This window comes from Barbus barbus (genome assembly GCF_936440315.1).
Source record: "Barbus barbus genome assembly, chromosome: 16".
Taxonomy (NCBI): domain Eukaryota; kingdom Metazoa; phylum Chordata; class Actinopteri; order Cypriniformes; family Cyprinidae; genus Barbus; species Barbus barbus.
The window spans coordinates 18,225,080-18,283,023 of record NC_136744.1 but is presented as its reverse complement, the minus strand read 5'-3'; the positions used below and the strand labels follow the sequence as shown (position 1 = coordinate 18,283,023).

The 57,944-nt window shown below is 37.3% G+C and overlaps 4 protein-coding genes across 15 annotated transcripts; 1 reads left to right on the top strand and 3 right to left on the bottom strand.

Annotated features, from left to right (window-relative positions):
• Positions 1-6,892: 6,892 nt before the first annotated feature.
• LOC306882645 (non-structural maintenance of chromosomes element 4 homolog A-like) lies at positions 6,893-11,358 on the bottom strand. Of its 2 annotated transcripts, none has more exons than XM_079437434.1 (11): positions 11,057-11,358; positions 10,365-10,604; positions 10,181-10,261; positions 9,893-10,023; positions 9,544-9,686; positions 8,498-8,597; positions 7,893-7,965; positions 7,703-7,797; positions 7,580-7,628; positions 7,412-7,497; positions 6,893-7,138 (listed from the first exon to the last, which is right to left on the bottom strand). In XM_079437434.1, exons 1-11 carry the CDS (start codon positions 11,088-11,090, stop codon positions 7,073-7,075), a joined length of 1,098 nt encoding a protein of 365 aa, XP_079293560.1. In that variant the 5' UTR covers positions 11,091-11,358; the 3' UTR covers positions 6,893-7,072. The 2 variants fall into 2 exon arrangements, with proteins under 2 accessions (XP_079293560.1, XP_079293561.1); XM_079437435.1 differs by lacking the exon at positions 11,057-11,358 and adding an exon at positions 10,919-11,039.
• Positions 11,359-11,977: 619 nt separating this feature from the next.
• Positions 11,978-15,647, top strand: hps6 (HPS6 biogenesis of lysosomal organelles complex 2 subunit 3). The gene is made up of 3 exons (XM_079437175.1): positions 11,978-14,676; positions 15,249-15,307; positions 15,406-15,647. The coding sequence occupies exons 1-3, from the start codon at positions 12,175-12,177 to the stop codon at positions 15,455-15,457; spliced, it is 2,613 nt and encodes an 870-aa protein (XP_079293301.1). The 5' UTR covers positions 11,978-12,174; the 3' UTR covers positions 15,458-15,647.
• Positions 15,648-18,757: 3,110 nt separating this feature from the next.
• Positions 18,758-32,114, bottom strand: prom2 (prominin 2). Of its 3 annotated transcripts, none has more exons than XM_079436371.1 (25): positions 31,966-32,114; positions 31,639-31,709; positions 31,233-31,511; positions 30,216-30,271; positions 29,576-29,781; positions 29,362-29,482; positions 28,822-28,885; positions 28,495-28,584; positions 28,166-28,362; positions 25,745-25,819; positions 25,293-25,356; positions 24,973-25,129; positions 24,717-24,869; positions 24,466-24,589; positions 24,263-24,351; positions 24,083-24,167; positions 23,858-24,001; positions 21,108-21,176; positions 20,920-21,012; positions 20,706-20,759; positions 19,991-20,071; positions 19,805-19,873; positions 19,630-19,719; positions 19,404-19,516; positions 18,758-19,290 (listed from the first exon to the last, which is right to left on the bottom strand). In XM_079436371.1, the coding sequence occupies exons 3-25, from the start codon at positions 31,456-31,458 to the stop codon at positions 19,203-19,205; spliced, it is 2,508 nt and encodes an 835-aa protein (XP_079292497.1). In that variant the 5' UTR covers positions 31,459-31,511; positions 31,639-31,709; positions 31,966-32,114; the 3' UTR covers positions 18,758-19,202. The 3 variants fall into 3 exon arrangements, with proteins under 3 accessions (XP_079292497.1, XP_079292498.1, XP_079292496.1); XM_079436372.1 differs by having other exon boundaries at positions 31,639-31,660; positions 31,966-32,113; XM_079436370.1 differs by lacking the exon at positions 31,639-31,709 and having other exon boundaries at positions 31,966-32,113.
• Positions 32,115-33,122: 1,008 nt separating this feature from the next.
• On the bottom strand, positions 33,123-55,238 carry ldb1a (LIM domain binding 1a). Of its 9 annotated transcripts, none has more exons than XM_079437401.1 (13): positions 55,080-55,238; positions 54,881-54,915; positions 51,813-51,913; positions 39,325-39,427; positions 39,081-39,125; positions 38,431-38,506; positions 38,106-38,211; positions 37,777-37,949; positions 37,318-37,440; positions 36,348-36,431; positions 36,145-36,268; positions 35,912-36,057; positions 33,123-35,382 (listed from the first exon to the last, which is right to left on the bottom strand). In XM_079437401.1, exons 3-13 carry the CDS (start codon positions 51,838-51,840, stop codon positions 35,152-35,154), a joined length of 1,239 nt encoding a protein of 412 aa, XP_079293527.1. In that variant the 5' UTR covers positions 51,841-51,913; positions 54,881-54,915; positions 55,080-55,238; the 3' UTR covers positions 33,123-35,151. The 9 variants fall into 9 exon arrangements, with proteins under 9 accessions (XP_079293527.1, XP_079293525.1, XP_079293531.1 ...); XM_079437407.1 differs by having other exon boundaries at positions 33,124-34,773; positions 55,080-55,133; XM_079437399.1 differs by lacking the exons at positions 54,881-54,915; positions 55,080-55,238 and adding an exon at positions 53,896-54,226 and having other exon boundaries at positions 35,906-36,057.
• Positions 55,239-57,944: the final 2,706 nt, after the last annotated feature.

The following is a 57,944-nucleotide window of genomic DNA, read 5'->3' as shown; positions in this document are numbered from 1 at the left end:
TTCCCAGACCTGTGTCCTCTAGAAGCTTGCGTTCTGCAAGTGAACGACACATCATTGTACCATCCCAAAGAGGCACAAAATCACTTTCACAGACTTTTTCCTTAACTGTTCCCACCTGGTGGAATGACCTGCCCAACTCAATCCGAGCAGCTGAGTCCTTAGCCATTTTCAAGAAACAGCTAAAAACATCTCTTCCATCTTTATTTGACCCTCTAACTCTAGCACTCTCTGTTCTAATTCTGTTTTATCTATCTGTCTTTGTATTTATTAGTCTTCTTTGTATCTATCTGACCCTCTACCACAAGCTTTATTTTTTTATTCTATCTTCTATCTGTTTACTTTATAAAAAACAAACACTTGCTACGTGTACTACTTAAGGCTACCCGAGACTTGTCATAGTGCTTGCATGTTGTTGCTCTATTGGTTTTGATTGCTTCTATTGTCCTCATTTGTAAGTTGCTTTGGATGAAAGTATCTGATAAATAAATGTAAATATATAAAAATGTAATGCCATGTAGAGAAAGACTGTAAATGTGATCTTTATAATCAATATAGCAGCTCCAAAACACAAAACCATTGTGTCAAACAATTATACAGATCATCTTGCCAGGCTATACCAGACTGCTGTGCGTGTGTTTGTGTGCCCTTATGACTCTGCTGGGTGATCAGTGCCTGCTCTATATTTTGGCAGGAAGTGCAAATCTGAATACGAAACTTGTTATAAATAGATGCTGTTCCTGCCTGTCACTCGTTATTCAAGTCTTCCCATCTAGCCATGAGTCATGCGCACCAAGTTTCCCTTCATAACAAACTGTGCCATGTAATAAATAGGCTTATACAATGACTTCCATGCAAATAATGTCTGAAGAGTTTAGATGATCCCAACTTCTCATGGACCCAGACTGAGACAGACTTTCAGAAAGAAGCTAATCAATAAGATAAACAAGAGAGTAGACAAATAATGGCACTGCCTCTCATGTTTATGTTTTGTTTGTCATCCAACATAAGAGCCAGAATACATCTAGACTTTTAGATCTAAGTACTGCAGACCTATATCTCCCACTAATAATAAACATTAGTACCTTCCTTTAGTGTGGCTAAATCACTTTCAAACATGACTACATGAATGTCTGCTGACATAGGAACACTCCTGACGCGGAACAGGAACATGTCTTCTCTATTCCTGGACTACCAGCTTATCAGTGAGAGAGAGAAAAAAAAAAGATGTTTTCACACAGCACAGAATTTTATGTGCTACAATGCTACAATACCAAAGTGAACCAAATAGAAATCTAAAGTGAAAATCTAAATATTTACTAATACTACATTAGTATCAACTCATCTGAACTCCTTATGGTCATTGTGTTTACTTCAAAAGCAGTAACAACAAAGTAAAGTCAAACTCACTCACCCAGCTCAAAGAGGCAGAAGCAGTGCATTTATCCAAGCTAACAATGCCACACTTAATGTATCGCTTTAGATTTTGTTCACTTCAGGTACACCAGTTAACAAGCTTGTCCCCTCTTGAGACGACTGGCACATTGGATTGCTATATCTGCACAGAGTTCGAGCAGGCGAGAGGGGGTTAGCTGACAGGGAGATCATGGGGGGCCGCACTGATTCTGACATGGCAGAGGTGACAGAGTCAGCTGGACGGCGCATGGCCATTGGTAACACTTGTAAACAAACACAATGCCATAAACTAAGCAGAAAGGATTTTACCCTTCCCATAACCCGCTTAGCCTGTCAACAGGGCCCCATATCATTTACACGGCACATTTCTCTGAGCTGTATCCTCCATCTCTTTCTTAAAGGTGCATTCATTCATTTTTTTTTTCTCATTGAAAATAGTTTTGCATTAAAAGACTGGAAGACTTCATTCATATCAATGGCCTAATAAAAGACGTTTCATTTTTTACATAGAGCAGGTTGCCTTATGGAGGCAGACATATTGTAATGACAAGACCGCCAATGATATTTTTTTTTCTCAGTAACCTTATTATTGGACACTTACTCACAGAATACATTAATACTGAGTGAATATAGCATTTATACAATGGTATTGATCACTGAAAACTTTTGAGAAATGCTACATTCAGGCTACTTGGTGTCAATATAGTGCTCTACTCACATTGACAGCAATTTTACTGGAGGTCACCAAGTCACTGTACTATTGATCACTAGTAGATATTCATAATGCTGGATGCCCAAATAAAAAAGACAATCAATAGAGTACTCATTAAAATCTATGCAATCCTTATAGAATTACTTTGGGGAATAAAATGCAACAAACTAATACTGAGTGGAACTTTACAAGCAAGCAAGCAAGAAAAAGAAAAAGGATAGGCTCACTTCTATAGTGTAGTAAAGTGCATTAAATGTGAAAACATTTTTCTACCCAATTTACTTGAGTGTAACCAAAAGCAGCCAGGTTGATCGTTATATTAAATAGCTTTTCTAACTAATACAACTTTTTAGTGAAGCACATTTTTTACAATATAACTTGAAAAAAGGTTAATAGGGCACAAGAATATAACTTACCAAACCAGTGTTTTCAGCTCTGTCCGGCATCCTGCAAGACCTTTCATTCAATGGCTACTGCAACCGTTCTTGCTAAACTGCCTAGACTGTGATCTTCCCTTCCAATTCCAACTTCAATTCAAGTTTCCTATTGGAAAACCTTACAGCGCATAATACATATATGCATTATTTATGTATTATCCTCCATTGTCTGCTACCTGTTCACCTCACCTGTTTACACTTACACACACACACACACACACACACCCCATACCATTTCACTTACTCCCAAAATAATTATTCTCACCTTTTACATAATAATACAGAAGCCTGACCTTTTAAATGCATCAAGCACACAAAGTATTTCATGTTCATTGAAATAAATACTTTTTAATAGGTGACAATCATGCAACACACCCCTTCTCCTCCCTAATACCATTATACGGTATTAAAATATTTACTTTATTATATAACTATTATAATAATGTGATTAACCAAATATTCCCATCCTTAATGCCTATTAAAACAAGTATAAAATGACCGTATTGCAAAATCACTTCCTGCATAGACAAGGAATGCTGACTAATAAGATTAACAAATCAGCACTTCTTGGCTATGAACAATCAAGGCTGATTTCCTATTCAGTTATGGATAATTTTGTATTCACTTAATAGCATATTGAATGCACAAATATTAGTTGTTGTCAAGAAAATGTATTAATTTTTTGACATCCGTATTTAATTCTCTCAAACTATGTCTATTCTCAGCACAATCTAGTCTTCATTTGCTTGTTGCCAGTGTCTACTGCTTTTCAGTTATTCATGTCTGTCATTCCTTTCCCTGCATCCTTTTCCCTATCACTGTACAGATATTGTCAGGCATCTTTTTGCACCTCCCCCTCTTTTTTTTCCCTTCCATTCCCATCTCACGCTCTCCCAAGCTCCGACCACTACAGGCCAGTATGAGAAGAGACAGCCAAAAATACATGCTTTTTCTTTCTTATCCCCCTGACGTCAGCCCAGTCCAGCACAAAAACTCCCCCTCATCCCCTTCTTCTGCCTGCACTGACAACGAGCGAACAGCCGCCGATGTCTTCCCTCTCTTTCTCATTTTGCCCTTCTGTCTGCAGCGTCTGAGATGCAGTGTTACCTGACTGCGTGCGACTCCGATGCAGCTTCCCATCCTGTATTCCATGTCCTCCTGAGGAGAGGTGACAGAAGCACTACAAGGCTTGCAAAAATAGTCTCTCCAGGATTGCATCCCCACTACAAAGAAATGGCATCGCTGAGCAATGCAAGCAGGGTGTGAGCAAGTGAGTGCAAGCGTGCAAGGATACCCTCATATGTGTGTGTGTGTGAGAGTATGTGTGTGAATAAGCCTCATCTACTGCAATGCCCAGGGTATAACTATGACATACATGCTCATTCTCTGTTATATAACAACACAATTGTATAAGTAGCACAGCCAAGGATTCCAAATTAGTGTCTTGACATTTTTTCCCTCTCTTCCTTCGTTGGCTTTTGCAGCGATGCTATAAGATGCTGCTCTGCAAGTGGGTAAAAAGCCCCTCTGTTATCGACAGCGGCCATCACACAAGCAGGGAGAGGCGGGGGAGGACAGAAAATACAGAAGCCGAATGCGAACGAGAAAATAAAAGAACAGAGCATCTGCAAGTTTAAATGAGCAACAGCTGCAGGCATGACGACACGGTACTGAGCATCAAAAGATTATCGCCAGAGAAAAAGTGATGGAGCCACTCAAGTGAAATGGGACAGTGGCAGAAAATAAAAGGAATTTACAAAAGGAGAGTCAGGATGAGATAGATTAAGCTTTATGAAGATTGATGGACTGAATTTCAAATATTCATTCTTTAACTGGCATTAAAGTCAGCATGAAAACAAAATTGCCCATTGTTATTTTCTTAAAGCATGCTAGTGGTCAGTCTATCTATCCATCTATCTATCTATCTATCTATCAAGAATAAGTAGTCCATCAAAAATGTATACTATAAAAATGGCATAACTTGTACTTATTGAGCCAATCATATTCAGATCTGCCTCCATTCAACAACCCAATCAACAACCAGTGGATAAGATCAAGCCCGCCTCACTTTTTTGTTGTTGTTCAATGTGTTAAACTGTGTCACAATACTGTAGTAAAATTGGTCATGACTTCAGTTTCATGTTGACTCTTTTGCATCACAAACAATGTAAGATATGGCTGTATTAGTCAATACTAGATATTTAATCATAGACATCCATTTCTGCCTGTTTTGTTATTATTTTAAATTAAATGTTGCCATTATCTAGTGCCAACTTAAAGTGACAGCACTACATAATTACAAATATTTAACTCTTTAGGTTTCTTAAAGGAATAGTTCACTCAAAAATTAAAATTTGCTGAAAATGTATTCACCCTCATTCCATGTAAAATGTAGAAGAGTTAATGAACAAGTTTAGTGAAACTTAGTATTATATAACTTGCGCACCAAATTGTCATTTTTGGGTGAACTATTACTTTAAAAAAAAGTAATTTCCTAGAATAATGATAATTATTGGGTCTTTCTCATGAAAAATAAATATAATATTATATAAATATAATAAAATTTGAATAGTAACTAATAACTATTCAATAATAAAAATGAATAGTTATGCATATTTCATACTGTAAATGACAATGCCATGATGCCGAAATAAAGCATAACAACATTGAATGGACAAATTATTGATTTTAGTTTTAGCCCATAACTAGTATCACTCATAACATGAAAATAATTATCAGTGCTGGCCAGAAACCCACCCCTATGGAAAATGAGCTTTTAACAACCTTTACCTCTGAAATAAAAAGCCAAATTCTTCAATTTTGCCTTCTCAAATAAACATTTACAGATTACACATGAATTTGTTTTAATGTATATCTTATTCACCAAAAATGAACACCAATGATCCTGCAGTTCCCTGAAATTAAAGGATAAAGTGTTTAATAAAGACAAACTTATCAATACCTCATAAAAGATGAGAAACAAAGTAAGAACATTTGCGGAAATCTGACAATAAATTTGGTAAATGGCAAATAAAAGCTACATAATAAAATTACAATATAGGAATATACAGGAATATAGATATATAATATATATAATAAGATATAGAACTTTCCACCACAATGACCCAAACATTTATGCATAGTGAGACATTAAACAGCACTGATTAAACAAAGCACACCAAGAAGCACAAAAGCCTACAAAAAAAATGTAACTGAGGATCGAAAAATAATATATGAAAATATGGAAAACAAAAACAACTGCTGTAAGAAACCAACAAAAACAACAACTGTCCAATATTACACTAAAATCACAACTTCAGCCACTGACCTGGATGAAGATTTACATCATCTACATTTACATTTTTAGACCATTACACCATCCAAAAAGTCCCTGCAGCGTAGAGAAGCGTCTTGTGAACATGAGAGTTACTCAGACAGCAGGCAGATCCAAAAGGCTTCAGATGTCAGTGGGATCAAACTACAGGGCAGTTAATCCAAGCTTGGACCAATCTGTGTGCATATGGAGGGCCGCACCACTTCACACACAAGACAGCTCTCTATCGCCTCCTTGCATAAGCATTTTACTTCATATGAACATGCAACAGACAACAAAGCTCAAGAAAATACAAATATTGCCATACGGTCATGCAAGTCAACTTGACTAGAGGCAGCAGTCAAGATTATGTATTCATTAAGAATTTTTAAAGAGTAGTTTTAATTCACATTCATCTCTGTCCAGTAAAAAAAAAGGCTATTTCACCACTAGGTGGTAGTGTTCAATTTACTGTCATTACTGACAGGGAAGTCAGGATATGGCAAATTTTGAGGTTCCTCTAACTACATCCTTTTGTGACCATATCAATGATTACCTAAGGGTTGTATTTTATTCTTTATTGTAAGACTTATGTTTAATCTCCAATTACTATTAAGTAATTAAAACAAAACAAAAAATACTACACTATGTGCATATTTAGTTCATCTCCATTAAATTTCTTAAATATACAAAATCACAGATAGGTTTAATGGGGCAGCTTAGTAAAATGACACTCTGTGCTGTGCTAATGGAGATTTGACTTGCAAATAGTATAATATCTTTACATGATGGTTTACAAAGCAAACCTGTTTTGATATATTGATGCCATGTGAGCAGTGAGACACATTTTCAAGCAGCCAGACAGCATCTATATGCACACAATTGACCTGCTACTCTGAATATTTCAAATTAAGAGAAAAGCAATGTACATCTACAGACAGTGAAGAGTTATGAACCTTACATGTTTCCATCAAATTAAAATATTTCTTTAGTTACTTGGAATCCAACACTTAATATAAATGTTAAGTGCACTTTACATTTATTGTATTAGACACAATTATTACACTTTATACAGAATTCAAAGACATAACTTTTAAAATTGAGATCCCACATATTAAAAAAATATAAAAAGAAGAAAGCAGCATTTTATTTTATAAGCATTTTGGCAGCTGTCACTAACTATCCTCCAACTTAGCTTTACTGCGACAAAACGTCTGGAGCTGGGATCATAGTTTTCTTAATATCAAAGGCATCAATGATTTCCTGCAAGACACAGATCATAGATACAAGTTATTTAATGTAAAGAACAGACTGTTTCTTGCTAAATAAATATGATCTGAACATGGCAAAGTTGTAAAAAACAGTTGCATCTTTAACAACAAACAATTGTTAAAGATACAAGCCTCTGGTAATCCTGAGAAGAAACCCATATCTATATTATCTCCTCAATTAGAATCCAGAAAACACATATTTCTAACCCCAAACATCTGCTTTAATATTGCCAATATACACCAATTGCAGTCTTAATGTGCTCACCCTCCAGCTTTCCTGGTTGATGGAGATGACACACTGATGTCGGACGGCAGCTCCACCAGGCTCTATCTCACCTTCCTCTACTGGAGCTATAATACACCCAAAATATATATAATCTCTAAATACATTCCAACAAACACAATGAAAGGTGACCTGTGGATATGATCTTACCTATACAAGGAAGCCCATCCGGACCCAAGTACATTCTCACCAGACCATCCTAAGGGAAATATTTCATTCATTATTGCGAGACTTATGTTTAATTTCCAAAGCTGTTGTTGCCTCTTAACTTACCCTTATGAGAAAAGACATGTGGAAGATGTTCTCCACAGTCCGGGAGAAGGAGTTGGGGTCAATGATGAACTTGTAATATGAAATGGGTTCCTCATCTGTTCCAGAAAAGGTCATTTTTAATGGGTTTTAAAATGGTCCGTTTTGCTTAACTGCAATTTTAATTTTATTTATTAGTCATCAGCAAAATAACCTTTCAGACATTCAAGAATTCTTTCAACCTCTTTCTCTGTTGCCTCCTGGTGAGATTGTTCCATTTTCTTCAGCTGTGATGACAAGATATTTTCTTAATTTCTTAAAATCAGACAGATTATCAAGAATACAGTGGTGTGAAAAAGTGTTGGCCCCCTTCCTGATTTTTTATTTTATTGCATGTTTGTCACACTTTAATGCTTCAGATCATTAAACTAATTTAAATATCAAAGATAACAAGTAAACACAACATGCAGTTTTTAAATGATGGGTTTCTTTTATGAAGGGAAAACTAAATCCAAGCCCGCATGACCCTGTGTGAAAAAGTGCGCAACCCATTTATTGCAGTTGTTGCTACTAAGGGTGGCCCAACCAGTTATTAGGTTTAGGGGGCAAGCACTTTTTCACACAGGGCCATGTGGGTTTGGATTTTGTTTTCCCTTCATAATAAAAAACCCTTCATGTTGTGTTTACTTGTTATCTTTGATATTTAAATTAGTTTGATGATCTGAAGCATTAGTGTGTGACAAACATGCAAAAAAATTAAAATCAGGAAGGGGGCCAACACTTTTTCACACCACTGTATTTGCATTTAAATGAGCACACCTGGGTGGGCATAATTCGTTTTGCCTCTTTGCCGAGGACTTTCCTTTGTCTTTCAACTCTTTGCCGTGGCGGAGGAGGCTCTGCCAAAAATGAGCCCAACCTTGAATTAAACAAAAATAGCAAAGGTTGTAAAAAGTAAACTGCACATTGTATTCATAAACTCTCCTAAATAAGGCTGTCAGAATGAATTTTCTTTAAGCTATAAAACGGCATAATAGCCATTGTAATCAAACTGATTCAGAGGTTTAGTGTTAAGTAAAATACGTTTATCAAATAAATATCATGAAAAATTATATTTACTCATTACACAAGTTCAAAATTTTGGAGTAGTTAAGTTTATTTTTTTGTTCCTGAAAAGCCTCTTATGCTCATTAAGACTGCATTTATTTGAAACATAAGAGTAAATACAGTAATACTGTGAATTATTATTATTACAATTTAAATAACGACATAACTGTGAAGGCAATGCTGAATTTTCAACAGCCATTTCTCCAGTCTTTAGTGTCACACATGACACTATCCTTCATTAAAAATCATACTAATAGGCTGATTTTGTGCTCAGGAAACTTTCATTATTATCATTGTGGAAAAAGTTGTGCAGCTTAATATTTTTGTGGAAACTGTGATTCATTTTTTGTCAGGATTCTTTGATAAATAGAGATTTCAAAAGAACAGCATTTACTTGAAAGAAATCATTTGTAACATTATAAAAGTCTTTACTGTCACTTTTTGTCAATTTAATGTGTCCTTGCTTACAAAAAAAAAATCATTAACATTTCTGAGGATAACAAATTTAGTTTTGACTTAACATTCACTTAACATCAACAGTTTTAACTGATTCATGATCATTTACTACAGAAGTGGGCCACAAAGGCAAGGCAAGTACATGGGGCGAGAAGGGAATCACAAAACTAGCCTAATAACATATTCTTTATTAAACATAATAGCAAAAATTTTATCCAATATATCCCCTTGTCTTAAACACTTAGCTAATTACATAATCTCCTTTAGTTTCATTGTACTTCCCTTACAACAGACATACTCACATGTAGTGGAATGAAGGGGCTGTTTTGAAGCAGTACTCAGATCTCTTTGCAAGCCTCTGCCATTCGCCTTGTGGTAAATATCCCTCCAAGTTCCCATCCTGACCACTTTCATCCTCCAAACGATTCAGACCCATGAAGGACAACTAGAATGAGAAATCAGTCAAGAAGAAAACTCATTTCATAGTGAATCTGAACAAGATTAAATACAACTTAAATACAAGATCTGGGCTGCATTTCTCAAAAGCATTGTGAGATAAGCTGATCGCAGAGACCACTGTTGACACATCTACTTAGGCTAACGATACTTTTAGGAAACGTAGCCATCACCTTTCCTCTCACAGTAAATTACCAAATGTTCTGCAAATGCAGACGGGTCAAATGCAGAGCCTTCAGCATGTAGCTGGCTGGCCTTTTCCTTCCCTAAATCAGTAGCTAGTACCAGGAGTTGGGCATCCAGCGCTGCTTCACGAGCCTGCCTCACTGAAAGTAGACACAAGCCATAACAAACCAGATCGTGAAGACATAATACATAAAAGTATGTGCGCAGAGCTCTGTCAGATCATGCATCCTGCTAATTGACTGAATTGCATTAGTACTGTAGGTAGGTACCAGGATATGTAGTGTGGAAAAATAATACCATTGGCAAATAGTTTGTTGGCCTCTTCTAAAACATCAGTGAGTTTATTGTTAGCTGGGTTCAGCATGTCCTCCCGATTTTCTGTGAACAAAAAAAGCATAACTCAACAATATACTTACAATACTTTATAACTGAAACAGCAAACTGTATAACTGAAGCCAACTTTAACATTATCAGTACTCACGCTGGACTTGATTGATCAGATCCCGGTACTTGCTCCTGATCGCTCTCCTGCGTGTTGGATCATCTTCTTCCTCACTAATACCTGAGGGTCCCGCACCAATATCATCTTCATCACCCATATCACCAGGTCTCTCTGGCCTGTTGCGCCCACTCAATCCATTGGATGTTCCTGCAGCCTCCTCTTGATTCCCTCTAGACCTTCTCCTCGAATCAGGCATCTTCAATGTTTCTTTTTGATTTGCTATTCAGAGAGGCACATGTCCGAATAATAGTGTTACAGAAACTTAAATACCTAGATCTATGAAGTCATTGTAACAAACATTGCAATGACAGTTGCACATTGGGAAATGTTTTAAAAAGTTATTTAGGTTCCACCCAAGTATTTTAAAATAACATATAACATAACATAATTAAGTATAGCATGCAGCATAATTTGTTAAAGCATCTCATGGTTAGTACACAATACACAAACAGATTCTAGTGAGACTATTTTTTAAAATAAAGTTTGTTTTCAAAACAATCCATGAAAATATAACTATTAGACATTGTATTTACACATAAATATTTCCTGACAGTGATATTTGCGATCCACTGCAGCTGACCTACAAAGACATCGGAAAATGAAAACAGAGAATAATTCATAAACACTGATGTGCAAGAACTAGCCAATTAGAATGTATTATGAAAACTTACACATTTCAAAAACTGCAGGGTTCATTTCTGTCATTCTCAGAAGGAAGTAGGAGGAAGTGTGTTTTCTAGTCTCACGTCATTAAAAAATATATATAAATAAAAAATAAAAATAGTCTCACGTCATTTCCGACGCATTCTATGACGAAACTTGTGACTAGTATCATAATTGTATTTTACATTATTTTATTTATTAGTTCTCACCCTGTTTTATATTTTTATACTATGTGTACAATATATTTTAAGCATTAACAATTGCAATTTACGAACTAGAACTTTTGTCCGATTTGTCACTCACATAATCTAACATCCTTGTGGTAGTTGTAGTCCTTATTAAGAAACTTGTCAGCAATTTACCTTAAAAAACACGCACATAGTATGTAATCTAAGTTGTTAAACAAACCTGAAAGTGTTGTTAACCGGAGATCTTAATTTACTAATACATCGAAAACCACCCTAAAACCCCAGAGGAAATTTCTAAAGGAATCTATGGCGAATTAGACTCCTTGTTAGCCTACAAATTGACGTAATCTATGACAGCGGGGTTCCGATTATATCCTTGAAGTTTATACAGAACAAAAATTCAGTTGCGACTTTGTATTTTTCAAATAGCCTAATTATAAATATATTTAGGCAATTGTTGTGTATTTAGGAGTAAATTTAGGTAAATTGTATTTAGCTCAAAGTTGTGTCTGATATAATAGGTTAGAGAACAGAGTAATGAATTAAACCCCTCCTTCCAACAGAGCAAAAAACCCTAAAAACACCGCGTAGGTTGTGTTTCAAAACTCAGTAAGCTGCCTACCTAGACAGGATTTCTGGCTGTCTTAGTGGCGAGCGTTCTATTACAATAATGCTCTCTGAGTGCGCGCCTCGGTGGGTATTGAAACACAGCCATTAGAATCCGGAAATGAACAAACTCGTGATGTCAGGAGGAGGGAGAGGAACAGACAAATTTACGTGTATTTTCTAGGATTTATGGACTGTAGAGATAATGGCGTTAACGCGTGAAACGAGCACTGGACATGTTTCAGGGAGATTGTGGATGATCGCTGGTTCAAACTGAAAGTGTTTTCACGCGCATCGTGTGCTTCCTATTCCAGATCGACTTTTCAGCAAACATGACGCGTCTCGCATTAGAACAAGTGACTGATTTTGGCGATTTCACGAAAGGAAAGGATCTAAAAGAGTTTTTCAAGCAGGCATACTCCAACAACATCTCATCTGAAAACTGCCTGTCTGATGTGCGTCTGAGTCCAGATGGACGTCACATTCATGTCATTGTGCGTCAGCCCAAGAGTGGTCTTATGACACATGACCAATATCAGCGACCTCATCTCATGCAGTGCCAGAAACACGTTAATTTAGTGCTAACTGGAAATGTGCCTATAGTGGATGTCATTTATATCCCTCAAAGCAAACCAGAAGATGGAGCCTCTGTGCTGGGAGTAATATTTGAGAATGGAAGAGTGGAATTCTGGAAATTCCTAGAGTGCAGATCAGGCTGGCATTTACTCCAGACTGTGGATCTGTGTAACAGCCCTCGTGCTAAAGTCATTTCTGTGTGCGTGTGTCAGAATTTCATTATATGGTGTGAGGAACGACCACCATCTGAGAACTCCAGTAGTGTATGCAGCAACTTCAGGTTCTGCATCTGCAAAAAGACTATAGAAGTTAATGAGGGAGGTGTCAATTTAGGAAACGTGAAAATTGCATTGCACAATAATCCTCGATACACAACCGTCAGTTCTGGGGATTTGGTCTATCTGCTCCCAGACATGAGGGAAAACTCTTCCATGGGTGTTTCGAAAATGTTTCTTGCATGGTCTCCTGAACATGACACCTTTAAAGTGCATAGTGCCTGTAGTTGCACACTTATGAAAAGCTCAAGCAAGGAATCTGACTTCAAGAGACTTGTAACAGACTGCATTGGCCTTCTATCCACCACAAATCCTCCTGATATCAGTGGATTCTCTCCCAATGGCTGTGGAGACCTCCTTCTCCTTCTCAGCACTGGTTGGGTATGCATTATGAAGAGGGACAGCGTTCTTTGCAACATATACAAACTTCCTGATAATTGCCTAAGTGCTAGTGGGACTCAAAATAGCCTGAAAATATATAATGAAATCCTGGCACTAACAATAGGCAGGACCCTCTTCTTAATTGACACCAAATGTGGTCTGGAATTAGAAAGAATAAGTCTGAAAACAGAAGGTCTTCTCTTCGTAAACACTTTGGACCGTCACTCTCCACAAATGCTGTCAGAAAACGGGCTGTTTGTGGTCACGCAAAAACCAAAGCCTTCTCCAACGCTTTCAGAAGACTTGAGTGCACTCTTAGTTGAGGCTGTCTTTGAGGAGGCATGCAAATACTATCAGCAAAGAAGTCTAAGCAGCACGCAGCTCACGGTGGAGAAGCTCAAAAAAGGTGGGATGTTTCAAGCGCCCATATCGCTGGCTGCCATCCTCAGGGATTACCTCAGCAGCCAGAAGACCAAAACTGGTCAGAAACATTCCACAGGTCAAGAAAGGCTCATGAGCTCACTTGAATCAGAGCTTAGGAGTCTCATTTTGTTGGAGGACATCAAAACATCAATGGTGAAGGCTTCGGAGAAAGATCTAGGGAACTATTGTGAAAGCTTGGTGCAGCAGGAGATCTGCCGGCTGCTTAGCGGTGAGCTAGAGAGAGAGAATCTTCAATATCTAAACAGCATCTTCCATCTCTTTCCCACTTACTCCTGGCACGCCATTCAAGCGGTTCTGCATCTGAGGTGCAACGGTGAGGGTTTGTTGTCGTCTAAAGCGCCTGCTGAGTTATGGAAAATCATCCTCAGCCCTGTGCAACCCACAGCAAACTTTGCTCACTGCAATGGTCAGCAGAAACACACTACGGTGCCTGTTTTTGAGCTCTTGTGCCACTCTATCTTCAAATTCCAGCCCAGCTGGCTCCCCAGGTTTGTTGAACTGGCACAACAACAATCCGGCGGGTCCTCCAAATCTTCGTGGGGTTACAGCATGAAGGAGAGCTCTGAGAGCTTGCCGCTCTATAAACGGGCCTTGACCGTGCTCCCTTGCAAAGGGACCTACCAACACCTGGAAGTGGAGCTGCTTTTGTGCAGCGAGCGGCCTAAAGCGATAATGCAAGCGTTGAGGATTCTCATCAAGCAAGGGCAGTGGGAACGGGTTGCGCAAGTAGCTGAGAGGTTCTGCCAGCAAAGCCCGCTTCTGAACAAAGAGATTTTCAGTGCTCTGCTGTGTGAAGTGTCCCAACATAGAGATCTGGACCCTTATTTGGACCTGCTTTGGACTCTTTGTCCAGAGGACATGACTGTGACGAGTATACTTAATATTGTATTGAAAAACCTGCCTGATTCGACGCAGAACTCCGGACCTTTCGAGGCTCATGGCAGCCAGGTCACCATTGGGCTTTTGAAACCGCTGCTCAGAAAAGTTCTCCAAAGGGAGACCAAACCAAGCCAAAGGTACGCAGATATCCTTCAGTCACCCACAGTTCCTCCGCTCACTCCTCCACGTCAGCCGAAGGGACTGTTCAGAGATGCAGAGCAGCAGGAAACCAAGCAGAGGACGTCCTCTGGATCTCAAGTGACATCTCAAGCCAAGCTGGTCTGACTTTCCCACTCTCAAATAATGTCTGACCCTTTTAAAAGGGTTTTAGAGCCACAGGTTAACCCAAAATGAAATTGTCATCATTTACTCATTTTTATGTCATTCCAAACCTGTATGACTTTCTTCTTTGGGGCACGAATAGATTCTGATAAACAGCTTAGCAGTTTTTAGCCATACAATAAAAGACAATTTCATCCAAAACAATCTTTGGACCCCATTGACTTTCACTCTATTGCCTGTATTTTGTGTTCTACAAAAGTAAAGCATACAGGTTCTGAACAGCATAAGGGCGAATAAATAATGACACAATTTCATTTTTGGGTCAGCTGTCACTTTAAGAAGTACTATTTACCTTGCACGATCTGAACAAAATCACAGAGCTTCGGATCGAACAATATTTCATTAACTATTGAAATAGTAACGTAACTCGCAATGATATTTAACTACTGCTTAATTATTCCTAATATAGAATTTAATATACTATGTTGTTTTTGTTTACTTGGTTTGCTGCATTTCATCTTGTGTTTTTGATGTCTTTTAAACAGTATTTTCTCTTTCTTAATTTTCAGTTGTGTCCTTTTTTTAGCCATCACATGAAGGCATGCTGTCACCCTGATCCTAGTGCAAGGTCAGAGATGACTAAGCATTATCCACATTTCATGTTCTAGATCATTTATTGTATAAATTTTTAGAATAACAATGTCTTTTTTTCTGTTGACACTACAGTTTCATCATATGCTGGTGTAATTATTATTTTAAGAACTTGTGGAAGATGTAAGCTAAGAACTGTGTTTGTCATTAATAAAAATGTGCAGTAATATAAAATGTAATGTGCATGCTGATGCATTGGACATTTAATATTTGGTCATTTCATGTTAAATGCCTTATATATTTCATGGATTGCTCTTGTATTTAGTGCCATCACAGGGATTTTAACACTGTATAAAGCAATTAAATATGCTGCCACTTATTTCCAAGTCTGATTTCTGGTTTTGTGGTCAGAGAGGGGAATTCTGATGTGTTTCCAATGCAAAGCTTTATAAACTCACTAGGTCTGTACAGCCCCACCCTCTGCATTCCTACTTACCTCAGCAGCGGCATTCACAGCACTGCTTTAAATTAAATTCAACCAAATTCTATTATACAGTGACCAGCTTCAAACTCAATCACATTGGCTTGTGTTGCCCTGAATTGACTCGTCATAGCTAATTGTATTTGGAGAGCTGAAACACTTCCATTTTCTCTTTGTGATGCAAGTGTTTACCAAGTATTGGTTTGACTGAGTATTCTGCACAATGTATTTGAAATTGTATTTTATGATCTATAGTAATTAACTAAAGGCACTAAAAATGTACATTTAAAAACATTTAGTAAAAAAAAAAAAAGTCTAAAATCTCTAACTGCATGCTACTGTTAGACAAAACTGTGCCGCATTCTGTCTGCTGAGGAAAAAGTGAATTGTTTGACATACTGGCATGACAAAACATTCATTTAAAAAAAACAAAAATTCCAGTTTGATTATTAGAGATGATTGGAAGAATGGGTTTACACAAATGTAAATCTTATTTACATCTTTTTTTGATAATTTGCCTAATTTAAAGGTGAGGGGTGGCTTCTGCTTGCAACACCACAAAAACAAAATGCCTACAGTACGTGATACAAATAGTTATTTTGTCAAAACCAAAGGATTTTCTGTCTGGTGTTGACAAGTAGATGGAGCTGAAAATCAATTAAAAAATATATATATAACTAGTCTTGATTTGTTCTTAAAAAAAAATTTTTACAACATTAAAACAAACTTTATATTTTTGTGAATCCGTTTTATATATATATATATATATACACAGTGGGTACGGAAAGTATTCAGACCCCCTTAAATTGTTCACTCTTTGTTATATTACAGCCATTTGCTAAAATCATTTAAGTTCATTTTTTTTCCTCATTAATGTACACACAGCACCCATATTGACAGAAAAACACAGAATTGTTGACATTTTTGCAGATTTATTAAAAAAGAAAAACTTAAATATCACATGGTCCTAAGTATTCAGACCCTTTGCTCAGTATTTAGTAGAAGCACCCTTTTGATCTAATACAGCCATGACTTTTTTTGGGAATGATGCAACAAGTTTTTCACACCTGGATTTGGGGATCCTCTGCCATTCCTCCTTGCAGATCCTCTCCAGTTCTGTCAGGTTGGATGGTAAACGTTGGTGGACAGCCATTTTTATGTCTCTCCAGAGATGCTCAATTGGTTTTAAGTCAGGGCTCTGGCTGGGCCATTCAAGAACAGTCACAGAGTTGTTGTGAAGCCACTCCTTCGTTAATTTTAGCTGTGTGCTTAGGGTCATTGTTTTGTTGGAAGGTAAACCTTCGGCCCAGTCTGAGGTCCTGAGCACTCTGGAGAAGGTTTTCGGCCGCATTCATCTGTCCTTCGATTGCAACCTGTCGTCCTGTCCCTGCAGCTGAAAAACACCCCCACAGCATGATGCTGCCACCACCATGCTTCACTGTTGGGACTGTATTGGACAGGTGATGAGCAGTGCCTGGTTTTCTCCACACATACCGCTTAGAATTAAGGCCACAAAGTTCTATCTTGGTCTCATCAGTCTCATCTTGGTCTCATCTTGTGGTCCTTCAGGTGTTTTTTTGTGTCTTGCACTGAGGAGAGGCTTCTGTCGGGCCACTCTGCCATAAAGCCCCGGCTGGTGGAGGGCTGCAGTGATGTTTGACTTTCTACAACTTTCTCCCATCTCCCGACTGCATCTCTGGAGGTCAGCCACAGTGATCTTTGGGTTCTTCTTTACCTCTCTCACCAAGGCTCTTCTCCCCCGATAGCTCAGTTTGGCCGGACGGCCAGCTCTAAGAAGGGTTCTGGTCGTCCCAAACGTCATCCATTTAATGATTATGGATGTCACTGTGCTCTTAGGAACCTTAAGTACAGCAGAAATTGTTTGGTAACCTTGGCCAGATCTGTGCCTTGCCACAATTCTGTCTCTGAGCTCTTCAGGCAGTTCCTTTGACCTCATGATTCTCATTTGCTCTGACATGCACTGTGAGCTGTTAGGTCTTATATAGACAGGTATGTGGCTTTCCTAATCAAGTCCAGTCAGTATAATCAAACACAACTGGACTCAAATGAAGGTGTAGAACCATCTCAAGGATGATCAGAAGAAATGGACAGCACCTGAGTTAAATATATGAGTGTCACAGCAAAGGGTCTGAATACTTAGGACCATGTGATATTTCAGTTTTTCTTTTTTAATAAATCTGCAAAAATTTCAACAATTCTGTGTTTTTCTGTCAATATGGGGTGCTGTGTGTACATTAATGAGGAAAAAAATGAACTTAAATGATTTTAGCAAATGGCTGCAATATAACAAAGAGTGAAAACTTTAAGGGGGTCTGAATACTTTCTGAATACTTATACTTATATTATGTATATATATATATATACAAATTTCAAAAGAACAGCAGTTAAATATATTTTATAACACTCTAAATGTCTTTCTATCACTTTTGATCAATTTAATTTCTTTAAGAAATTATTGACCCCAAAATTTTTAATGGTAGTGTACACATAACATGAATGTGCACAAATCTTAGATTTATATGACTTCAAGAGCAGTTGCATGGTTTTCCATTTATGCCCTTGTAGTGCATGTCTATTAAGTATCTCTGGTATTTAGTAAACCGAATGCTAAGTGGTAGCTCTAATATGGAGAAATGGGCTAGTATACTTTTAAATGAACATTTTTCCTGCTGTATAATCTCAGTGCTCTGGAAAAGTGCTATATTACAATATTTTCAGGATATTTAATGTTTTGGTCAGAATGTCAAATAGTGAATAAATCTTCTTTCTAGATTTTTCTTTTTTCTCTCTCTCTCTCTCTCTCTCTCTCTGAGCAGCACCGATATGTGTGGAATGTGTGCTCCATCCTGATTGGCACACTGTTGCAATGGCAGTTGTACCATGAGGCCTCAGTCACAGGATGTAGGGTGTACTGGGGGGAGGGTTTCTCAACGGGTCGTCTGGACAGACTGTGGCAAGCAATTCTTTACACCAAACAAACAGGTTCAGCATGGTAGTGTCAGCACCTTTTATTATGATTGTAATTAATACATGACACAAGATAGAAATGTTTAACAGGTCTTTAATCAGACCACACCACTTCAAAAAGAGGGCACTTCTTGTTGGTTTATACAGTCACAGTCTCCACAGTTATTCATGAGCTAATTTCATTATTAAAACAGTCTAACAGAAATGTATTTCTTTAAATAAAATATATGCCAGCAGTATATCTATAACATTTGAAACAAATAGCATAAATAAATCTCAATGCCTACAGGACCACATAAAGTGCGTTCTAAAGCTTAAACTCCCATTTGACACAAAAATAAAAATAAAGAAAAAGATACTGAAAAGCTACTTTGGCATTATTTTTACTACAATCATTATCTACTTGTCAATTTATTGATCTGTGGGTCAGTGTGTAACTTAACAGTCATTTTTAATTATGTGCTTATGTAACAGGTGGTTGTTTGCCATTTTCCACTAATTCAGGTTTGAGGTGGGCCTTTGGGAAAGGATTCATCGTGAAGTTATTGTTCCTTGAAAGACAGAAATCAGAAGGAAACCATTTGAATTGATCCATGACAGTAGGTAAACAGTAGACTTTTCCATGACCTGCTTCTACATTTAGAAAACAAATAAGATCATTTACTCATAAACATCTGAATACTTCATCCTGCGGTAGTACTTGGCCAGTTTAACTGAGAAAATGATGCTGGGGATCAGGAACATCATACACCAGCCCAAACTCAACCAAAAGGCATTCTGGAGAACAGACAGGATATTATGTTTTATTAGATGGGAACCATGTGTACTTGCCAATCTCTCAGCGCTGTAATAAGGAAAAAAAGCAGCTAGAGCTGATGATGGATTCTTACCAAAGATTCTACTAAGTGTTTACAGACGAGCTCTTCTGATCTGTCTACTGCTGCAGCTGCAGGCCCACAACGACCCACCTTCTCTGTGATCTGATACAGAATGCAACACCATTATATTAATAATTCACCATTAAGGTAGTCGGCACCTTGAATATAAATAAAGACATAAACATACCGTTTGATTTACCCAGTGCAGAAATGTCTGAAAGACTTTTAGCTGACAGTCTATGAATGCCCTGCTCTCCTGCAGAAAAGAAGCATACAGTTACTATAAAATGCACAGTAGATTTTTTCACTGTAATACAGTAACAATCCTGACAGATAATTTATCTCAATATAGCATTGATTGTGCAACACTCACAGTTTTCACTATTTGTGATATGTTGTAGTTCAGGACGTCCTGAGCATAGGCAACTTTTTTGAAAACATTTTCCACAGCTGCCTATAAAATTAATAAAGAGAAGAAATGTGAAGATACTGTTAGTGCATTTTTAATTAGGGCCATAAAGATTATTCTTTTTTTATTAATTGAACAAAATGAAATAAAAAAGATAACATTGTAAAAAAAAAAAATCATTTTAATGTATTTTAAAACTTTATTCCGGTGATGTCAAAGATGAATTTTCAGCATCATTACTCCAGTCTTTAGTGTCACATGATCCTTCAGAAATCATCCTAATATGCTGATTTGCTGCTCAAGTAACATTATTATTATTAAAAGTTGTGCTGCTCAATCATTTTATGAAAACTTTCAAGATTCTGTGATGAACATAAAGCTCAAAAGAACAGCATTTATTTGAAACAGAAATTCTGGTAACAATATAAAAGTCTTTACTGTCACTTTTGATCAGTTTAATGCATTCTGGCTGAATGGTACTGTATGCTAGTGAATCTTTACACAATGACAATATTTCAAATGCTCCCTAATACTACCTGCAATAAATGCAAGTAGCAAATCATCATAATTCATGGGGTCTATAATTCAATTATTTTAAAAACTGATATACTGTCATTTAGGCTACAGTATTATATATACGGATACTCTCATGCACTTATGATGGCTAGTGTTTACTTACAGTGATTTGTGATGCTACTACACTGAGATTCTTAACAGTGGTGTTCAGTTCCAGCTGCAAAGAGGAAAAGGATGCAGATCATAGTAAACCAAACTGATAAAAACTAGTCAAGAACACTTTGTGATTAATATTTATTCATTCATTCCTAATGATAATGTCATGTTCAGTTGAAAGTTAAATTCTGAGTACTGTCTTTTGTGTTGTGTTAACACACCAGCAAAGGCATAATGTCAGATGTGATGTGAGTCTGAATGTCTCGCAGATCTTTTGTTTCCCCATGCAGTTCATCTTTTATAGCTTGGTTACTCTGAAAGACACAAATAAGTGTACGCGATCCATCTCAGTCATTTACTAGAGCGGGGAGTGTTAACAAGACAACAAGTAAACAAGAGTAACTTTCACCTGTTTGCTAGCCAAGATATCCAGATTTTCTGCTACTGAGCTCAGATTAGTCCCTGATACGTCATTAATCTGAAATCAAAAAATGTATTGCTAATATAGATTTTAAAATATATTTATATAAACATATTCTCAATAAGTACTTCCTCATATATATTTTGCCAGAAATATATTTTAAACATAAATATATTATATTGTCCATAATATATTTTAAAGAATACATTTTGCATTTGCCCCAAAACACATTGTACAGGGTGGAAAAAAATAATAATATATATATATATATATATATATATATATATATATATATATATATATATGTGTGTGTGTGTGTGTGAGTGTGTGTGTGTGTGTGTGTGTGTGTGTGTGTAATGCTTTATAAAAAGAGAAGCATATATACAGTTGGGCAAAAAAAGTATTGTCAGCCACCAATTGTGCAAGTTCTCCCACTTAAAAAGATGAGAGAGGCCTGTAATTTTCATCATAGGTACACTTCAACTATGAGAGACAGAATGGGGGGAAAGAATCCAGGAAATCACATTGTAGGATTTTTAATGAATTATTTGGTCAATTCCTCAGTAAAATACATATTTGGTCACCTACAAACAAGGAAGATTTCTGGCTCTCACAGACCTGTAACAACTTCTTTAAGAGGCTCCTCTGTCCTCCACTCGTTACCTGTATTAATGGCACCTGTTTGAACTCGTTATCAGTATAAAAGACACCTGTCCACAACCTCAAACAGTCACACTCCAAACTCCACTATGGCCAAGACCAAAGAGCTGTCGAAGGACACCAGAAACAAAATTGTAGACCTGCACCAGGCTGGGAAGACTGAATCTGCAATAGGCAAGCAGCTTGATGTGAAGAAATCAACTGTGGGAGCAATTATTAGAAAATAGAAGACATACAAGACCACTGATAATCTCCCTCGATCTGGGGCTCCACACAGGATCTCACCCCGTGGGGTCAAAATGATCACAAGAACGATGAGCAAAAATCCCAGAACCACACGGGGGGACCTAGTGAATGACCTGCAGAGAGCTGGGACCAAAGTAACAAAGGCTACATCAGTAACACACTACGCTGCCAGGGACTCAAATCCTGCAGTGCCAGACGTGTCCCCCTGCTTAAGACAGTACATGTCCGGGCCAGTCTGAAGTTTGCTAGAGAGCATTTGGATGATCCAGAAGAGGATTGGGAGAATGTCATATGGTCAGATGAAACCAAAATAGAACTTTTTGGTAAAAACTCAACTCGTCGTGTTTGGAGGAGAAAGAATGCTGAGTTGCATCCAAAGAACACCATACCTACTGTGAAGCATGGGGGTGGAAACATCATGCTTTGGGGCTGTTTTTCTGCAAAGGGACCAGGACGACTGATCCGTGTAAAGGAAAGAATGAATGGGGCCATGTATCGTGAGATTTTGAGTGAAAACCTCCTTCCATCAGCAAGGGCATTGAAGATGAAACGTGGCTGGGTCTTTCAGCATGACAATGATCCCAAACACACCGCCCGGGCAACGAAGGAGTGGCTTCGTAAGAAGCATTTCTAGGTCCTGGAGTGGCCTAGCCAGTCTCCAGATCTCAACCCCATAGAAAATCTTTGGAGGGAGTTGAAAGTCCGTGTTGCCCAGCGACAGCCCCAAAACATCACTGCTCTAGAGGAGATCTGCATGGAGGAATGGGCCAAAATACCAGCAACAGTGTGTGAAAACCTTGTCAAGACTTACAGAAAACGTTTGACCTCTGTCATTGCCAACAAAGGGTATATAACAAAGTATTTAGATGAACTTTTTTTATTGACCAAATACTTATTTTCCACCATCATTTGCAAATAAATTCTTTAAAAATCCTACAATGTGATTTCCTGGATTCTTTCCCCCCATTCTGTCTCTCATAGTTGAAGTGTACCTATGATGAAAATTACAGGCCTCTCTCATCTTTTTTGCACAATTGGTGGCTGACTAAATACTTTTTTGCCCAACTGTCTATTTCAAATGACGTACAATTTAATAATGGTAAATATGAGCCTTTTTTCATAAAGCACACACACACACAATATATATGTTTTTTTTTTTGGGGGGGGGGGGGGGTTGCCCATATGGATAATGTTCATATCGATATGACCAAAATCTTATATCACGATATGACAAATTTTATACCACGATAACGATATATATCACGATATAGTAATTTTTTTCTTTTAAAAAGGTTTTCATGATATTAAAATCTTTGATACCATAGAATTTTCATAATGCTTGTCACCAATGTCAATATCAAACTAATACAAGCCTAAAAAGAGACACACACACAAAGAAATCTCAAGCTCACTGAAGATAAATAAACAGTCAGTGATGAAATAAGGATAAGAAACTAATTGCAAGCAATAGGACAAAAACTACAATAAATAAGAAACGCTACATACATTGTGTAAATTAATTCGTCTTCACTGTGTTAATTATATCTATCTATCTATCTATCTATCTATGATAGATATAATTAACATGTGTATTATGTATAGATTCTATACATATATATAAATATGTAAATATATTATTTGTATTATTATATATTTTTTTTAAAGACATATTTATGTATTTATATATATATAGACGACAGACTTTTTATTTCGTCCATCCGATATATATCGTCATATCGCACAGCCCTATTACCCGTTATTAAATTATACATCATTTGATATCACAAACAGTATGTGCTAGTGTGCTTTTGAGAATGAAGTATACAGTGTACCTGCTGTATGATGTTACTGAAGTTCATACTGCTGGCGCTGCTGGAGAAGTTGTTTAGCTGGGACTTTACCTCTGGACTGAGGATGGTGATGTTTGCTATGTTTATTTGTACCCCCTCAAACGTCTGATCAATCTCATGGGTGTACTGTTGGGAGAATCAGCCATTAGTGTCCAATAAGCAATGCATCAATCATAGGAAAGTAAAGAAAGAGTAATAATAAATCACCTGTGAAACATCTAATTTACTATTTAGGTCAAAGATCTCATTCAGATGAAATGTGGTCCACAAGGGCTTATTCTTTTGACAGTCACTAGAAATAATAAAAAGCGGATTTATTTATTTATATTGGATGTAAATAATGTAAATATGACAGCCATCCATCAAGCTGTCTTGTGTGTTACGTACCTGTACACATTAATAATATTAAGGTTTGTATTCAGATTCAGAGTTCCAGACAGGTTGAAACCTGGAATCAGTCCTGGAGTGTCAATAAGCTATGAAACACAATATGATAATCAAATATACTGGCAATAATTGATGCAAAAATTTACATTTACTGGAAACTAGTCATACAATTAAACAAAATGAGTCAGTGTTGCTGGAAATACCTGGATGAGTTCCTTGTTTTGCCATGGTTTACAGACCAGGGTATAGGTATTACCTCCCACTATGAAAAGTATCAACACTACAAACATGAAGATCCAGCAGACCAGGAAGCTGAAACCTACTCCTCTAAATTGACACAAGAGGAAGTAATTACTGCACATACAATTTTATTGTACCATATATAACAATTCACACTGTACACTGACAGTTTTCTGTTACACAAACACAAATCAAAAGGGGAATTTATACTCACGCCATGAAAAATATTCCTCCACAGTTGGATGTGCCGGAACGTTCAGTGGGATTGTCTTTAGGATTTAGTCCAGCTACACCCAGCAGCAGACCCAGAAAATTACAGATCACCACCAGCAAAATCAGACAGCTCAGGACCAATCCAACAGCCAGACTATTACAAAGAAAAAAGAAAAAAGATTATTTGAGATTATTATAATACATTGTATTTGAACGCAGAGAATTGTGGTTAATTAGAACAAGATGTGTTTAGGTACCTGATTTGACTTGATCTCTCTATTTCAGGAGAAAAATCTTTGATCGATTTCTGCACGTCCATTAGTGGTGCTGAGATAGTCTCCAATACATCGAGAGGAAGGTCTTTGGTCACACCTGAGATCTCGGTTTTTAATGTTTCAAGCTGCAATAAAGCCACTTTAAAGGACACAAGGCACAACATCACTTAACAACTAGACTGATCAGTAACTTCAAGTACATCACACTACTTAACCCTTAAGTGAACAAACTTTTGAGAATTAAGATCAAATGATTCCCAAGAAAGAGGACTCATTAAGGGCACTTAACAACACAAACTTACTCTGCACACTTAGTCTGGTCTCATTTTTCACCTTTTCTGGAATGCTGTCAAAAAAGTTTCTCCCCTGGGATTCAAACACGTACAATGAACATCATTCATTCACAACGATTAAACATGAAGGATACTGAAGTTATGAATGTTTTCTTTTACTTTTTCAAGAAATAATTTTTTTACACAGCAAGGATATAAAAGTGGCAGGAAAGACATTTATAGTTTTACCAAAAAATATAAAAAATAATAAATCATATAAATGATGTTCATTTCAACTTTCTTTTCATCAAAAAACTCCTGACAAAAATCTTTCATGGTTTCCCACAAAATATTAAGCAGCACAACTGTTTTCAAAACTAATAACACTAAGCCATTTAACTTGATCACCAAATCAGCGGAAGTGTACAGAGAGAAAGAATGCACTGAAGTTAAATTTTATAGCTGTGAAATGAGGCACTAACCTTATTTGCTTGTCCAATGACATCAGCATTAATAGCCTTGTCTACAGCAGACCTCAGGTCGTTTTGATCAGGAAACTACCAAATTGTGAGACAGACAAAGCACATGCAAAGTTTTTTCTTTTTATGAAATGAGCAGTTTTCTTACAGTCATGTGAACTCAGCCTCTATTATTAAAAACTTATATAACAGTATTCTGAATGTGCATTATTTGTAATGTACTTTTCAAAAATAATTTTAATCTTTTATGGGCTAAACCATTTAATGATAAAAAAAATACTAAGTGCATCTGTAATATTTATGATAAATTATGCATTAGTATAATTATTAAAAAATACAATTATTCATATTTATTATAAATATTAGAATTGGGATGATAAATAATTCTTATAATTAGCATTTTAAATACATATGTTGTTTTTTAATGTTTTAATCCTATATTTTCAGTGTGGTCTCAGACCCCATTGTAAATTTCAAGCAGAGCACCACATTTAACACTAGAGGGCAGTACTAGCTGTTAATAAATGCACTACGTACAGACATAACGACAGTGACACGTTCTTATTTTTCTCTACAACAACCTGTATTTATAGAAATGTCTTTCAACCAGGTAAGAGTTAGGTTTCCAAGAGAAAGAGCCTGCAAGCATTGACATGTTAACAATAACTTCTTGTGTTGCTCCTTTGTTCCTGTCTCTCCCTGCTTTCCTTTAATGACTGCATTTGAACCTTTGTGTGCACAGATGACTGGTAACTAGAGCTGGGTATCGTTCAAAAATGTTCGATATCGATACCGATACCTTGAGTTCGATACCGGTTCCTGAACGATACTTTTTTCGATACCAATTTTATGAAAACAGTTTTAACAAGATTACATTATCTCAAAAAACTTTGGTTTTATTTTTTTCAGCTTGTTGACATGTAACATTATACAGACTCAAAAGACTCATCTCCTGAGCCACTGCACAAAGGAACAAAATATAGCCAACACAATAAATCAGTACAAATAATTTTAATAAAGCTCAAATAGTTTTCAGTTTACACTAGTGCATGCTCGTTTTAAAACGCATAGCTCAGACAGAATCATCATTTCTATTCATTTATTCTAGGTTGTTAAAGACTTCAAGAAATTTAAAATCTTTATCCACTTTCATAAGTGGATGTTTTATTTTCTTTCACAATATGTTTTATTGTTATTAAATTCTATGTTGTAGTATGTCTAATTATTTGAATGCATAAAAACTACTTAGTTTATTCAAATTTATTCTTAAAACAGCCTTATGAATTGTTTTATTTTTCCTCAGAAATTCTGTTCTGTATCTGGTTTTCAAATGAAGGCATAAAACATTAATTTAATTTTTCTTTTAAATTATTGAAAATAAAACTTTATTTATTTTGGCAAACAAAATTTTACTATTAAAATTAAAACATGGAAGAAATGTTGTGTGATCATTAATTAAAAAATAAGAGTTTTAATAATTTTAATAGTAGCCTAGTAGTAGCAGTATGTACACTCTGCTGAACAATATTACTTTATTTCTGCCGCAGTGTCTTCCAAATTAATCCGAACTTTTATTTTGACGGGTTTCCGGGAATACCTTTACAGTTCTGTGTGTATATGATATGACGCAAGTTTTACTCAAATCAAATGGTAAAATGCTCATGAAGTGACTCTCAGAGCAGTTCTAGAGCTGTTGTTCATGTGTTTATGTCCTCATTTAGTGAGACGGCAGACGCTGAAATGTCACGCGAGCTTCAGTCTGTGTCAAGTAAGCGAAACTGCGCGATATAGAGAGCAGACTGCTCCGCACGCTTTCGAAACGCTCTCGCGGATGTCAAACACTGATCAATCAGCACCGCGTCACTTCTAGTCACACCTAGGTGCTGCAGGCTTATTGGCTCACTGAAGTTAATGAGATTAACCCCTTAGGTATCGAAATTTGGTACCGAACGACAAGACGTTTTTCGATACTCGATGGTATCGAGGCAATTCGGTCTGTGCCTAAAAAGTATCGAACTCGATACCCAGCCCTACTGGTAACACAACTTGTTCCTGTGTACTTCTAGAGAAATGCTGTATAATAGTCATGTAATCTAAGCCAAAGCATTGTTGTGTGGGTATTATAGTAATCCTATGTTCTCCCCAGAAGATTGATGCAGAATTCGCTCTGTTCCAATCACTGACCTGAGACAACCACAAATTGTATAGAGCTTCAAAGAAAGGGCGAATGATTGTGTAATGATCAACCCACATTTTGCAGGTATTTGCTCTCAATGCTCAACCTGACAACCTGAAACTACTGCAATGCCTAAAGTGGAATCAGGATATAATCAGGACTCCACAAGCTTCGCTGAACAGCCATAACACAATTCCCCAATGAGTTGTTCACTGGTTTATCCCCATGACAGCTATGGTTAAGCTTACGTCAAGGCTTCCTTCCAGTGATAGTTTGTCCAGTTCTGGCTGCTCGGAAATGCAGTTTACACAGTCTGGCATATGCAAAGTGTTGTTAATCCGCTGCCTCACAGCAGATAAATTAGCTTTCAGCACATCCACCTTTGGTTTCAACAGCTCCAAGGTTTTATTAAGCTTTAGCAGTTCGTCGCTAGTGATGTTTATCACTGTAACACACATAAAGAACAATGGATTCATTAATGTTGCCAAGGTGAGTCAACAAGCAGAGGTTTGATCACAGAGCGAGTTTCCCAAAGAAAGGGGCTACTTTATCACTTGATGAGTAAATGCTTACATACCTTGGGCTATTTCATTAATGGAGTTGAATGCTGGGTCAAGGGGACCTTTAAGACCATTTTGGATTAATTTACCAAGCAGAGGCCCTATGTCTATGAGACAAATAGGAATTCAATGTGAGATTAAAAGAAAAACAAATGGATCAAAAAAGAAATTACATTTTTATTGTGGCAACATTCATGGTAGCAATCTTTAGATATTAAATGTTACAAAAAGGAAAATGTTTTTTCCCCTTGAATTTCGAATTTGAGTGCAATTTTTGTCACTTTCAATGGTTTTGCCTCCATTCATTTGCGAACCTTGACTTTAGAGATACGAGACGGACATACCATTTAAGTTTTTTCTGACGGTATCCACAGTCACACTGCCCTCATTCGTAACTTCACGGATTTGCTGTTGAGGAATAAAAAGTTGTATAAATTTTCCCTTATGTATCAGCTATATTCAGTTTAATTCAATTTTTAATTGTTATAATTTGATTTCATTTCAATTGTTGATATTAATCAACCCTGCACAGAGTTTAAACACAAGACTTCAAAAGATTTCTATTTTAAATAAGTAATGTTCTTTTTATATTTCTGAAATAAATCACGGCTTTCACAGAAATATTAAGCAGCAGAACTGTTTTTAACACTGATAATCATAAAATATGTTTCTCAAGATTGGAAAAATTCAGCTTTGTATCACAGGAATAAATTACATTTTAAAATAATATATCAAAATAGTAAATAGTTATTTTACATTGTAATATTTCAAAATAATTATATTCTTACTGTCTTTTGGATCAAAAACCTGCTAAAACTAAAAAAAAAAAAATAAACATTTGAAACGCATGTTTTAATCTCACTTATTCTCTCTGAATAGTGTACCTTAGGAATAGTTTTAAGATAGCCTTTGACATTCTCCAAGATGTCAGTGAGTTCTGCGGGGCTGTGCCTCACAGTCTCTGAAGTATTTGTACTGCTCAGGAACATGCAAACATTCCCTGCCCTGCACAGCAATTGATATTAATTTAGCTAACTATATAAATACAAAATGTCAAAAATATCATTACAATAACATTACACTTCAACCAGTGCTCACAGAATTAGTACAGTGATGACAAATGTGGCCAAGTAAAAGCTTCTTCGCTTGCAGTGGATGTTCGTTGTTTGCTTCTGCTGCATGCGGCCCCCGCAGTTACCACAGCAACGACAGCAGGCAAAGATTAGGCCAATTAGAGGCATCAGGACAATGTAGAGGATCCCAATAGCCACACAGACCAGGAAACCTATCTCATATAGCAAAACCTGGTCAAAAGTGAAAGAGGATAGACAGGTTGGTTGCTGTAGGTATAGCAAAATAAAGCAGTAAAGATTAGGTAGATTTAAAAAACAAAACTCTAAAATAAATAAAAACTCTTGATGACATTATATAGGTGTACTTATGCGTGTCCAAAACATGTCTGACACTGTGTAATCAGATCAGCCAATCGAAACGCGCAAATAGTCAGTGTAGTTAGTTACAACAAATAGTTTATACAACAAAATATTGGTTTTGGCATGATTCACATCCTGAGAAACTTGTCCTTGGAGCACGCACACACGTGTCAATTTGTCTCAGGATGAGGCTGTATCAAGTTAAGTACATTCATTTTTATAGAAAAGTAAAATATCTATTGCAAAAATCTGACCAAGGTGATATTATTTATCAAATCATTAATTTACATGCAGGTATGACATACCTGTTTAACCCTCTCTGTGCTGAAATCCTTATCTTTGATCATTCTAATCAGCAGATCTACAGGAAAAACATACCAAGACATTGTATATTATTTTTAAAATCCATTTACAGAACACAAAATAACATTATAACCATGCAGTGTCCCAGCATTCTGCTTGTGCAAAGAAAATCTCAGGTAAACGGTGATGAAGTGGCCAAGGTCAAAGCTATAACAACTCTCTGCTGTAAGATTTTTCATACTTTTTCTTCTAAATAGCCATTGATGTCAGCAAGTAGGTATTAAACCAAAAGAGTAGAAAGGACTATACACTATACTATATTGATGGGTGATGATGAATGAGTTAACAATGGTTAATGTAACCATTGAACCAGGTTTCAATGGAATAATATTTCTGTAAATGAATGCTTCATTCTATTGATAGATGAAATACTTGTCTGCAGGAAGAGATGTATAAACGTAATAGTTCATGTTTGATCCAATACTTATACATCAAAGGGATATTGTTAACATTTTATGAACTTTATGAGATCATGCAATATGAGAAGTAATTGTCGTTTAGCAGACACTTAATTTGCAAGTAATAATTAACTTTAAAGTTTGCCTTTCCATTTGTGATGCAGACTGCAACTATACAGGCTGATTGAAGAGTACAGCAATAAACATATTTTTGTGGTAAACAAAGCTCTTGGAAAGGGGAGGGGAGATGATTCAAATCTCATGGTTATTTGCACTGTGGGTTTGCTTCCGACAATTAACAATTAAGTACATTTATCTCAACTGAATAAGCACCATCTAACCATGTGCACAACGAGCCCAGACTAATAACATCCTCTAATGAGTCTAATACAGTCTCAGATCAACTTACTGTAGATTAATCTGTGCCACATAGTAGATACAACCATTTGTAACCAAACTGCTTTTTTGGACAAATTACTTAATACTAAAAGAGCATTTTCTGTTTGTACTGAATACTCCCTTGTCAAACACAGAGATCATAACTACATCACATAAACTCACCTTTAGGGAATGGATTGGGCTGGACAGAGCCCAGAAATGAATGTACAATTGGAGACATGAAGGCACTGTTGAAGGTCAGCTTGGTTGGTATTTCATATGGAGTTTGTAGCTCTGTTCTGTTGGTCTCGATAGGGCAGGACGCTTGTCCGCTTACAAACGTCCAGAGAAATAGCGGCAGAATGCCACTCCAAAAAACTCCTTTCATTCTGGACCTCATGTTCAGCATTAGTCAGTGGGTTTTTAGGTAATTTCTCGATTCTTATGAGCATGAAACGTCACCTATGGCATGATAAATATAAATAATTAGTCTAATCTTCTTTAGAACATAGTCACCGTATGACTTTTGTTTTGTAATTGCTGCAAATTATTGTGATAATTAGAGAAAGAGGAACTATAGGCTACTTACGTCCTAAAACGCATCTTCCTGACTAAAATATAAAAACAAAAACACTGGCAGGAATGAAAACGCTCTGAAAGCTACAAAAAAATGTTTTTAGATTAATAAAATCATCTTGCAATTTTATTGTTGAACAATTTCTAACATATTAAACACAGACTGAAGTAAAACTCGGATCTTCTTGACCAATTTAAATAAACAGGTTGGACTGACATTAAACGTATCCGCGTTAAGCAGAAACGGTGCTGAACTGTTTACCTAAAACAGTAACCTGAGAACTAAGTACGAAAAGACAGCACTTTAACTGTCATAAACAACATTACAATAGTAGCCTACCTGTTTTCATTTAAAGTCCTCCAGCTGTTGAGCGTGTTCCTCTTAGTTCAGTTTAAATGAGTCTAAAATCCGCTCATAGGTCCGATGTCTTTATCCCTCTGGGAGAAACCACCTGATGTCAACACTGATGTTTATAGTTGCATTGAGTGAAGCAATAAAAGAGTGAATTGGCAGTTAAAGAATGAAAGACTAGGACAAACTGAAATGGGAGGGAGAGAAAGAGGGAGGGAGAGAGGCTCTGAGTTTATAAAGACTGGTCAGTTTTCAGAAAGGAATCTATTTAAAACTGAGGGTGACCGCATTCTTCTACTGCTGTTGTTTCTAAAAGTATTTATAAATTAATACGTTTCATTTTTTGTTGTTGTTTTCCATTTCCATAAAACAATTATCAAAGAACATTGTATAAAATTACTATTAATGACAACGAACACTGCAATTACAATAACAAAATTACAAAAAATATATATTTCATAGATTGATTAAATTATAGCCCTAGTTTTATTAAAAATAAGGGAAAGAAAGAGAGAAATCCCATATCTTTTATGTTTTACAAAAGAAAGGTTTGGAACAACACGAGAATGAGTAAATTGACAGAATATTTGTGTGAACTAACAATTCAAGAATTTCCAATAACTTTTGATTTATTAATTGAAAACATTAGTGGGTGCATTTAAATAATTTTTGGTTAGAAATGCATTTATTAATGTCATAATAGATCTGAACAAAGTGTCACTACTTTTACCCAAAACATTTAACAGCAGATGAATAAGCACTTGTGGATGCTTAATGAAAATATAAGTTGGATAATAATATTGCTAAGCAACCCAAATATTTAATACAATGTTCCTGCTTTAACTAGTTTCCTTATTGTTCCTGTTAATTGCCTTAGCATTTTAACAGTGGTTAAAAAGTAGGAAATGAATGCTTCCTGGTGGCCTTCGATTGATTTATCACTTACAAACGCCCAGGTCAGCAAACAGAACAGGATACTACAACAAAAACACTTCCAGATCTGATCTGTTTGCAGAGGATCTACCTGGAAATATGATGCGTCATGAGTTGTTCACATTTCTTATCAGAAACCCAGTGTTGAAGTAGCCTCTCACAGTTTTTTATGTACTGTTGATGTGTATATTTTAACCACATTCCAGGCATGATAGCTTGTGAAAATGAGATTTATTGGTACCATATATCAACTGTCAATAGCAGACACGAAGCAAAAATATATCTGTAAAACAACCACAAAGGTGCTCTGAAAACACAGAAAAGAGCTTTATGGCCGATTTGAGAAATGAACCGGAAACAACACTATTTTACAAATGACATTGAAGAAAAAAATCATTTTGGATTTGTATGCCTTAGAATGGTTACATTTAACTATATAGTTTAGTCTTAGACCATTTTTATAAGTCAGTGGAAGCCTTACAATGGAGTGCCCTCTGTTGTTTTTAAAACCTAATACACTAACCTCAAAGGGGCTTCTTGGAATTATTGATCTGATTATGTTTAATTATCCAAATTTTAATAAGAATTCTTAAGGATTCATTCAAGGACTTGTATATCTTAGGTTAAGGAAAAAAAACAACATAAAAAGTGAAAATGTACAAAGGCAACATCAAATACACAGCAACATGTATCGCCTCGATATATAATGCAATGGCAAAAACTTTAAAAAAATAAATACATTGTACATTGACTTAAAAACTATAATCTACCTTCTCGTGTAAAAGGTAGTTGTACCTTTAATGCATCTAGAAACAATTTGAAATGAGAGGTTCAGCTTTACTTTTGACATATGAAGGGGTGAAGGGCACAGGGGTTCTAAGAGGAGTAAATAGAACTACACTTATACAGAACTTGGCTACAATCTTAAATATACAATCACAAATACACAAACAAAATGATGAAAAAACAAAAACATTATATAAATGTGTTGATTAAAGGATCTTGCTCCTTGGTCTGTAGCATCGGGTAAGAAAAAACAATGGCTGGCATACTAATTTGATGTTTTCCCTAGACTTTCAAAGCAAACTAATAATCATTGTGAATGACAGGCACTGAGCTCAGTCTGTTCTTTTCAATAGGCTAAAAATCTCCAGGAAACAAAATGTTTATAGCTACGGTCTCTGGACAAAATGTGCCACCAGCCGTTGTACTAACAGTGTAGGATTTAGATCCTGCAAACAATGAGACTGTTACAGCTGCGATAGCTAATGTCTGACACATGCAGTTCCCAGACATACATGCTATGATCATGTAATCTCATTATCAAAGATGATTAAAACAGAAACAGAAAGACAGATAGGTGTAAAGCTTAGAGCAAAGTAGCTTCTACTTACAATAATATTGGTAACAGTAACAATACAAAATTTGTTATTTTACATTGAGATTGACAGCGTTTTCCAGTTAAAGATTATCAATTTTTGCTTTAATAAGAACAAAATTCATCATAATCATTTTTTAAGAAAAATAGATCCAAAATACAGTGACAAGAGTGCAAAGGATATTTAGAGTTTTTGTTTGCTTGCTTATTTTTTCACTTTAGAAATTGTTATAAAAAATAAAAAAAGAACAAGAAACTAAACAGAATGCAAACAATTAAAAAATAATAATAATAAAAATCAAACACTTCTTTTGAGTCTGGCGTAGTGGTCAGGCAAGCTCTCAGTGACCATTTCGGGCATGACCAAACTCAAGAACCTCAATGCTTTACACTTTATTTAGTTTTACTTAAAGGACTTTACGTAGTGGTTCTCAACTCCGGTCCTCAAGCTCCGGAACTGTACAGGTTTTTGTTCCAACCAGGTCCTACAAAACAAATAATTGAGTTTTTAAAAACGGAGCTTTGGGTTTGAATCTGAGGTGCACACAATGGTCATATCACTAAACGGTCAGATAAAAAGTGATCCTTTCCTGTCAAGTGAGCACAACAGAAACGGCCATGCGTGTCAAAGCACAGCACGCACAGAGAGACCCGAGGTTGGAACAATAACCCACAGCCTGATCACTAAGCCTGATCGAGACACAGAAACGGACGGTGTTGGAAAATGACTCTCAAAGAAACAAAAGAATCAACAAAACGGAATGTCTGACGGCAAAAGAGGAGGAGGATAGCCAATTTCTCGCATGGCCAATTACGGAAGTGAAGGACCGGGTCCTCGAGCCTTTCGCTAGCCCCTAACACTTCTACTGCGATGACTGTGAGGTGGGGTTGTCATTTTTGCTCTCCTGGCTGGAGGGAGCTTTGCTGTTCCAGGGGCTGTTGGTGCCCAGGGCGGGGGAACTGTTGAAACTGTCCTCGTCGTCGATGCCATTGGCCGCATCAAACTGTGTGTTCTCCAGCCGCGTGATGAGCCGCTCATCCTCATCCCCGAACTCCCCTCCCATCAGAGTGGGCTCTCCCACCATCATCACATCCTGCAGGGGACAGGAAGGGGCGCAAACATTATCCCCACAACCCGGGGGTGCTCCGTAGGGGGACGCGGTGGCTTTCTACACCACATCGCAACTGCAGAAGGCACTGAGGAACTACACCTCCACTATTCTGCCCACTACAAGCCCAAACCAGCACGGGAACTTAAACCAGCAGTGCTGTATGTGAAAAGGCTACGTTCACCATGCTGAACACTAAATAGCTCTGCCATGGTGGGCATCCCGGATCCTTGAGTGCTGCACGGGTTCATTCCACCTCGGGTCTCTAGTGTCGGCTGCGTCTCTGGAGCTCAAAACACTCAACAGACTAACAAAAAGCACAAAAAACCCACAGACCTGCGGCCCTAAAGGACCAGGGACTGCCCAGCATTGGATCATGTCCACTTGTCTCTATGTTGGGTCTGTCTTCCTAATATGAGGCATAACTTGAATACAACCATTGGTCCACCCTCCTCCCAGCTAACCCGACTCCCATAGCTCAAAATGGACATCAAAATGAGATGCTTACAGGTACCTGGCTGGAGAGCGCAAAACTGCTGGCTGGACTTTTCTTTTTACTGTTGCTGTTGTTGTTGTTGTTGCCCCCTCCGGAACTCATCGTGCTGCCGCCGGACATTTTTCGTTTCCTTCGCTTGTTGGGGGCTTGTCTTGCCGGCTCGGCTGGACAAAGACCAAAGGGAGATATCTGAGACTCGGGTGGGACACTGCTGGATGTTTGACTTGAGATGAAAGTCGCCCGATTCTCACCTGGTGGTGCCACCATCCGCTGCCATTTCTGAAACAGACAGGTTTTGAGACAGTCTCGTGGGCTGAGACTGTACGTCTTGTGTCTGGACATCAGCTCCTGCATGGGCTCCAGGATTACACAAAGCTATGGGAGAGAAAAAACCTGTTAGTAATGTTTTTTATTTCATATCAACCGTTCTGTGGACTGACGGAAATTAACTTACTCGGAGGTAGTTCAGCGTAGAGTTAGATAAGCCACATCTTGTGATGTTTTTTGATAGCTGGTCAAGCATTTGGGGGTCTTGGGCCTGTTGAGGAAGAAATTTAGTAAATCAACAAATATTGTGTGTAGACAAATTATTCTAAAGACATCTATTGAAACTATATATATATTTTTTTTTTTACAAAACTTAAAAAAAAAAAAAAAAAAAAAGAAAGCAAACAGTTAAAAGGTAAGAAATATTTTCTTAAAATGTCTTTACAATTATAAAGTAAAACAAAACAAAAAACAGCACATAGCTGAAATTATCTAGAAAATGGAACTAGAAAATGGTCTGAATTAATGGCAAAAGTTTTGTTTAAAAATTAGAAGTCTCTTATCTTCACCTATGCTACATTACTTAATTACAAACACTAAAACCAATAATATTGTGAATATAATTACAACTAAAAAAAATAATAATAATTTAATATATTTTAAAATAGAAATGTATTCATGCGATGGTGAAGCTGAATTTTTAGCAGCCATTTCTCCAGTCTTTAGTGTCACATGATTCTTCAGAAATCATTCTATTATGCTGATTTGGTGCTCATGAAACATTAACAATGTTGAAGACAATTGTGCAGCTTAATATTTTTGTGGAAACTATGATACCTTTTTTATCAGGATTTCTTGATTAATTGAAACAGAATTTATTTGAACCATAAATCATTTGTAGCATTATGAAAGTTTGCTGTTACTTTTGATCAATTTAATGTGTCCTTGGTAAATAAAAATATTAATTTCTTTCAAAAAACAACAACAAAAAAACCCTACTGACCCCAGAATTTTAAACAGTTGTGTAAATAAACACTTGGGTAGGGGGTCTAGGACAAATCATAAGGACTGTCAATATTGAAAGCACTGAAATGATGTGAATAGATGCTGTAGCAACAAAGGATTGAAAACAGTACAAATAAATATCCCAAACTCACATGCATTGCCAGGATGCTCCTCGGCACGACCTCTCTGTGCTGTCTGATGCTGAAGTGCCACGTCTTTATACGCATCATGTCATCAAACATAAACTCGAGGTACAGTCTGCCCTCCACACACACCTGAGGAGATGAAAGGACTTCTCAGTTTCATCAAAAGGCAATGGTGGAGGTGGCCTGCTATAAACTCGACTGTTATGTTCTTATTGCAGAGCTCATAGTACTCAAGTACTCTGAAGTCCATTTAAGATCACAATAAGAGTTAATATACACCTTCTCTGACACCACGTTAACTTTGAAAAGGAAATGAACGGGCAACACATGAAGGCTATTTTTAGGATTTATTTCTGATAACAAACTTTTCATAAAGTGTGGTGTGGTGTACAACGGTGTACATACCAAAGGATATGCTAAGTTAATGTTTTAAACCGTGGCAATAAACGCAAAGGAAAATGATACCTGTGTGAACATGGGTTTGCCGTTCTGTGTAACCATGGTGCACTGATCACAGTCCAGGGACACAAAGTTATTGTGGAAAGACTCCTTGGGATGTTTCAGCACATAGAAGAGTTCAGTGGCCCCACCCTCAAAAATACTCCTGAAGTACCGAGGGATCAACGTCCTACCAATAGCTGGAAACAGGATTAAAATTTGGGATTCAGATACAGTGGGGAAAACCAGAATATGAATGCATTTTCTCATGTATCTGTCTATATTTGATTATTCAGGGTCAAATTCAAACACAAACATTAAAATCACTGAAGTGACTTTACAAAACAGGACATTACTATATCGTTTGGGCCCATCTTCCAGACAGAAAGTGATCGTCAGCATTGCATCGTCTTCGAAAAACTCTGTAGTGAACGCATCCCACCACAAATTGTCACAGTCCTGCTGAGAAAGCACAAAAAACACTATTCACCTATAATCTTCATTAAAATAAACTAACATTTGCTAAACAAGCATTTAAATTCCATGATTTTGCATGATTTGCATGCATGCCAACAACATACTGTTTCCATTTCAATAAATGAAAATAAGATTTCCGTTACTCCCTTTTTAAATGTGTACCATGAATGTTGATGAATGCGATTTTTTTTTTTTTTTTTTTACCTCTGTCCAATTCTGTAGTCTTTTGTTGAGCTCAAATATTCTGTAGTCTGTTTGATTTCCATACGGTGTGTGCCTCCTGTAACATGACATTATTATGAAGCTATTGAGCATACACCACTACTCAACAGTTTGGGGTCAGAAAGATTTTCTTTTTTAAAGAAATTAATGCTTTTATTCAGCAAGACCGATAAGAAATGTTTCTTGAGCAGCAAAATCAGCATATTAGAATAATTTCAGAAGACTGGAGTAACGGCTGATGAAAATTCAGCTTTGGTATCTCAGGAATAAAATATATTTTTTAAAAATATAAGAACACAGCTATTTATATTGTAATAATAGTTCATAGTAAATGGTGAGTATAGGAAACGACTTTCAAAAACATTAAAAAATGTATTGACCACAAACCATTGAACAGTAGTGTATGTGTGCGTGAATTATAACAATACATTTCTACTTTTTTTCCAGAAAATAACCAAACAATTTGAGTGAACAGGCAGAGCAGAGTCTGAAAAGGCTTGTGATAGTTTAAAATATTCAGTGAAACCAAAAGTTTTTTTTTTAGTACATACACTTTGTATTACACCCTGTTGTCTGTCTCCTGATAATAAACTGCTATAGACAAAAATGTCAACGGCCAAATAAGTACTTACCCTATTCCAGGCTCCATGTAAGAGGGGGGATACATCGGTGTCGGACTGCAATATAAAGAGCATTATGAAGACCTTAAAATTTGCAACTTTCATATTAAATATCTAGTGTATTATCAGTTTACTTTAGTTAGATGTTAGCTAGATGCCAAACAACTACTTTAAAACTAGAAAATGGTCACACACACATTAGACAAAAACATATTATATCTTCTTCACCATGCAAAACAATAATCACAAGTCTCACCCCACATCTCTATCCAGCATTGCGCCTGGGTGAAATGGTGGGAAGGCACTACCGTTGGGGGGCTCCTTTGGGGAGTACAGCTTGAATGACTTGGACGAACAGCCTAGATAATGAGAGAGAGAACACCATTCAGACATGACAAACTGTACATTTCAATTTAGAGTCCATTCACAGAATACACAGACAGGCATACAAACACATCCAGTAGAATCCTGATGCATGTAGTGCAGCTGTAGGTAAACAAAGACATGCCTATTTTTGGCCCGAATTCTCCATAACGTCATATTTTTGAATACATAAGAAGGCTTGAGTTATTCATGTCCACTGTTTAGCCTTGCAATTAGCTTAGTGAAATGCATGGTGATCTGAGACTGAAGTAAATGGTACCTTGAATATCTCTCTGAAATAATAAATATGCTAAATATATATTTTTAAGATTGATAGTCTCCCCACACCCTGGTCAGCAAACACCATTATGTGATCACGTGACATTGTGATGATTTCCCTGTAGCTTATAACAGCCCATCCCCCATCCCCTATGGAGGATTCACGTAACTCTAGTTAGGCCTAGTGTGTAATTCACTTAAACTGAAACAGCAAGCTAAAAGCAACAACCCCAAAACATCCTGTACAAAGACTAATCTAATGCAATGCACAATTCAGTCTTTATAATGCAACATTATCCATAAAGTGCACTTCATGATTCGTACACATTTGTGTCACAATATATAAACGCTAGCCTATACAATAAAAGTAAAAAGGAATGCAATTACTAAAGAATAATTTAATAAGTTGAATTAGCATAACAACAAACATTTATATTCACTATAGAAATGTCCACAACTTTTCACAATATTACATTTTCCTGATATTTCCACATTTTAAATGACAGTCAACCAGAAACACTGGAAAAATGATGCATGGTCACACAGATCTGATGCCCCATCCTGGCAATGTTGTGTTTCTGTGCGTTTTAGAAATCAGCACAGCTAAAATAAACTAAGACATGTCATGCACATTCTTTTCAACTAACGTTACTCTCGTTACATGAGAGCTGCAGTTTACAGTGCATCTGAGAAACTTAATGTCATGTTAAATCATAAATCAAATCATGTTCTAAGAATTGCTTAGTTCACTGAATTTACCAGAAAAACAACGTGTTATAATGCTATTTACACAAAGTAAAAATCAATTTGAATCCCAAATGATTATAATTTATCACAACTAAAACTCATGATATTGCAAAGAACTGCACAGTACACAGTATTATTGAGTACACAGATTAATAGCAACCACTTCATCCTCATCTCTCTGTTGTTGGGGAAAACATTTGTGCTAAGCTAACTTACTACTAAATTGTAGCCACACAACATTTCATAATAAAGTGCACTGAACTATTTTTAAGAGACACATCGTTTAATTCAAAACACTTATCGCTGATTTATTTGTAGCAAATGATTCCTAGCGAGTTGCCATATTTGTGTACTATAACGACAAACTTGATAGCCTAGCTTAGCTAGGCCTGGCTCGGAACACAGGTAAGGCCCGCACAGGTTCGATGATTATCCCAACAGAGTAAACAGCATCACCATGGGGACGCATTTATTTTCACGTTTTCTCGCTTTAAAACGAAACGTTGCTCTGAATTAACGTTGCACTGAAGCTCAAGCGCACCTGCAGGAATCCAAGTTGGAATTCGACGCTCTCTCTCCCCGGTGCTCCCTGATTATAATCCCGCTGTCGGTCGCTGTTCTTAAAGCGAGGTGAGCTGAAACATCAGCCCGTTCAAACCATGGTGGTGTGCAAAAAGCAGTTACAAAATGCAGCTTCAGCGCTAGTAGTTGTAGACCGTGTTAACCGGACTCAAGGGGGTAACGAGGAAAAGTGCCCGTGCCACCCTTTGTTCCTGCTCATGAACAATGGTACAGGCCCTTCTTTCTCTCCGTGCAACCCCCCTCAACACTCCCTGCTCTGGGGGAGCATCAACCCCTCGCGTTCCCCTCCAATCAAACCCACCCCTCCCCCAGACACACTCTACTACAGCCTACACTCTCATCCTGCATACACTTCAGGTCGAAAGCCTATACTGTAAATGTGTCGAAAGAGAAACAAGAAAACAGCTTAGAGTTGACTACAGTTCAACTTTAATAAATAAATAAGTTAATAACTAGCACATGACTTCAATGAGTGCAGAGAGGGTGCTTTGTTTAGCACCTACACATCTTTTGACGACCCTGCTGGTGATATGCTCTCTAAAATCATTTATTTAAAGTATGTTTGTAGCACTTAAACTAGTAACTTTGATTTAAAAAAAGTAAATAAATAAATAAAGAAGAATGCATTAAAACATCTGAATCTTTGCAAGTTAAAAAATTATATATGCATATAATACACAATAAAAAAATGAAACACTAAAAACATCAGAATATAGATATTTTTAAATATTTTATAAAATATACAAGAAAAATACATTTTATATACATGATATACATTTAGTATATTTCAATTTCTATGTAAAATAATTATATAAATCTGTCTTATATTTATTATATTATATAGATGACACCACACTGATTCAGGACGGTGATGAGTCTTCTTACAGACGGGAGGTTAAGGAGCTGGCTGTCTGGTGTAGTCTTAACAACCTGGAGCTGAACACGCTCAAAACTGTGTAGATGATCGTGGACTTCAGGAGAAACCCCCCTGCACTCCCCCCACTCACCATCATGAACAGCACTGTGACTGCAGTGGAGTCATTCAGATTCCTGGGCAGCACCATCTCCCAGGAAATGAAGTGGGACAATCACATTGACTCTATTGTGAAAAAGGCCCAGCAGAGGTTGTACTTTCTTCACCAGCTGAGGAAGTTCAACCTGCTACAGGAGCTGCTGAAACAGTTCTACTCCGCCATCATTGAATCCATCCTCTGCACTTCAATAACTGTCTGGTTCAGCTCAGCTACCAAATCTGACCTCAGAAGACTACAGAAGGTAGTCCGCACTGCTGAGCGAATCATTGGTACAACCCTCCCCACTCTCCAAGAACTGTACTTATCCAGAGTGAGCAAAAGGGCTGGTAAAATCACTCTGTACCCCTCACATCCAGCACACTCCCTCTTTGAACTGTTACCGTCTGGTCGACGCTACAGAGCTCTGAGCACCAGAATGACCAGACACAGGAACAGTTTCTTCCCTCAGGCAATCCATCTCATGAACACTTGACAATAAAACGCGGAACACACAACTCTAGTATTTATAAATTTTTACTTATTTTTAATTAATTTTTTTCATTTCAATTTTGCACATATCAGACCTGTACACACATAATTGTCTATATTATATATTGTATTTTTGCTGTTTTGTACATTGCCTATTTGGATATTTGTATATTATTCTTTTATAATGATGTATGATAGCATCAGAGCCCGCTCCGCCAGACTGCTCAACAGCTTTTTCCCCCAGGCTATGAGAGCCCTGAACTCAAATCACCCCGCCCCCCTCTGAAACCCCATGCAAACCCCTACCTCCTGAAACATGGACCACCCCCCACCCCAAACACCCCCCAACCTTACCACACCAAAGAAAAAAACTGTATGGAACTTTTTTCTGTGCAATTCGAAGTGTGCTACACACAGGTGAGTGGGCCTGTACAAACCACCTGTAGTAACACACTCTCCTCTATGTGCACTAGACACTTTACACACTTTGCTGCGTGTACACAATCCCACAAAAGACTCAGCAATATATGTATGTTTACATGCTCATGCACTACAAATCATCCTGCTCTGTTCCCCAACCAGCTGCTTGACTCACAATGTTTCTCTTTGCACATGTACAGTATTTATGTGAAGCATTCGTATAGTTTGTATTTTTTCATCTTTTATTTTTTAGTTTGTATAGGGTAAATATTTATATATAGTATACTTATAGTTAAAATCTGTCAGTAGGTTAGTTGTGTATAGGTTTATAGTGTTTTTTTTACTTCATTGTTGTATGTCTGTATTTATGTAGCACCGTGGTCCTGTGAGGCACAACATTTCGTTCCACTGTATGTCCCCACATGTAGCGGAATGACAATAAATTTCAACTTGAACTTGATTATCTGTGCCCTGTTGCTGTCTTTCTGTGGAGCTTCTGTCACTATATCAAATTCCTCATATGTGTAAACATACTTGGCCCATAAAGCTCATTCTGATTCTGATATTTTTGAATTTGCCCATGATAACTTAATTTCTTAATGGAAGAATTTCTTATTTTTCTTATTTTTTCTTAATTTCTTAACTGAAGTCATTTGGACCATTCAGTAAAATCGAGAGCTGTGAATCTGTCACAAAACCTAATTGTCAGAATTTATGAGGTTTAACTTATTTGCTACAATAAACTATTATAACCAAAATTTGACTGTGAAATTCAAAAGGCTTAAACAACATAAATGGTGTTTTTTGTTGTTGTTGTTGAAAATCTAAAAATGCACAAAGTTTTCTGTAGGGGGTAGCTTTAGGTGTAGGGCGATAGAAAATACAGTTTGTACATTAGAAAAGCCATTACATCTATGGAGAGTCCCCTTAAACCACCAATGTGTGTGTGTGTGTGTTTTAAAGTCACTATTATGATGATTAGTGAGAGCTAAGATCTAGAATCTATTTTAAATTGATTTTATTAATTTAAGAGTTAAATGTAACATAAGCGAAAGATGACTGGCTCAATTTGATCAAAATTTGCAATCTATAAATGCCAATACTATGTAACAGAGTGATGGTGTTGCTTAAAGCAAAAGATCTGGGCTGAAAACTGTCTAAAAGGCAGCTGGCTCAGTTGTGGAGATCCAGTTCCAACTCTAATTAAACATTCAAAACAACAGACAGGTGTCCGAGCGGTTATGGAAATAAACTCTGCAGAGTGGGATCTCCAGGAACAGCATTAAGCAATTGCCGCAAAAGGACTGATCCTGTAATTTGTCACAAAAACAAATCCCAATGTCCTGTCTTCACAGGCAATATACATAAGCAAATAAATATGCAAATTCTATCATGCTGAACTTTTGCCTTGTGATATCAGTACTTTCTCAGAAAAAGGTCAGCATGTTTTTTAAAAAAGAGGAGCATAAACCTAATGAAATACTGATAAGGCTGCAAAATTGTTATTCATAAGTTCTTTATCTATTTAGAACCATAGCATGCTGAAGAATCCTTTCATGGTGAAATGGTTCTTTTTGTAAGAGTTCAGGGTTCTTTATTCCCACCTTTTTGTTTTTCAAATCAGCAACTGTCAAAGCACCTCATTATTGATTTTCTGAAGTTCAGTAATCCAACTGTAAATTGTGATACAAATTTGACTTTAAAATTGTAACTGGTTTCCAAACAAACATGTTCGTTTCTCTTTTTAGTTTTTTGTAAGTGTGAGCAGCTCTGTTAAGCTGAGTATACATTTCTCATCTTCTCCACTAGGTAACAGGAACATTGAATTTATAATCCATATTGTTTGAATTTTTTTAATTATTACTTGGGTTTCTGCATAAACATACCCAGTCACAAAAAAGATATATTCAAAATATTTTGAATATTTTGTTACGTTACACACTAAAATCAATCAAATAAAATTCATAATTTGTTTCATTTAATTTTTCATTGATTTTTTCCTAATTATATAAAAACAATGTCACTGGGATCAAAATAAAATTAAAGTTAAAATTAAAGAAATAAAGGCATACAAGTTTAGAATGACAATGATTACATCAAATTAACTTTTGGGTCAACTGTCTCTTTCAGAATGATAAAGAGCATTCAAGACAGAGACTTTACTAAAGAATCTACTGTATATTAAACTAGCTGTGGGTCAAATCAGCACATAATAAATTCATAATTCCTATGGGTCACATCCTATTCATCCCATCATCCTATGGGTCACTCTATCTATTCTGCCATGTGCCTTATGCCACTTTATCTATCTCTTTCTTTATGTTTCTACAATGTCCTCATTTGTACATCTGTATAGTTGTATGTACATATATTTATCTGTATTTGAACGTCTACGGTCAGTGTTTAATGTTAACTGTATGCACCAAGGGTCTGAGAGTAACGCAATTTCAATTCTCTGTATGTATGTGCCATACATGTGGAACAATTGACAATAAAGCAGACTTGAACTTGAATAAGCACGTGTAAATGGGTCAGACTCCCTCAGATAGAACAACATCGCCACCTAGTGTCACGAACGTGCATAAAGTCCAAATATTCTGAAGTCCAAAGACTGTAGCACAAAAAACCACGGGCCCACTTCACAATTACACATGAGTGTTAAAGGAGCCAATGAAGATTATTTAAATGACAGGTACCTCAACGTGGGTCTGATAACTTATGGATCTATTAAGCTGCTTGGTTAAATGGCACATCCAGACATGCTGAACAAGAAAATGATTATAGCTAAACTTCCACTGGGGGCTCTAGCTGAATTCATTTATGAGCTTTATGAAGCTTTATGAACGCCCTTCATCTGCAGCAGTGAAGCTGTTCCCATTTTAACTCCTCTGGTTTGAATGAAGGATTGCCTCTGTGGGAAAAACTCCATCCTCCACCGACATGGCTGACAAAATCTCTCTCCCTGATGAGGCCTCTGCTTGCCTCTCAGTGCTCCAGGGGCTCTTTGTTATGCCACTGCCTCATCTCTCCCAAACACAAGCACAGGAGCCATGTGCCTCACGCTCACCCAGGCTGCTCACAGCTACACGGCTGGCAGAGCACGATAATGCTCAGGCGACAGACGACATATGTGAGGACCATACTAACTACTGTGGGGGAATGACTGCAGTACAAATCATATCTAATGTCTGTCCTCTACTCGGAGGAATGTGCAGGAGAAAAATCTCATGTGCTATTCACAAAAGATGGTCTACACCTTATTCATAAATTTTTCATGAAATCAATGTAATAAATCCCTAGATCCAGATTAAGCATTTATATACCACATGCATTAATATTTTGTTTAGGTCTTGGAAAACCTGTAGATTTAGGGAAAAATGTGATTGGAAATTAATGAAATATTAAATAGTCATGAAAATTTCTCAAGTCTTTCTATAATCAATAGAAATATTTTATATTCCGATTTCTTTTTCTAAATACTCTTTGTGAGATTGCTACTGTTATCCTGTCATCACAAACTGGAAATGTCATGGTAAAATCATTAGTGAGAAAATATAAAATGTACATGCTAATATGTTGGTAAAATCTGGATTTTTTTTTTTTTTTATCAAAAATATTTCAGTACAATATAACAGGAGGAAAATTCTGATTACCTTTAAATGTTTTATACAATAAAACACTACATTTATTTGATTAAATACAGTAAAAACAGTAATATTGTGAAATATTACAATTTAAAATAACTCTTTTATATTTAAATATATTTTAAAATATAGTTTATTCCTGTGATGGTTATTACTCCAGTCAGAAATCCCTCTATGCTTATTTGGTCTTCATTACTTATTATCAATGTTGAAAAGAGTTATGCTGCTTCATATTTTTGTGACATCCATTTTTAGATTGTTTGGATGAATAAAAAGTTAAAAAGAGCTGCATTTATTTGAAATAAAAATCTTCTGCAGCATGCTAAATGTGTTTACTGTCACTTCTGATCAGTTTAATGCACCCTTTATTGAATAAAATTAATAATTTATTTTTTTATTATTATTATTATTAATAAATAAAAAATCTTACTGACCCCAACAGACACGCTCTAAAAGCCTGCCTCTGGTTTTCCATATGATGATGCTCTGATGACCCAGCAGGGATCAAACTGTCTCGCAGGCTTTTCTAAAGCTTGTACTCTACAGGTGATTGCTTTCTTTTCATGCCAAACCACTCATTACCACCTAAAAGCATTTGATTGCCAGAGACGTATGCAAAGCTAAGTGAACCCACTGGTGGATTAAATTGACTGGCTTTTTTTGTTGCAAGCATCTCTTTAAGCCGTTAAATCACTCGGAAACACACATTGCGCTGCTGTGAGAGGAAGTAAGATGAGGGCTCTGAAATGCCCACGCTTAACAAATACACTGTGAATATTCTGCCTCCTGCTGCACTCCAGTAGCGGCTTAGTGGTTAAAGATGTGGCAAAACACTTAACCTCAGGTCACTCCATGGGGACTGGACCTGTGATAAATATGCTGTAAGTCACTTTGGATATGAAAGCGTCTGATAAATGACTAATAAGCAACTGTGGTATTTGTTGACTTTGTTGGCACACTCTCTATGTCATCAAACACCAGTGTCAGACCTCAAAAAGCAGTTGGAGAAATACTTGATGAGAATGCTGAGAAAAATCAATAAGCAGTAAAACATACCGAGGAAAACGCATTTGCTGTCATTGGGAATAAACCAGATCTGGCACTTTAGGTGTTCCCTACATAAAACACACACTTCAGGTATACACAGAGAGTGTGGGATCTGTTGTAATCATACTCTGTGTGTGTTTCCATTGGCAACAGCAGCTGCAGGGTCAGGTCATAAGAGTTTATTGAGGTCTCAGGGCAGGAGCCACTGAGCTGGAAATCATAGAGAAGCAAACAGCTGATCCTCGTCACTCTACAAGATACAGATGCCGTTGCTTACTTCTCATTTTATTACTGCAGTTCCACAATACACTCAGTCTTACATTTACAATTGCTAATCTATACAATTATTTGGGTCCAACTAAAGCAGCCGCTCTTTATCATGATTGCAAAATTACATTCTTACATTTTCTGAACAAAGTATTTGCCCATGCAAAAGTCATCACTATGAAGTCAGGGTGTTGCTATGCAGTTCCTAGAATGTTTTGGGTAGATGCAAAGCTGTTTATTGGCCCAAGTAAAGTATCAACCCCTAGCAAAAAAAAAGTCTCCATTATATTCTGGTTTCTAGATTGCTTGGCTTCAGAGTAAGTCTATTCTAATGAAAGGATTTCTTAACCCAATTACTCTTATTCCAAATTACACCAGCAGGTGGCGACAAGTGACTGTTTGTATAAGTGAGTCATTTGATCGTCTATTAAATCATTTGTTCAAAAACACGACTCAATCAAGAATGAGACACGGAATTCAGAGTAGCTTAATAGCATAGGTCTATTACTTATTCTACAATATAGTGCACTATTTCGTTCAAAAACATTTTTTCATTCAGGAACGAAACAATACTACTGTGCGTTTCTAGCTTCGTTTGGCAAGTAAGTTATGGTGGTGGCACAAGAGTAGGCAAAGTGACTGGTTATATTGTGCCTAAAAGGTAAGTCAGTCAATATTTTATCTTATTAACTACTTTATCTTTTAAAAACAAAGTTTTTAAACCGTTTATTAAACTAGCAGCTTAAATAATAGCAATATCACATTTACGTGGTGTACCAGAGTGTGATTACCTGCATGTTGTCACCCATGTTTTTAATGTACTAGCTGACTCTTTTTTTTTCTTTTTACTAAGAAACTACAGAAGTGCTGATTTTGACTGCCCTAAAATAACATTTTGCATTAACATTGTCAAATTCTGTAAATGTGGTAAAAAAATGATTCCATATTTGTTTATATTGCAGACCCCTAGCACCCTTTGGTCCCCAGAAGGATGCCAGTTTGAAAACACATGGAAAAGTAACAGCACGCCTTTCATCATCAATTCGCACAATTTAAGGAATCATTTATATCCACAGCACAGTGAGTCACATGCCAAATCTTAATACAAATAGAGGTACAAATATAAGCAATAGCAATAGTTATGCTTATCCTATCAGGCACCACTAATAAATCTTCATTCAGTCTGTAAAATCATGTGTCCTTTTTGTTCAGACAGCGCATTGATTCTTGCTGTGGCGGAGTCGTGCAGCTGGCAAATGCCAGCTCTCATCTAATATTCCCACACCATCGCTGACACGTGACATAACGAGTTCTAACATCCCCATCTAACACTGACAAGTTGAGGGGAGCTGATTTTCTGCACAGGAAGCCATTTTGTTCTAGCTCTGTGTAATGAGACAGATCTGTGAGCCACGGGCTGGAGAGGGGGGAGATGTTGCACACGCGCACACTAAATGCACCATGCACAGGCATTGCCAATCCAGCAGGGAGACAGTAAATCAGCACAGCTCCTTCTAACTTGACAGGCACACCCTAACCCTTTCGTCATTGTGCAACTTGAAACAGGCTTGCTTTGTGACCGAGGTTGCTATTTTAGCTTTGCTTAAAGTAATTTCCTTCTAATCAAGGGGCCATGTGACTTTCTGCATGAGGTAACAGGACACATGCTGATATTGAGTGCCTGTGGGTGAGAGGTAGAGAGTCGAGTGACAGAGAGCAGCTGGATGGAGCTTAGTATCATTTAAAAGCGTCGGTATGGGTTGTTATCTAGCTCAAACAAAGCTATAAAAGAGGCCATTAAAAGTGTGCAATCCTCGCTCAGCGACATATCTGCGAATCCAGACAGGAAGATCACGGCGGCCCACTTTACGTGCAGCCCACATGAGCATAGGAATGTAAACAAACCAGACTTTAAACGAAATCTGTGTCAAGAGGAGGGGTGTGCGCTGTAAGCACAGACTGCATCGTGTTTCTGACAGAGGTGAACATCACAAGCAGTTTTTTTACAGTGCTCTTCTGCCTTTTATGAAACGGCACAGTGAGACCCCACACAAAAGCAAGAAAGAGCCGTCTCTCGTGCTCCGAACCTCTGTTTCAGTCTCGCCCCGTCTCCTTTCTTCTCTTCGCACTCTTTCCCGCCTCTCTCCTCACAAAAAAAGGAAAGCAATCAGACAGGACACGTGTGTGGAAATTTCCATGACTACGCTTGTAAAAATGTACCCTTGTTACTTGATTTTAAACAAATGCAACTTGCCAAATTTGGGCTTGTTTATCAGTGGGGTTGCCAGAGAGGCTTTTGTGGCTGCCTCTTGCGCTGAGATAAAAATCTGACTTGAGAACGTCTGAAGAAACTGCTTGCCTTGTGTTTATGGCACAGAAACAATCCCTACACTGGTCCAAACTTGCCTTGATGCCATTCACCCTGTTTTTAATCTTTATCGCAGTGAGGGAGAGGACAGACATTATGTGCCTTGTAGTGATTGTCTTTCCATGATGCCACAGATCTTAAGAACATGAAGTTTGGTGCTTGGAAACTCCTATAGACTGAACATATGGACTCGATTAAAAACGTATTTAAGTGATTTAGAGACTAGAACTTGTGAGAGAAAAAGACTGGGTCAGAAACAAGGGTGCCTTGTGTCTAGTGGTGTAAATTTGTCCTCTCTGTTTAGGTGATGGCGCACACTGGGCTGCACAGCAAAGTCAACATATGCTACATCACTGCTTCCAGTATATTTGACCACACTCAAACCAGCTACGCTCTTATAGGGCCAACAGGTAACATTAAGACACTAAGATTTCTAAATCTTAGCAGCTTTATGTCACTTAACACACTCAAAAACGGTGTATGGCCAAACATTTCATGCCGCCATTGAACAGAGATTCCCTATGAGGATACTTGCTGTCAGATCACCAACATGAAGTTAGGACTTTAGGAGCATCACTTGATTTTTATGAAGATTCTGTCCCATAGTAGAGTGTGGTGCTGGCAAAGTCTTGGGTTTGATTCGAACTGATCAAATGTATACTTTAAATGCAAGTGAGTAAATACAAATACTATAAATATAAAACAAAACATCTAAATATATAAAAATAAATATAAAAATATGGAAATTTATAAATTCAAATATTTATAAAAACAAATGATAAATACAGATGCATAAATATATAAAAGTATTATATTTATAATTATTAATAAACCAATATGAATTGGTATGCATTATAAATGCAGGCCTAAGTAATAAATACTAAAACAACTATAAATATTTATAAAATTTCACAAATGTAAAATAATGCTAATTTGTATACAAAGTTTACAGTGATTTATGCTTGTGACTGATTGTGCAATTGACCAACCAATGCCTAAAATTGTTTTCAGAACATGATTCATGAAGGAAAAACAAAGAGAATATGTTTTTCATAACCGTCAGAAGTTAAACTGCCAGTGTCCTGCTCAATCAAAAGCCTTAACTTGTTTCTCTATGCAAAGCACTTTAAGATGTGAGCGATAGCTGACGTCATTTGACAAAAGGACAGCACTCCACGCAACTATACACACCAGTCAGAGAGGCTAGTCAAGCCACAGCAATGTCCAGGAAGTCTCTGCTCTGAGATCACGAACAAATTTCTTGCACAAACAAATGCTTGCCATTACGTGCAGAAATAACGCAAATGAAGTTCTAAAACAAATGTCACCCTACAGGAATGCTGATTTATTTAATGTCCCTTTCCAGTTCAAATAAACAGGCCATAGATACAGTGCACAATGCAACATATGACCTAAGTGGTCTTCCAGGTATAGTGTTCTTCCTTACATTACCCAAAACCCCATGCTGTTTCGCAACTCCTGTCTGAAGCTGTCCATGCAGAAGAGAAGATATTAAAGCTCTTACCTGGGCAAGCACAACCTCCAACAGACATCTTCTCACATGTTTGGCACTGCTCTTAATGAAATGGTGTTGTTCAGTCCACGCACTGTTAGCATGGGCTTCTTCTGAGAAATAGAAACAGGCAGAAAGGGGTGGGGAGTCAGCAGGAGGAGGGCACAAAAAAAATCAAAATGTAAAAACAAGAGCTCAGCGAGAAACAGGAAGTAGGAATTACACTCCTGCTCAACACTGCACCCAGGTTCATTAATATGCAAATTGCAATACTTGTGGGAGGGAGAAAATATGAGTGAGAGAGACAGAGTGTGTGTGACACAGGAGAGGATCAGAGAGGGAGGGAGAGGGAAAGCGAGAGCCAGCATTATCAAAGTGACCTGTGAGGCACATTTTAGAGCACACTGGCCATGTGATGCTGTTCTTTTTTTCTCTCCATGTATTGCCTATTTTTGCCTTGTGCTGCTAACGGAGATAAACAGAGGCAGCCAGAGCCCAGAGGCACAGAGTCATTACCGCCTAGTGGAGCTACGACACACTGCATAAACACACACATACAAGCACACGTACAGCCTGCCCTCCTGATGCTCCCTGGGGTCTGCTGTACAGCTCACCCCAGCCAGAGTGAGACACACACACTCTATCTGCTGCATGACTGATCTGCCTTCTCCTCATACAGGCGTCCTTCTGCTCTTTCCATATTCTGTACATTTTAGTAAGCTATGCATTGCTATGCATTATTCACTCTTTGATACATCCACAAAAAAGCACTGTTGGGGAGACATGCACAATATATTGGTACCATATTAGTTATTAGCCCAAAAATATATTAGAGGTACTTTTATTTATTTATCAGAATCAATAAATATTAGATATTCAGTTGTTCATGCTTATTTCCCCCTTTTTCATTTAAATTACCTTTGCCATCATTTAACAAATGTTAATGTTTATATAATATATATTATACAGATTTTTTATAGTAAATATTTACCTAGAAGTTATTAGCAAACAGCAAATATAAGTAATGTTAATATAATAAATATTAATATAAAAGACACTTATTTAATAAATTAAATCTCAATCTGCCTATTATAATATTGCGATGCCTAAATTCACTTGTAGAATTTAAAATAACTGATTATAGTTTGTTTTATTTTTATTTGGAATATTATATCGGTAAATATATATTATTGTAATTTTTTATATCAATCATTTTAATATCAGCGCCTGTGAGAGAACAATGATTAGATGGAAAAACAATGGTATTTACATGGTAACTTTTTATGGTACAAAAAAAACAACAACAACAAAAAAACATGCTTTTGCAAGTACAATAACTGTGGTTTGTTCATAGTGACAAATAATTTTTACATCCTGAAACATTTTCTATATATATATATATATATATATATATATATATATATATATATATATATATATTATATCACATTTAGTATATTTGATTTAATAAATCACATTTAGTATATTTACACACACACCATATATATATATATATACAGTATGTATATATATATATATATATATATATATATATATATATATAATATTTTTGTGTATGTGTGTGTGTGTGTGTGTGAATATACTAAATGTGATTTATTTGTACTGACAACATCAACAAAATCAATGGTTTCATTAATGGTTATAATATCATTATTATCTACCTGGTACATCAAGTTATCTTGGCATTTCCCATTATACATGGTAACTTTTTCTGTCTGTATAATAACTGTGATTTATTCATAATGACAAGATAATGGTACTGTTAATGCTTACCATATAGCATTGCATTTTACTTGGTACTTCTAAGAATATTATGGTCAGAAACACAGTAATATCTTTTTTTCAGTGAGTATAGTAATGATTCTTAATGATTTTGTTACCATATTAACAAATGCATGATGTCTAAATGGTACATCAAAGTACTTTTAAGAATACCATGGTATTTCCATGCAACCTGTCCAAAAACATAGAAATACCTTGTTCTATAAACGTGGCAACTGCCATTTATTTGTACAGACAAGAAAATGGTTCAGTAATGGCTACAGACAGTTTAGATTAAAAATGCAAAACGTACCTGGAGTGCTGGGACATTGGAGAAACAGCCTCCTTAGAGTGTGCTAAGGTGTCTAATTTCTTCAAGGAATCAGTATCTAAAACCGGCTGAGCACTCACACCAAACAATACACCGTAGAAGTTATTAAGTGCACATTCACATCTTCAGCCCTCCCTTTTTTAAAGACTCATTGGCTTTCCCATAGTCCCAAAGGACAGACAGAGGTCCCTGTCCACATGGCACCCGCTCCGTGTCAGACCCACGATCGATCCGACGCCTCCCCTGCTCTCCCTTCTCAAAGACTCTCCCTCCAGTGGGCTGTGCTTCTAACTACCGAATCTCACACACCACTGGTTCTTTACGTCCCCTGTCAAAGCCGCCTGACAACTCCAGAGAGGGGGGAGTGAGAGAACACTCAGCAACCTCTTGATTTCACAGACTCTCATCCGGCGTATCTAGGGAACAGGGCACTGCTTTCATCGCACCGCTGTTATTACATGTCACCTGTCACTCAAAATCAATATGCTGACACAGAGACAACACTCTCAATCCCACACGCGCACGAATGAATGAACCGCCAGTCGGATGTAAAATCAGACGAGTCCCTGCTATTACTTACTCCTAAAATGCCTTTAATGAACTCATCTGATTTACTTTCTTCAGCCGAGAGGAGCTGCGGTCCAAAACACAGCGAGCAAAGAACAAAGAGAGCCACTCCACTGAGAATAATTTCACACTGAAGGCTTTCTTTGCGCTGCTGTAGGAAATGGCTTTTTGTTTTCAGAGCCACAGATTGGCTTTGAAGCCCTGAGCCTCGGAAGATGCTCTTCACCACAGACTACAGAATCAGGTCCCGCTCTCCCTCCCTCCCTCTCCTTCGTCCTCAGTCACACGCTCTCACACTCCGAATCTGCTGAAAACAAAGATGATCCCTACTCTGTCTTTCCTCTGACACCACCATTGTGGAAGCTTAGATGTTTACCTGTGTGCGGTGACACTTACTCACCTTCCCTCGCAGTCACACTGGTGTTCCCGGACACGCTGTCGAGAAACAGAGAGGAAGGATCTACAATCAACTCTTGATTCAATTAAGTGCATGAAAACAACACAAAATGCAGTGTGTTTATTACACTAAAACAGCTTGAGTTCAATAAAAGCAATTGAATCTAATCAAGTTCCACATTGTTTGCCTCACCACATTTTACCTTTTTGGAGTCTGTGCTGTTTGTGGTAGTCGAAGCTCAGTGTATTGATGATCTGGAGCTGGGTCAATTAGCCCTAAAAAGCATGGACAGAGAGAAAGAGAGAGAGAGAACGTAGAGGAGAGCAAAAGGAGGAGGCGGGAGAGAGCACACGGATCCACTGGAATAAATATGACGCAGAGCCAGAGCAACTTCTCCAGCCCGCTGTACCCAGCGAGGGCACTGTCACCATGGCAACGGCAGAGCAGTGATAGCTCGCCGGGGCACACAAGGCACGGCATTATTCTGTCTCTCACTCGCTGCAAATACACAGTTCCACTCAGGCGGCGAGCACGTAGGCAGGCGGATGGGCGCCTTGTGTTCAATTAACTCTACTCGTTCTGGGCCCCAGCAGCCCAGCCACCTGTGACCTAAGATGAGGATGGACACTGCTTAATGTGAAGGTTATTTGAAAACACTCCAAATGGGTTACAAATCAACGTTTGGAGACGGATCCTTACAGGCACTATGTTAAACAAAGCAAAGAGTCTGCCTAGTGAAATTGAATATGGGAAGAGTTTATACGGCGTTGTGAATAAGAAAGGTTTATTGGCTTGCTGAAAAAAACTTGGGGGACGTTTATATGACAACAATGTACAAAAAACAGAGAAGTTTCTTCTTTGTGTTTTTAAAAAGTTTTCCATACAGATCAGATGATCCCTGTTCACACTGATCTACGAAAATAACAAAAAATGCTGTAATAAGCATGCCAGGCCAATAGATGGCGATGTCACTTTGTAATTTTTGTAGTTTACATGAAGACGATCAAGGTAACTTGAACTTTGAAACACGTTTTCAATACAGTGTCTTGCAAAAGTATTCATACCCCTTCATTTTTTCACGTTTATGTTGCTGCCTTATGTTAAACTACTTTAAATTACTTTTTTCCACATCAATCTACACTCCATACACTATAATGGTAAAGCAAAAAAAAAAAAAAAAGTTTTTAATATCTTTGCAAATTTATTGAAAATAAGAAAACTTGAATGATTCCATTGCATAAGTACTCATACCCTTGTCTGGGACAGTTGGAATTTAGCTCAGGAGCATTCATATTGCTTGTAGGTGTTACTAGACTTTGGATGAAGGTAACCTGTAGCAAATTCAATTGAATGGGTATGATTTGTAAAGGCACACACGTCTTAATAAAAGGTCCAACAGCTGATAATGCGTATCAGAGCAAACACCAAGCCCTGGGGTCAAAAGAACAGTCTGTAGAGCTCAGAAACAGGTTTGCGTCAAGCCACACATCTGGGGAAGAGTTCAGAACAAAATTCTGCTTCATTGAAGGGTCACGGAAGCATGTACTCTCTGTTACCCTTAATGGAAGAAGTTTAAAACAACCAGGATTCTTCTTAGAGCTGGCCTCCTGGCCAAACTGAGCAATTGATGGAGAAGGGCTTTGGTTAGAGTGGTGACGAAGAACCTGATGGTCACTCTAGTTGAGCTCCATGATTGTATTTGGAGACAGGAGAAATCTACAGAAGGACAAACACCATTGCACCACTCCATCGATCTGGGCTTTATGGCAGTATGGCCAAACACAATCCTCTCCTCAGTGTAGACACATGAAAACACACTTAGAATTTACAAAAAAGCACCTAAAAGACCCTCAGGCTGTGAGAAATAATATTATCTGGTCTGATGAACCTCAATTCCAAGCATCATGTTTGAAGGAAAGCAGGCACTGCTCATCACCTGCAGATTACCATCCCAAAGGTAAAGTGTGCTGGTAGCAACCTCATGCTATGGGGCTGTTTTTCAGCAGCAGGGACTGAGGGACTCGTCAGAGTAGAAGAAAAGCTCAATGCACCAAAATATAGCGATAGCCTTAATGAAAACCCAGTCCAGAGCATTCAGAACCTCAGACTGGGCAGAAGGTTTACCTTCCAACAGGACAATGAACCGAAACACACAGCAAGAGTGGCTTATACACAACGCTGTGAATGTCCTTGAGTGGCCCAGCCACAGCCTGGACTTGAACCCAATCAAATATTTCTGGAGAAACCTGAAAATGTGCATCTGCCCCATCCAACCTGAAAGAGCTTGAGAGGTGAAGAGGTGAGGAGACAAATGGCAGATAATTGCCAAATGTTGATGAGCAAAGCTTGTCACATCAAACAAAAAAGACTTGAGGCTGTAAAGGTACTTCGGCTAAATATTTAGTTAAGGATATGAATACTTATGCAATGTACTTATTTCAGTGTTAGTTCTCACAAATCTGTTTTTTTGCTTAGTCATTATGGTGTATGGAGTGTAGATTGATGTGGGGAGAAAAGTAATTTAAAGCAGTTTAACATAAGGCTGCAACATGACAAAACATGAAAAAAACGAAGGGGTATGAATAGTTTTGCAAGGCACTGTAGTTTTCATCTTCAGGCCAACAAAACACTGTTGTCGTGTAAAGGAACAGCCAAAACTCATAAAATGTTTTCAGTTTTTAGTTGAAAGCTGTTGTGTAAACGCCCCCTTGGTTTGTTAGTCTGAGCTGGTTTAAGGTGGATTCCCAGCTATTTTTAGCTGAATGGACAGCTGGTCTTCAGGCCTGACCAGCTGAAAAGTGCCTGAAATTCCTCTAAAACCTGCCAAAAATCATCTTAAACCAGCCTAATCTGGTCTGCAGACTGACCTGGAGACTGGTTTTAAAGGGGTTTTAGCTTTCTTCAACTGGTTAGTCTGGGACATTTACTTAAGATCAGAATAGTTTAAGAGGGTTTTTTTCCAGCATATTTAACAAATATCTGATGAAAAATTTAGTTTGCTAGTCTTAGATGGTTTAAACTGGTCCCCAGCCTGGCTAGTCTGTTTTTAGCTGGACGAAAAACAGGT

Excerpts from the sequence above, each read along its gene's own strand:
- LOC306882645 (XM_079437434.1), bottom strand. The coding sequence starts at position 11,090 with ATGACAGAAATGAACCCTGCAGTTTTTGAAATGT. Across the intron at positions 7,629-7,702 it reads ACATGTCTTTTCTCATAAGG|GATGGTCTGGTGAGAATGTA; the intron begins GTAAGTTAAGAG and ends TATTTCCCTTAG. Across the intron at positions 7,498-7,579 it reads GGATGGGCTTCCTTGTATAG|CTCCAGTAGAGGAAGGTGAG; the intron begins GTAAGATCATAT and ends GGTGTATTATAG.
- hps6 (XM_079437175.1), top strand. The coding sequence starts at position 12,175 with ATGACGCGTCTCGCATTAGAACAAGTGACTGATTTTGGCGATTTCACG. Across the intron at positions 14,677-15,248 it reads TGACATCTCAAGCCAAGCTG|TTGTGTCCTTTTTTTAGCCA; the intron begins GTCTGACTTTCC and ends CTTAATTTTCAG. Across the intron at positions 15,308-15,405 it reads CACCCTGATCCTAGTGCAAG|TTTCATCATATGCTGGTGTA; the intron begins GTCAGAGATGAC and ends TTGACACTACAG.
- prom2 (XM_079436371.1), bottom strand. The coding sequence starts at position 31,458 with ATGCTGAACATGAGGTCCAGAATGAAAGGAGTTTTTTGGAGTGGCATT. Across the intron at positions 24,352-24,465 it reads AAAACAAGGAACTCATCCAG|CTTATTGACACTCCAGGACT; the intron begins GTATTTCCAGCA and ends TGTGTTTCATAG. Across the intron at positions 24,002-24,082 it reads GTAAATTAGATGTTTCACAG|TACACCCATGAGATTGATCA; the intron begins GTGATTTATTAT and ends TTCTCCCAACAG.
- ldb1a (XM_079437399.1), bottom strand. The coding sequence starts at position 51,840 with ATGTCTGTTGGAGGTTGTGCTTGCCCAG. Across the intron at positions 39,126-39,324 it reads ATGCTGGATAGAGATGTGGG|TCCGACACCGATGTATCCCC; the intron begins GTGAGACTTGTG and ends TTTATATTGCAG. Across the intron at positions 38,507-39,080 it reads TACATGGAGCCTGGAATAGG|GAGGCACACACCGTATGGAA; the intron begins GTAAGTACTTAT and ends GTCATGTTACAG.